Raw genomic sequence first — 72,089 nt, 5'->3', positions numbered from 1 at the left:
GGGAAAATATATATTGAGGATCCCTATGTAGTACATGCAACCAATCAATTAAAGGAATGGATTAAGTGGAAAAATGGATGAATCACACTCGTTGATTCATACCTAACCTTAAGTCACCTAGCTCTTCTTAAGGAAGACAAACCCTAAAAATTGTATGTGAGAAGAGAGAAGTTTGCATGCACAAATAGAGCATTCATGGTGGCTAAGGAGTTGTGAATCGAGTTATACATTGCAAATCAATTAGAGGAGAACAAAGGAAAGAAGTTAGAGGACATAAGTGTCACATCTAATCAAGAGGATCGAGGAAACATGCAAAGAGGTGATATGTTAGCTAGCAGCAGAGTGCTACTTGCAAGATCATTGTTGAGACATTTTAGTAGGTGAATCAATTAAATCTCTTAACATAGTAGTCCTAACAAGCTGTTGTAAATCCTTTAATAGGTTGCTTACCTCATTGTGAGTTTTAAGTCCTTTAATTAGGCACACTTCTTATAGGGTGTTGAAATCCTTTAACAAGGTAGACCTTTTATAGGGTAGATCATAGTTTATGATCAAACATTATAACCTTCATTGGATACACTTTAGAATTGTAGTAGTGAAGATTTGTGGGTGTTATCCCCACCCTAGTTTTACCTTCTCATTGGAGGGTTTCTAGGTAATCAAATATCTTGTTTCATATATGTGTTGAATATTATTTACTTTCATCCTATGGATGAATATGTTTAGCTAGCGATTTTAGTTTACATGAAAATTGTGAGATGGATGTGTGGTGAATGATTTTATAGTCAAAGATTTGAAGGGCTGATTCAAACTCCCTCCCCTCTCAAAGTTTACTTTTCCTATTTTATTTCCAACAATTGGTATTAGAGCACAATTCTTTGGAAAGGAAAGCTTTGTAGCTTTGAGGAAAGATCTTGAAAATGGAAGTCTACAAGTTGGGAAAGACTATTGAGAATCAAAAGATTGAAATCCATCTTTCCCTACATCACCTAAATGAAGTAAGAGATGATTTGAAGTTCTCATTGAAGAGAAGGAAAGAGATAGCCATTGAAGAGAATAACACAAATTTCCAAGAGGAAGACACTACTAAATTATTTGTAGATGGAAACACAAGTGAATTTGATGTAGTAGGTTTAAATCTAATGGAAAAGAATGGTTCCCTAATGGAAGAGGTTAGAAAACTTAAGATATAACAAGTAGTCCAGTCATTATTTCTATGCGAGGTGACTAGGCCAAAAAAGAAAGTCGAGGAAGAAAAAGTTATGTTTGAAGATGAAAAAAGGATACTAAACAATAGACTAGAAGAAAAGACATCATAGGTGAATAGGATTACTCAGATGCAACTGAAAACAATGAATCAAATGATGATTTCCAATTATATATTAAATGGAAAGGATATTGAGATCACAACCCTAAAGTTGTAGAATGAACAATTGAGAAATGATCTGAAAAGAGAAAAATAATTTGTTGAAATTTTTAATAGACCTAGGGAAGCCATTAAGTTTCAATACACTTACATGATTAAGTGAGATGCATTCATTTCAAATTTCAAATGTAGCATCACTAGCTATTCATACTAGAAAGATTGTATGATTTTTCTCTTCTTGTATGCATCAATTATGGGATGAATGTGAATCAAAAGAGTGGGTTCACCAATGGTCTTATAGACCTTTGCATCCAATTGATTTATATTAACTTCCTATAACACTCCAACTCAACTAGATTGAAGCATCAACATAGTTTGAGCATGCATGTGACCTAGTTGAACAATGTACTAATTTATCAATTTAATACTTGGTTAAAATAGATTACTTTCAATTTTGGCATTAACTTATCCTTCTATATAATGCAGGTCGTGTATATGCAGTTATTGCATATGAGAATAATGATGAAGAAACATATTACTTTCTATGTCGGTGTATTGGGCCCAAAAAGAAACTAATAGCTATAGTCGTTGATGGTGACAATATTGAGTACCCAATAGGATCCATCATTGTGATAGGCATATGGCTTAGAAGGTAGTATATGTTTGTCCCCTTCCATGAAGATATCCTTAAGTCAATTTTTCATGTATAATGTATCAATTTTGACTTTAAATTTTCTTTACAATTAAATGTAGGTACCCTATCAAGAATTCTACCACATGGTTATTTGAGGATTTTGAGACACAGACATATTCTTCATTACTCTAAACTTATTGTTGCAACAAATATTCAGTTGATAATGTATCATGGTAGGCCTCTTAACAAGAAGTTGTGGAAAGTATGTGAATCTAATCATGAGGAAATACTTGATACAATAAGGGTTAGAGTTGATCTAGAAGATTCCCTTGATTGATTATGTGCTATATATAGTTGAATCATTTTGCATATGGTAGAATAATTTTGAAAATTTTGTACATATGTTATGTGAAATGTTGCAACTTCGCGGTGATGGGCATATGTAGATGCCAAATTTTGTATATAAAAATAGAGAAGACATGTAACATGCACATATTTTATTGACATATTTTGTATAAAAATTAGATAAGAGATGCCACATGTGCATATTTAGATGCCAAATTTTGTATATAAAACCGATAAGAGATGTAAATATTGTAATTATTATTATAAATTTGTTATAAATTTGGTTCTTGATCTCTTTTTTGTGGGTTTGATGCTATCCTTTAAAAAAAATCAATTATCTTCAACTTATATGGATTTAGATGGTTTTCCTCTTGCATTTTTCTCCCAAATTTCCCAAAACATTCGAAAAATAAATTATAGATTTGGATATCGATATGGCTTCTCTACAACATATGGAAATATTGGATATGGTTGTTTGGGATGTGTCCTTTCTGGCACACTATGGCACCCTTTTTTAGGCTTAAAATAGGCCACTTTTACAAAGAAACTACTCTAGTGCAGGAGCACGTAAGGATTGCCTAGACAATCTAAGTTTTCATGTTTTTGTTGTGTAGGTGTGAGCCTTAGGGCATTTTGGATGTGTTGGATATGAGTTCATTTTGACCATAGTAGGAGTGCAATTGAGAATTTGTTCATAGGTTCTCAAGGCCTTTCACTAGGTACAATTAGGGGCTAGTAAGTTGTAAAGCCCTTTAATTGGCATAAGGCATGATGATGACATCATCATGAGGTTAATAGGGTCTAGGAAGAGTTAGGGTGAGGTTTTTACCATAGGTAAGGTTTGTGGTTAAGTTTGAGAAGTTAGGAAGGTCATGATAACCCATCTGCATAAAATGCATGACAACTATCCCTCCATGTACCCCATTTCATAACCTCCCTTGACACCTCATTTTCATGTTGGGCCATTTGTTCAAGTGTATTCACTAGGGTTGAATGGTGAGAAAGTGTAGATGACTACAACCTATTGACCATTTGGGTAATGTTAGCACTATTTTGTGTAAGGCAGTTTATGAGGTCCTCTTGTGTAGTAGTTAAATGATGTAATGTTATGCACAAAGGGTTTATAGGTGACAGTGGTTGTTGAATGTGAACATTGAGTGGAGAGTTTTGTGCTTGTATCACTATGGGTGGAGGATTTTGTGTTTTTGTCACAATGGGTGGAGTGTTTTGTGGTTGTGTCATGACACTATAGGGTTTGATTGTGTAGGAGGTGGCCTTTTGCCTCTCCCTCATTTTCTTGGATTCACTAATTCATCTATATTATAAATTATTATAAATTATAAAAAATTATGAAAACAAATTACAAAAGTTATAGATTACAAAACCACATTACAAAATATGATGGAAAAACACATAAATGTCAAAAAGAATGAAGACCTACCTCATTTGCTGGGCACCATGGATGAAAATATAAGAAAAAACCTCTTTTCATCACAAATATGATTAGGTTTTGTCTTTTTCCTTTGCACTCCATGCTACTACTATTGTTTGAGGGTATAAAAAGGCCTTCAAATGTGGGAAGTAGAAAAATATTTATGTTTCTTAAAACCCAATCGTATTTTAAGAAACATAATTTTAAATAATCTGATGGGCTTTTGTAAAACCCAATTAGGTTATAAAATAAGGTAGATTTTAAAACTCAACCAAGTTTTTCAAATTATAATGGCTAGGCTTGGATACCAAGCTTGGCCCACATTTCACTTTTAAATAACTCGATCGAGTTATTGAGACTTTTGGTTTTTGTTTGTTGGGTGTTTACATTTTTACACACCAACTTGGTGCACTCACCACTTCAGGCCTTAAGAAAAATGGTGCCTCATTCTTGTTTGGAAAACCTCTTTCATCAAATCAATTTTTGGGACTAACAAGTATAAAATTTCTCCCATAAGTGGACTCAACTTTTTGCACTTGTTTGGTGAACCTAACTTTTTTAAAGTAATATATAATAGTTTTTGTTACATGTGTGGCTTGTTGTGATTATTCTTTGTATTACATCATTTTCACTATAATTAGATATAACTTGGTGTGAGTTTTTATTTGTAAACATACTACATGTTTTGATCTATTTTCATGTTTAATATTTCTAATGTAGTGGGAGTTTCTAAAATGTACACATTTTTAATTGACATGTTTAATATAAGGGTCTTATGATTGTGGTTTATGGATTGGATTTGCTATTGTTATGCATTCTAATCATTATTGCAGATGACTTTGAGAATATGGATGATTTGAGATATTGAGATTTTCTATGATTTCCTTTTATAGTCATGTGTTTGTACTCCACTATCTCATGTTTCTATATATTTTCACTTCAATTTCCTTTTTGTAGAGTGGGATTTTAAAGAAAAATCATTTTCTTTTTTTCTTATTTCTTTGATTTATCATTAAATTTGAATTTTTGTGCAAATGTGGTAGAACTTATGGTTTTATACATTTCAACTATGATTTTGATTAAATCAGCTTTGATCTTAGGGTTGTTTGATTAGAGAAGGTTTAGTCAAAGCCCCTTTATAAAAAAGGATTTTATCAAACATAAGTATGTGATTCTTTTATGGTGATAATTTTATTCTTCCATATGAAGTACTGATGCAGGAGCATCCAATGGTGTAAGGGCAATCCTATATTACCCAAAAATATGGTTAGTGTTAGTTTTTGTTTAATGTATTTACATTTTTAGATACCCATTTGGGCCAAATAGAGATTCCAACTCTCATAGTTCCACTATTGGTTTTGTAGGTTAGTGTTATAAGCACCTCGAGATATGTGTTAGTGTAGAAAATGGGTTATTTTGTAATTGAGCCATAATTATAATGAGTAAGAGGGTTTAAATTGTAGGGATGATTGTAATTGTAATTTAAAGTATTTTTGAAAAAGAATCAGGTCAAAAAGCTTCACACTTTGAAAGTTATTGCAGTTTTGAGTTGCCTGGAGAACCCCTAAGAATGCTTCAAAGTCATATTTGAGGCACTAAACAACCTTGTACAGGTTCAAAAATGGGGGATAATCAAGAATAGTTTACATGGTTATAGAGCACTTGGAGAGATTTGTGGAAATATAAATGGTTTGTCAATCGGAGTCTTGAATCAAAAGTTATGCCTCCGGAAAGTTGGACTACCATTTCTAGATTCTTCTAATTTTGCACTAACTCTTGTCATGTCTTCTAAAACCTTCTTCTTTGGTGGTGGATTCCTCATGAAATATTCTAAAATGTATTCCTAACCTTAAACCTAATTCAAGTTACACTTATTTCTTGCATTGCAAAGGCATTTTATGTGGAGTTTGGGAGAAGGTACTATGAGAAGGGTTTTTCTCTACAATCTGATAACATTGTAAGCCCATAGGGCATGTAGTTGAGTTTATTTTCACTATACAAAATGTAATAGCATAGAATTTTTGGCTATTGTTTTCATTTTATCTTGGGTTGTATCATCACCAAATTAGAGAGTATTGACATGTTGCATTCATGAGTGTGTTTGTCATTGATGTCAACATAGCAGTAAGTTTGTGAAGACTAACATAGTAACAAATAGAGATTTAGTTGTATAGACAATGTTTTGATTGTCTAGTGACACATGTTCATGAACATGTTCTATACTGTGTCTTGATGTTAAGGTTCAATGTGCAACAATTAAGTAAAAGATGTATAGAAGATATTCCTGATTTACAGAAAGTAGTACATAGATATTCTTATGGTGACATCACTGAATAATGCAAGCCCTTGTGTCAGACATGTGAGAATTTGTATAGATTGTGAGTTGAAAGTGCTATTTTAATTACAAATTAATTAATTATCTTATTATAGATAATTTGGAAATCCTCAAGGCCAACTTGAGGAAATATTTTGAAGATATGGTATCAAAGCAAAGATGCTTTCCTTGTTTGTAATATGTATTGAATAAGTGTATTAAGTATATGTTCTATGCAAAGTGTGGAAAGAAGAAAAGTGTTTGGTGAATGTGAGTAAGCAATCCAAGGGATACATGAGATTTGTGATTTGGTTACAAGATTAGAAGGAGAAAAAGTCTAGTTGATAGGATAGAGAAAGAGGAAGCAGCAGTACTATTCATTTCTATTATTATGCAAGGAATAATACATAGATCATTTGGATAGTGGGTTCATTGGTCTTTCCCCTCAAGCTTTGGATAGTGGGTCCATATGTCTTTTACAACTCCTAAAATGGTTGGAATTTTCTAATAGGGATTCAAAGTCTCCTAATAGGCACTGATATGTATTGAATGTTGTTATAGACTCCTAATAAGGTCCATCCTCTAACAAGAAATATTTATATTTGTACATCATCTTGTGGGAACCATCCCTACTGAGGTTTTCCCTCTGATCAAGGTTCTCACTAGTTAACATATTTGGTGTTATTGTGCATAAGTATCTTGTTATGGTTTTTAATTATATTGATCATATGGTTAAAGTTTAATAAGGTTGATAATTGTGATATTAGTTGGATAACTAATTCATCCCCCCCACCCCCACCACGTGCCCCCCCATATTGGTGGACTATATATTCTAAGAATATATATAGCTCAAAATTATCTTTTCGAAAAGTATAATATGCATGTAGAAATATTTAGATAATTTCTAATGTACAAAGAGACTCAACAATATCTAAACATTTAAATACCATTTTTAAGTACATTAAGAATCATATTGTTAACATTAAAGTCAATTTGTCTATTAGTGACTCAACACTTAGTTAGTTGGTTACATTGCTATCGAGTTGTATAGTTGCTACCAAGCTTATCACTCATCCAATAGTACTAACCAAGTGTCTCAGTTGCTACTGAGCTAAACAAGCAATTTGCAGTTCATGTTGAGCTACATAGTATCTATTGAGCATTAGAGATAGATTTTAGTATAGCTCGAGCAAAGTAGTGTCTACCAAGCTATCTAGTAGAAGTGATGAATACTCCAGTATTAACCAAGTTCTATAGTGTTAACCAAGTTCTACAGTGTCTACTGAGTTCATAATGTTAACAAATTGAATCTACTATTGACTGAGTCATGCAATGTCAATTGAGTGATTCAATTTCTAGTGAGTTTCTTAGTGTTCATCGAGTCATACAGTGCTAACTGAGTTTGAGATACTCGAAAGTGATCTATATGGATTGAGCTTCAACTTTAATTGAGTGCCAAAGTTTGTCAAGCATTGTTAGTGTTTCTCAAGTATCAAAACATCACCGAGTTTGTCTTTAGAACTTGTGTTATAATAGTTAGGCCGACTTTGTGAATTATGATAAAATTGGTATTGTAGCCGACTCCAATAAGTAGTTATTTGGATTGATATATATGTAACTCATTGTATCATATCCAAGTGTGTCATTGAGATGGAATATGAAGTGTATGAGTGCGAATTAAAGAAGGCTACAAACAATATAAGGGACAACAAAGATTTATCTATCACAATGAGGTGATCATTGTAATACAAGGAATCTCATTCTAAAAATCAAAGTTGCAGATTAGAAATCAGCCATTGATTCATCCTAATAGGTGCATCAATTAAATCCTTTAACCGAGTAGACTTAACAGTCTTTTGCTAAATCTCTTAATTGAGTGCATACTTCATTGTATGTTTGTAAATCCTTTAACAAGGTGGACCTCATAGTCCTTATTGCTCCTAATAGGGAAGATCACCAAAAGTGGTCAATTGTAAGCCCTAACAAGTTAAATTTAACTATAACTTTAACTTTAACTTTAGCAAACTGAGTCTGCCAAGCTTAACAATCTGCATAGTAGGTTTTAAGAAAAGTTAGTGTAAGCCAAGCAAAAAATTAGTTAGAGCCAAGCGATGTCAAACTTTAGGGTATGTCAAGTGATATAGTGTAAGCCGAGTAAAGTTTAGTTGATATCGAGCACTAGTAAACCTTAGTTCATGCCGAGTGATTTGATAGTGGATGTCAAGCAATGCAGTATGTGTTGAGCATCAGAAGCAAGTTAATGCTAAGTGTCAGCATAATGAGAAAGATTGTGATATCAATGAATCTGAGTTGACAAGTTTGATTTCTTGGATTGTATAAACCATGTGGAAGATAAGCTTGATGAGTTGGTCGCACAAAATTCAAGATGAACCATTTTGAGGTGAATTCAAAGAGGATTGAAAGAAAATTTTCTAGAATAGAATAAAATGAAATATGGGTAGTTTCATTAATTCCCACCTAATCCTACCTAACCCTAAAATGGACAATAGAGGATGAACAAAAAAAGGTCTCATTTTTATATATATACATATGATTGGTCAGAAGCAAAGGTTGTCATGTGTGAGAACCTAAGGAAGACAAGGAGTCTAAGGTATTGCTTCAGTCAGTAACTAAAGAGAAGAGACTGCGATTGGCAAGCAAAGCAAGAAGGATTAAGGGTATGGATTCTTGAAGGGTTAACAAGCTATCAGAGTTGAAGTGTGTGAAAGCCAAGGATAATGGAGGATAGGAACAAAGATTTGTAATATGTAAAGTAAGTTGTAAATTATTATTAGATCAAGCCTTGCTGTTACTTTCTAATCATTTTATCAATCTAGGGTAAATCCTTTAGATTAAGGTTTGTAAGAGTTGATGAAATACAACTCTAGAGTCACTAGGATCACCTGCATGCAAATAACCTATCGAAGGGAAACCAAGGAAGGAAGAGCTTGGAGCTTGGAAAAACCCTAAACGGACATGAGAGAGAAAGATATTGAAAATAAGGAAAAAATTATTTACAATATGCATTATGTTGATTTACAATGAGAGAGAGAATGGATATAAAGGCCTCAAGGAATGTTCTAGAACAAGCTAGAAGATGCTAGGAGATAAGTGTGATGACTAAGTATATGCCCACATAAGGTGGAGAGTCCTTGAACAAGGTGAGAGGATAAGTATGACTTAAGTAGGAACAAACTCCCGTGTTGTCAACAACTCATCACAAACTCCTAGACTACAACTATTAAATAAATGCATTTACCTAAGTAAGCTTAAGTAAAATACAATCAATAATAAATAAATAATTATTTACTCTAACACCCTCCCTTAAGTGCAACTTAGGGAAATGCCTTAAGCTTAAAAAAACAAAGATGAAATGCAGAATGGGTCCTAACAACGAGGCCATGTTAGGTACCCATGAACAATGCAATCTCTGTAAACCAGAGAAAAGGAAAAAAACCTAGTGGGAAAAACCCCTCTCCAAAAAGAGATAACTAAAAAATTCAGTGAAGGATTGAAGATGCTGCAAATCTGTCATCAAAAAGAAACTACTGATCTAAAGAACCACCATGGAAGAAGAAGGCACAAATCAAGCATGTCTATATGGTAGATGATCCATCTTACTGAAATGAATAGGTAGCTAGCCACTGGAACTGCCTAGTATATAGGATCAAGTACTAAATACATAGCTCACACTAATGAACTATCAAACCAAAGAAGCATTAGAAAAATAGAATAACCCCCCCTTAATGTAGACGAGGTGAGATGAGAGGCAACTAAAAAGGTGGACCAAAGTCTCCTACAGACAGACCAAGAACGACGAGAAAGATGAAGAGGTACAAACACGCATAAAGACACGATCACAATGACTCTACATGGGGCTAATATCGTGGAAGAGACACACACTTAACAAAGGAAGAGAGTACAAAAATGACAACAACTATCCCCCCATGGTACTTTATGAAATAGTGTAAGTACAACTATCTCAAAACAACATTCTTGACCCCTAGAATGCAAGAGTGTCACTTAATCTTAGTGCGTATACATAGAAATGCTTACAAATGATAGCTACAATGATTAAAAAAGAAAAAAAGCTAATAAAAAAGATAGTATAGCTCGAAACAAAGGATCCCATACCAAGAAAATGATCCTTGAACCTATAACACCCAAGATATCCACCATAGAGAAAAAATGCCAAACACATGATAGAAAGAGCATGGGGTAGAATCCGAAGGAAATGATAGTGTTTTTGAAAAGTAGACAAAACTAGCTTTCCAGAAATATAATGTTTTCAAAAAATGAACATGGGACGTAAAAGAAAAGTTTGCCAGAGTAAAAAATAGAACTTTGGACTTTGACTACAAAAAATAGCAACAAAATTATATCAAAACCTGAAAATACCTACACCAATGTCTCCATCTTAGAACCACCTTTTTGATGCTTCTTTTGGATTGGAAAAATACCTCTGTATGCTCAAGTTATGGCCAAAAAATTGCAAGTAGGTCCAAAATGACCCTAGAGAGGTGCAAGAGGTATGCTAATGCAGTGCTGACATTAGCATTTCACACCAAAAAAATTAATGGCTTGGTAACCATCACAACAAAAAAAGGTTCCATGTGGCACATCACGTGGTGGGTCCACTTGGTAACCACGTGGCAAATAGATTGACGTGGTAGGGTCTATGTGGAAAAGTTCCATGTGGCACCCATGCCACGTATTAACACAAACACTGCCAATTTTTGTTCAAGTGTATTGCCACGTGGGTGAATAGGCTTGCCAACTGTACATTGGAGCCAGGGTGGAGATCTGCGATGGCAAAGCCACTGAGGTGGTAGAAACAGGTGTCGAAACTAGCAGAGGTGGTGCTGAGTAGGAAATGCCATCAGGAAGAGCGATGCGTGGGCCACAAAGGAGGCCAAGCTCTATGAGCATGATGTTGTCGGCATCAGTGGGGCATCGGTGGAGCGCAGGCAGCCTCGCGATGGGTGTTAACACAAACATTGCCAATTTTTGCTGAAGTGTATTGCCACATGGGTGAATAGGCTTGCCAACTGTACAGTGAAGCCAGGGTAGAGATCTGCGGTGGCAAAGCCACTGAGGTGGTAGAAACAGGTGCTGAAACCAGCGGAGGTGGTGTTGAGCAAGAAGTGCCATCAGGAGGAGCGACGCATGGGCCACAGAGGAGGCCAAGCTCTATGAGGGTGATGCTACTGGCATCAATGGGGCATCGATGGATTGCAGGTAGCCCCATGGTGGTTATTAGGTGAAGCCATGGTGGTGCAGCCCAAATGATTTTTAAATTTTTTTTTTGATAAATCGTCTGTACAGTCCATACGAAAAGCCCTCCAAATTTTTTTTGCCTCTTGGAGCCCTGTCTCCGAAATCAAATTATTTTATATGGATCCTAACTTTAAAGCGCCTTCTGGATCTAATGACAGCATCCATTTGGGCCCAAAGTGCTCTAAAAAAATGCTCTCCCCCTAATTTGAAAAAAAGCACAAATAAACTAGGGTTTGTGTCTTCAAATCACGACTTAAAAAATTCAATGAACAAGAAGCAGTAGGGAGGCTTTGATACCATGTAGGAGTTGATGAAATCCAACTCTAGAGTCACCAAGATCACCTGCATGCAAATAACTTATCGAAGGGAAACCAAGGAAGGAAGAGTTTGGAGCTTTGAAAAACCCTAAACGGACATGAGAGAGAAAGATATTGCAAATAAGGAAAAATGTATTTACAATATGTGCTATGTTGATTTACAATGAGAGAGAGAATGAATATAAAGGCCTCAAGGAATCTTCTAGAACAAGCTAGAAGATGCTAGGAGATAAGTGTGACAACTAAACATATGTCCACATAAGGTGGAGAGTCCTCAAACAAGGTGAGAGGATAAGTATGAATTAAGTAGGAACAAACTCCCGTGTTGTCAACAACTCATCACAAACTCCTAGACTACAACTGTTAAATAAATGCATTTACCTAAGCAAGCTTGAGTAAAATAGAATAATCAATTAATTATTAATTATTTACTCTAACAAGGTTGACCTAATAGTCATTTGTCAATCCTTTAACTAGGTGACATTCCAAGTGAATGATCTAAAGTCCTCTAACAAGGCTCACTCCTAACAAGGTGATTGAAATCCTCTAACCAAGCCACATTTAATAGTGTGAATTATAACCTTTAATAGGGTTGACCTTTCATAGGGCATCACCTCATAAGAGTGAGAATTAGTAGCATGTTATCGATGGGTTTTCCCAAATTGGGTTTCCACATAAAAACATTGTGTCCAATGTGTTATTGAATATGTTATGTATCATGCTTACATTTCTAAAATTTTGATTTGATAGTAATCTACAAGTTTAAGTGATTTAATGATCAAATGGATGCATGCATGATGAATATGTTTTTTGGATATGAATATGGGTTCACTAAGTTGTGAAAAGTTTTATTTTTACATCTAGACCTTGGATAACTGATTCACCCCACCCTCAATTATTCTAAAAAATTCAATAGTTGACACCCAAATCAGTGAGTTGGGTGGCCGAACCATTTCAACTTAGTTCCCTACAAAGGTCACTAGAACTCTAATATAGAAGAAGCCATCTAACACTAGTTCCAGCTAGCAAGTAGAAAGGCCCATATCAACATTCAAGATGCATGAGGATCACTAATTTATGATGGAAACTTAAGACTTTACCGAGCGAGGTCAGGTTGTATATTGTTTCAAGTTGCAGACATCAAGTTGATAACTCTTGAATACTAAGTTTAGATTGAATGGTGGTAATCTTACCAAGCTCAAATTTCTTTGAGTTGGTAGTTCATACTAAGTTAGGAGACCTTACTGAGTTGAAGTTGTCTTCCAAGAATTAAAGACCAAACCAACTAGAGGACTGTTTTTCATTGAGTGAGTATATGTACAAAGCATTAATAGAAATCTTAGATGAAAATTCATTAAAATGAGAAAGTTGATTGTATTGTTTCATCACGACATTGACAAAGCACAAAGTGAAGAGAGAATTTAGAGCCTCCAAGTGATCTAAGTAATTTTTGTTGAAGATTCTCCCATATTCAAAACCCTACAGAGTGATGGCATCTTCAAGCTGCAATGTCAAGAAAGGCTATAAAATGTAGTTCATGGAGTAGATTTCATGGCTCACACATTCAAGCTGAGTCCAGCAATTGCAGACATTAGACCCCATTGGAGTGCAATCACAAATTCTACCTAAGGTACTTGTCCATGATATTTGTTATTTCTACCACTATTCTATTCAAGATCTTGGAACCCTAAAAATGAATGAGGCATAAAATGAATTTTGTGTGGATGACATTCTCAAACCTAAGCACAAATATTTGGAGACAAAGGGTTTGAAGCATATATTACATGTGCCAAAGGATTTTCAAGTGAAACGGATCAGATTTATCCTGATCCATGTTCGTAATGGGCAGTTATGGCTAGATCATCCTATTCCAATAACCAAGAATATGATACATTAGATTACTAGATTTCCCATGTTGAATAAAGAAAAGATCATTAAAACCATAGGTTGGATAGAATAACAAAGAGAACTCTTTCCAAGTGGGACAAAAGAGGCATGAAGCTAAGTGGTGTGACAGGTCCATGGAATTGAAGTTTGGCATCCATGTAATTACTCATAAAATCTACAGCTCAAGCCGATTGAATGACATTTCATGTGAAGTGGTTGACTTGTCTTACAAGTTTGTGAAGAAAAATTTGTCTTTCGACCTTGTCGAGTTGTTGTTGATTCAATTCAACAAGAACATGGAAAGCATTTGAGTGTCAAAGAATAACCCATTTAAGTTTGGTTCTCTCTTGACATGTCTATTTTTCTACATTTATAAGTTTTTCCCTTCTAAAGGATCTGTAGTATAGAGGAAAGATATTTTATTACTATATCAAATAAATGAATTCATAGAAAAAAATGGGTGAGAATTTTAGTAGTATTATGTACAACTATTTTGAAACTTTCAAGGAGAAAATGTAGAGTAGATTTAGGATACCCAAAAAGCTTGTGGAAGATTATTATCAAGATATCTATTTTATGGTTGACTGTGACAAAGTTTACATTTAGGTAGTTAGACCTAGAGTGGCATGGGTTAAGCCTTTGTAATATTAGGTTAACATAGATGAAACTAAATATATTAGTGAGGCTCTACTAAATGAGGTTTTGGATCCTAAGGCAAGTTATTTTGGAACATATTATGAGGAAAGAAGCTAGAATCAAGGCCACACTTGCAAAAATTTAGGGCATGATTCTTCTAGACATGGACACACCGCAAAAGAACATTGAACATGTAAAATCTCTCATCCATGATAAAAATTTATCCATAGATGACCACATGATGGAACTATCAGTAGAAGTATAGATAGCCTTGCATGCAAGTAAGGTATTGCAAGAGAATTGGGACAAGACTATGGTACTAATTCTAAAGGTACATTTTGATTTCTTCTCACATTTTGGTATAAACTTGTAGATATTATACACATTTGGAATTTATGTCAAGAAGGGGGAGAATTAAATATGTTAGGAGAAGAAGATTATTTGTATAGAATGTTAGTGATAAAGGGGACGAAGATCACTGTACTTAAGATGTATGTATATAGGAGATATATATATATATATGGGGGAGTAGTATAGTAATATATAGATACACATGTACACATAAGAGAAAATATCTTTACAAAAGAAATTTTGGAAAATTAGAAAAACAAAGTATTTTACCAATCTATAGCAGCAAGAAGTCAAAACCAAGTTGAAGACACATAATGTTGACAAAGAAAATGTTTGACTTGTAATTTTGAATATTCAGATTTTTTGGTATGATAAGTGTTTGTGTCACTAATGCCAAAGGGGGAGATTGTTGACATTAAGGTCAATTTGTCTATTAGTAACTCAACACTTAGTCAGTTGGTTACATTGTTATCGAACTCTATAGTTTCTACCAAGATTATCATTCATCTAGTAGTGCCAACCAAGTGGCTTAGTTGCTACCAAGCCAAATAGATAGTTTGAAATTCATGCCAAGCTATGCAGTATCTACCAAGCATCAGACGTAGTTTACAATATAGCCTGAGCATAGCAATGTCTATTGAGATATCCAATAGAAGTGACAAAGACTCCAATATTAACCAAGCTTTGTATTGTTAATCAAGTTCTACAGTACCTACCTAGCTCACAATGTTAACTTACTAAATCTAATATTGACTGAGTCATGTAGTGTCAACCGACTAATTCAGTTGCTATCGAGTTTCTTAGTGTTCACTAAGCCATACAGTGTTGACTGAGTTTGAGCTAATTGAAAGTTATTATTATGGATTGAGCTTCAACCTCAACTGAGTGCCAGAGTCTACTGAGTGTTAACAGTGTTTATTGAGTATCAAAAAATCACCAAGTTTTTCTTTAGAACCTGAGTTACAACAATTGGCCAACTTCATGAATTATGATGAAATTGGTATTGTAACTGACTCTAGTAAATAGTTATTTGGATTGATATATATGTAACTCATTGTATCATATCTAAGTGTGTCATTGAGAAGGAATATGAAGTGTATGAAATGTGAATTAAAGAAGGCTATAAGTAGTATAAGGGACAACATATATTTATCTATCAAAACCAAGTGATTATTGCAATACAAGGAATCTCATTCAATAAATCAAAATTGCAGATTAGAGATCAACCACTAATTCATCCTAACTAGTGCATCAGTTAAATCCTTTAACTAGGTAGACTTAACATTCTTTTGCTAAATCTCTTAACCGAGTGCATACTTCATTGTATGTTTGTAAATCCTTTAACAAGGTGGGACTGATAGTCCTTATTTCTCCTAATAGGGTGGACCACCAAAAGTGGTCAATTATAAGCCTTAATAGGTTAACTTTATAGAGTAGTGCTAAAGCTTGTGGGTATCATCCCCACCCCAATTTGACTTTCTAACTGGAAGGTTTATGGGTCACCATATCTTCTATGAAAATGTTATGAATGTTTTATTGCTTTTATTCTTTCATGCATGCAATTAGATCAAAATAATATATGAAGGATTAATTGGTGAAGTGAGTTAAAGTTTTATTGGTTCCTGATTCACCCCTCCCCTCCTAGTAACCTAGCCTACCTTATATTTCCAAAAATTATAGCATACACATGTATATGCTTCTACAAGAATTATTAGAAACTTTTCAAATTATCTCCATCTCAATCTTTAGTATTTGTATATATGTATCAAGTATTATTATTAATCTAATAATATTAGTGACATGATTCATTTATGCCTTATTTTCTATAAAACTTAATATTTATATCTTATTTTCAACCATTATAACTAATTATAAAAAAATATATACTTTCTTCATCCTAAAATAAAAGTCAATAATCATAATTTTCTATTTCATCATTAATCTATATAAATGGTCAACAAATCTCAAAGCTCAACTAAATAGAAAATCTATATATCATTGCCACTGAACATGAATTGAGAATTTGTTTTTTTTCAATAACATGTCTTTCTTTTAACCTTGGTCTTCTATACTCTCTATGAAAGTGTTTTGTTCTTGAAGAATTGTGATTCCAGTATACCTATAAAATGTTTGGTTGTTGTTAATGACTAATTTACCATTTATAATTTAAGTCATATTAACTAGAAAATGGAAGATAATTCAATAGATGCATGATTTATACCTTCCAAGAATCATGTAAGTTGCTTGTGGATTAGTTCCAAGACTAGACTTGAATGTTGATCCATCAACAATTCTTAGACCATCAACACCTTTCACCAAGTACCTTTGGTCAACCACAAAATCAACTTGACAACCTCCATGAAAGTGCCATATTGTGGTTAGTGTATCTCTATAGAACTTGGCCAAGGCTTCATGGTCAAATATTTTGGTATCAAGAAGTGCTTCACCAATGAAATGAAGCATGTTGGTGCCATTAGAATGAAATGCAAAATGTTGAATAGAAGTTGTCTTGGTGAGCTTTGCTATTAAATGTACACCTTGTACACATGTATCTAGGTCAAGAGGGTGAGAATAATAGTTGTATTTAACTAAGGGGTCATCTCGAAGATCTATGTTATGTAGTTTGAGCTCTCCCCTTGATAAGGGATATGCTACTTTCTCAAAAATAGTCCCTGTATATTGGATAGATGTTTCATTTACAAAACTAATATTGCTAGTAGATTCAATGTAGATTTTGGATCCATTAAGTATAGTTGCTACTTTTATACTTGATATATTTATTGGTATAGGGGACTCCAAGGTTATGGTTGATCAAGGATTATCTTGTACCCCTTTACCTGCTGAGGGAAAATCTACCAATAAAGGAATATTAAGTTGTGCAAGATGTTGATAAGGACTGATTCAACTTAGGAGGAGGAGTTGAGTGCTACCTAGACTTCTTGCTGACAAGATTATCTCATTATAATAAGATGATTGATCAAGAAATACTTGATATGGTTGACCATCAATAGAATTCATAAATTCCACTCCAGAAGCCTTCAACTTCCCTGCACCCATATTTTCAATAATTTAATATATAAACTAAACCATATACATAGAAGAAATAAATGTATTAACTAAAGACAAGTCTAAAACAAATAAAATAAATTAAATAAATAAACCATTTTTCTTAAGATTCAAACTTCACAATTATTGTAAGACATTTAATACGAGAGTATATAAGTTTAATTCAAAAATATAAGCTATAAAGATTTTATATGTAACCAATACTCTAGTATACGTATGGGCTTCTCTTTAATATGATTAATAAATTGGCTGCAAAATTTAGATATATGCATGGATGGGCTACAGTTTGTAGGATAATGTGTATATATCTACTTGGGAGATCAATACAATGGTTGCAAGACACCCCATCAATTTGAACATTTCAATTGAAAATGTGTTCTTTTTACTTAATTGTGAAAATGGGTAATGACAAAACATTTCTACAAGAATCAATACATTATTAATCTATAACCTATACTTTGCATTACTAATCATATTTTGTTTTCTTTTTTTCATGGTAGTGATGGGTCACACTTGCAAGGCTCAAAAATAATCACAGAGTTAAAATATAAAATTTATAGAAATCTTTAGAATTTCTTTTGTTCTTCATATCTTCATCTCTAAAGAATTCTTTCTCCCAAAGTTATTATAATAAAGAAAACAAGAACAAAAGTTATTAATAATATAGAACAAGGAAAAACTATTAATGAAGATTTAAGAAAGAAGTTCTCATTGACTTGTATGATTACTAACCTGATACATAATGGAAGATGGTTCTACTAGCAATAGCATTAACAAGAACAACTATATTATTGGGATTTGCATGCTTGAAGAAATCAGCAGCAGTATGTCTCTTGCCATTGCTTTCTGAATATACCATATTGCTGCAAAAATTACACCTCTAAAGAAATACTAGAGATTTTTCATACTAACTTGTGTGGAACAATTGATGTGCAAAGATACAAAGGAGATAAGTACATTATGTTATTTGTTTATGATTATTCTAGAATGATGACTATTATGTTTCTGAAACATAAATCTGATGTTTTTTAAATGTTTAAATGGTACTTTGTAAGAGTTGAAAAGGAAATAGGTAAAAGTCTAAAGTTTTCAAAATATGACAGAGGAGGAGAATTCACATCAAATGAATTTGAAATGTTCTACAATGATAGAGAAATCAAAGGATAGACATTTTCACTTAGAACCCATCCACAAAATTAATTTTTTGAAACAAGAAATAGGTCTATAATGGGCTGCACTAGAACACTCATGATGGAAAATAATGTTGCTTTAAAATATTGGAGAGAAGTTGTAATTGTAGTTGTCTATACCTTGAACCATGTACAAGTCAAGAAAGGTACTCATTCAAAACCTGTTGAACTATCATATGAATATCCACCAAATTTGAAATATTTAAAGTATTTGGAAGCAAATGTTACATTATTAAAGATTTTGGGAATGAGAAACTATATGCAAAAAGTGAAGAAGGTATATTCCTAGGCTACTCTACAAGAAGTAAAGCTTAAAAGTGTTTGAATACTAATACTAACAAAATTGTGGAAAGAGAAAATGTAAAATTTGATGAATATAAAAAAGTACATGAGGTTGAACCTATGAAAGAACAAAAAGAATACAAATTATTTTTATACTTCTATGAAGGTATGCCTGTTGAATAAGATGATATCAATCAAGCTACAAACCAATAGCAAGTTTCAGTGACTGTCGAGTCACACCCCATGAATGCCAAGTTACATTCAGGAACTGAGCCACATTCAGATGTTGAGTTATAGAATAAAGTCAATGCACATTCTGATTCTAATATTAGTGTACATGAAAGAGATGTTGAACTACCTAATAGAGATGCACACAATTATCTTGATTATGAAAGACAAAATGAAGAAATAAGAGCTGAGCAAAGATTGTCTAAATATGTCAAAATACATCATCCTACAACACAAATCATTAGAGATAAAGATGCTAGACCAATGACAAGAAATAGATTGAGAAGTGAATCATGTTTGTTGAGCATGAAGGATCCCAAATTAGTAAAATATTCATTAGACAATATTGACTAGAGAAAATCCATGGAAGAAGAGATTGAACAAATAGAGAAAAAAAAACACGGAGTTTAATTCCTAGACTACAAGGCAAAAATGTCATTGGAACCAAGTGGATATTCAAAGATAAGCTAGATGAAAATGGTGAAGTCACAAGGAACAAAGAAAGACTAGTATACAAGGGATATGCACAAGAAGAAGGAATTTACTATGGAGAGACATTTGCCCCTGTTGCTAGATTAGAAGGAGTAAGAACTCTACTTGTTTATTCTGCATACAAAGGATTCAAAGTCTATCAAATGGATGTTAAATTTGCATTTCTAAATGGAATAATAGAGGAAGAAGTTTACATATAAAATCCAAAAGGATTTGTTGATATTAACAATAAGAACATGGTATGTAGACTTCATAAGGCTATATGGTTTAAAACAAGCACCAAGAGCATGGTATGAGAGACTTCATAAGTATCTTATGAAAATTGGATTTAAAAGGACTGATGATAATAGAAATCTATACATAAAGATAGAGAAAGGGAAAGGTACTTTGTTATCTAAATTTTTTGTTGATGATATCATATTTGGAGGTCAAGATGCTCTATATAAAGATTTTGCAAATCAGATGAAGCTAGAATTTAAAATGTCTATGTTTGGAGAGATCATGTTCTTTGTGGGTTTGAAAGTATATCAGTTGAAATATGGTATGTACATAACCTAGTCAAAGTATGTCAAGGAAATATTAAAAAAATTTGTATTAGAGGCTTCCAAACTAGTAAGTACACCTATGGTGATAGGACACAAATTGTCAAAGAATGATTATTTAGCTTAGGTGAATCAAACATTGTACAGGTCTATGATTAGCAAGTTGCAATATGTAGTACATAGCAGACCTAATATTGCATTATCTATAGGGATAGTTGCAAGATTCTTTGCAAATCCTAGGGAGAATATTTAATGTCTATAAAGAGAACAATGTGATATCTAAAAGGAATAGAAGAGCTTGGCTTATACTACAAGAAGAATGAGAAATTTGAACTAAGATACTACATAGATGTTGATTGGGCTAGAAACCTTGATGACAAAAAGAGCGCCAGTGGAGGAGCATTTTTCTTAGGCAAAAGACTAGTTACATAGACTAGCAAGAAATAAAACTGCACCTCACAATATACTGTTGAAGCTCAATATGTTGTTGTTGTTAATTGCACAAACATTGTATGGATCAAATAGCTACTCAAAGGAATGAAGGAAGAAATCACAAAACCAGTGATACTTTATTGTAACAATAAAAGTGCTATCAATATATCAAAGAATCCAATGATACACACAAAGACAAAGCACATTGCAATCAAGTATCATTACTTGAGAGAATTAGTTCAAGATAAAGAGGTGAAGATGGAATGTGTTAACACAAAAGAGAAAATTGCTGACATCTTCACAAAAACATTACCTAAGGATGCTCACGAATATCTAAGAGGTAAACTAGGGGTGATAGTCATACCAAAGGCTCACTAAGAAATTGAAGGATACCCCTACATCAAACAAGCTAATATTCATATGTTATACATTGATGCAAAGGATCTTACTTTAGGAACTGCCTAAAGTAATCAAAGAGATGAAATTTCAAAATAGTCACAAGCAAGGTGACAGAGGGAGAAATTGAAGAAATTGAAAAAGCCTATATCTACATGTTTGAGATGACAAGTTTTTGGCATATGTCTTTGGCATTGTTGTCAAAGAGGGAGAAAGATTGAAAACCAATCATCATCACATGGAAAAAGAGTAAATTTGATCATCATCAGAAAGAGCTATCAAGAGATTATTCTCAAAGAGATGGAGAGTGTTACTAATTAGAGAAGAACACAAGAGAAATGAAGGAGATAGAGAAATTCAAGAAAGAAGGAGAAATCCTAATATCTACCTAATCAGAGGGAGATACATCATAGTCAGAGGGAGTTATAAGAAATAATTTTTGTAACCTATTCAAAAGATGGAAGCTACTAATAGAGGGAGAGTTTTTCAATACAATGAATTATTTTCTTTTTGGTATTGATATTATCTTACTATTTTAACCTAGTCAGTTTGGTTGAACAAGGTGTTTTACCATTTAGGTGACTTGGTTGATCAGTTTGGTTTTCCATCAATGCCAAAGAGGGAGATTGTTGAAAAAATATTGAAGAAACCAATCAAAGAGGGAGATTGTAAAGAAATATTGTTGAGAACATACAAGTATGCATCAATCATTGCTTTGTCACTAATGTCAAACCTGCTACTTTCTGGTGAGACAACTACTTACAAGATTTAAGTACTATCATTCATTTGATTGATGAAGAGGATTTGATCAAAAAATATAATAATAGCACCTAGACGAAAGTTTGAGTTATGATTATGTAATGAAGTACAAGAATCATTTAAGATAGTGATGACGTGATGCATTGATAATCTACTTAAGGTTATAAAGGCTAGTTCCACTAAGAAAGTTTAGAAGAACAAGTTACACAAACTTTTTCTACCAAGCTTGACCAAGTGGATGGTAGATGTCAAGCAAATTCAATACAAGCCAAGCAAAAAATTATTTGGAGCTGAGTAACAGTTGATTCTATTGTATACCAAGTAGAACAGTTGATGTCGAGTAAATTCTAGTGGATGTCGAGCACTAGTAAACTTTAGTTGATGTTGAGTGATATTATAGTGGATGCCAAGTAATGCAACATGTCTCGAGCATTATAAGGTTGATAATGCCTAGTTGTTGCATTATTTGAAAGATTGAGGATTTGATAAAACCAAGCCAACAAGTTTTCTTTCTTGGAATTTTTGAACTAGGTGGAAAATAAGGATGATGAGCTAGGGTTACAAAATTCAAGGTAAACCATTTTTAGGTGAATTCAAAGAGGATTCTAGGAGAAGTTTCTAGAAGAAAGATGGAATATGGGGTAGATACGTTGTATCCTACCTAATCCATCTTAACCTTAAAATGGATGATGGAAAATGAGAGGCAAATTATCTTAATATCCTATTTATAGGAATGGTTGGTCATGAAGTAAGAGAGAGTTGGATGCAATAATCTAAGGAAGATAGGAAGTCAAGAACTCTGCTTCATCAAGTGACCTAAAAGCTTACTGCATTGGCATGATAAGCAAGAAGACTTAAGAAGATGAATGCTTGAAGGGTAAACAAGCTATCAGAACTATAATTTATGAAGGCCAAGTAGAATTGAGGACTAAATAGTGATCTATAATCCACAAATGAAGTTGTAAGTTATATCAAATCAAAGCCTTACTATTACTCTCTAACAATTGTATCAATCTAGGGTAAATCCTTTGGATTAAGGTTGATCTAAAAGACATTTGTAAATCCTTTAACCAGGTGACATTCCAAGTGAATGGTCTAAAGTCCTCTAACAACGCTCACTCCTAACAATGTTTATTATAACCTTTAATAGGATTGGCCTTTCATAGGGCATCACTTCAGAAGAGTGAAAAAGAGTAGCATGTTGTTGGTGGTATTTTCCAAATTGGGTTTCCACATAAATCATTGTGTCACGTATGTTGATGATTCTATTATGTTGATGAATCTATTATCTTGATGAATCTACACTTTGGATCCCCTAACTCTTGCAAGGTGTTTGACAAGTGGAAGAATGTTGAGAATTGTGTCTCAACCTTGAAAGCTTTTTCCAAAAAATTCTAGAATTTGTTTGTGATAGTTTTCCACATGTTTATGAGTTGGAAAAATGTGTATGAGTTGTTAAAAATGTGTCTTGTCTACAATATAGGAGGACTATTTTTAGAGTATAAATAACTCATTATATGACTCTTATGGGGTCTAAGCTAGAGGACAAAATTATGGACGAAAATGTTATTCTTGGAGTTACAAATGAAAAGTGGGTAACATGTTGCATGGTTGTTTTGCCCATGGTTTTGTAACACCACATATGATTTCCAGGTTGTAAATAAATATAAAATGAGGGCTTGGGGATTTTTTTGAATCATCAAGTTCTGTTTGCAAGACTGGGTGCCAGAAGGAGTTTCTCTGATTTCGAGTCCAAGTTTGAGTTGTGGTGATGTGCTTCTATAAGAACTTTCATTGTAAGTTTATTGTAATCTTCTTGATTTGAGAATACATTGTGTGGGTTTTGGAGGGTGGGGTTTTTCTCTTGAAATGGTTTCCCCATGGTAATCATTGTGTTATGCATTTGCTATTATTTTTATTATGTTATGATGCATTTCTTGAGATTTTTGCAATAGTTAGTTGAATTTGCATAATCGTCTCTCAAAGATTAGTGTAGGAAGCAATTATGTGCACCTTTGCTTCCTTACAACTTTCTCTCTCCTCACTCTATGTCCTCACATTCTCTCTCCTCTCACTCTCTCTCCTTACTTTCTCTCTCCTCACTTTCTCTCTCCTAACTCTCTCTCCTCACTTTCTTTGTCCTATCACTCTTTCTCTCCTTACTTTCTCTCTCCTAACTTTTTTCTCTCCTAACTCTCTCTCCTCTCTCCTCACTTTATCTCACTGGCCACTTTCTCTCTCTCTCTCTCTCTCTCTCTCTCTCTCTCTCTCTCTCTCTCTCTCTCTCTCTCTCTCTCCCTCCCTCCTATATAGGTCTTTCTCCATCCCACTCTCTCCATTAGAAATGTCATATGAGCCTCTCTCTTGCCACTTCCCTTCCCCTTCCTACTCTCTCTAGTTATGACCCATAACCAACCTTTCTCATTCTCTTCTCTCTTAATCCCCTTCTCTCTATTCCTCTATCTATCCCCCTACCTAGGTTTCCCCTTATAACCCCTCTCTCTATGAGAAAAATAAAACGAGTCTCTCTTTTCATCCCTCTATTCAGGTCTCCTTCTACCCCCCTCTCTTTATTAAAAACATAATATGGACCTCTCTCTCTAGATATGCCTTGTATCATCTCCGCCTCCCCCCATGTATGTGTGTGTGAGCATGCACACATGTGTTAAATCCAAATTTTTGGCTCAATTTCTAAATGTTCATATAGTCATTAAGGTTTCATGTGAAGTTACTTGACAAGTAAAATTAGTTATGATCATGTGAAATTGTAAGATGGTTAATCATTATAGTTTCATAGGAAGTTGGTATGAAAGTTAACCATTATGATGATATTTAAATGTTATCTTAAAAAGTTAGTTATTCATCATGAATTCATGGAAAGTGAAATGGTGGTTAACCATTATGATGGTTTATGATGGTTTATGAATAATGATTGTTATGGAAATTATGATTATATTGAGGAATATGATATTATCTACATGGAGAATGTTTTCTCTACAAGAGCACTTTGAAGGGCTAAGCATTTCCATAAAGGAGTTGGAAATAGGGGACACCACTTATCATTGAGAAATAGGTGGGATTCCTAAACCACCATGACCAAGGATGAAATGGATAGACAAGAAAGAAGAATAAAGGATGACCATGAGCTATCTAGTTATTCTCAAAATACTTTTAAAACTTAATAAGAAATATTACCTTCTTTATATAATGATCTTTGTGTACTGTGCAAGATATCATGTCTATACTCATAGTTGGATGGGGGTGAAATATGTATGTAGGTACACACACACACACACACACACACACACACACACACACACACACACACACACACACACACACACACACACACACACACACACGTATGTGAAACATATCATCAATGTGTTTGCGTGTGTGTGTGTGTGTACATACATACATATCACAATTACTCTAGAAAGATTGAATATAAATAGGAATGATATTATTAAACTAAGGCATGGGTTAAGTATTTATTTCTGTCTTTTTTTAAAATAGTCTCCTAACTTTGAACTTTGGTTATTTAATTATTTTTATAGGAGTGACCACCTGTTGTGTATTTTCCAACTTATGGCATCAAGCCATCATATTCTTTTTGATATTTTGAAGTTAGAATCCTTTCAATGTTCTTGCCACCTCAAATATTGGCATAACCGAGCCACTACTATTGGCCATTAATCATCCTGGATGATACTTTTTCTTTACTTATGTGATATGTTCTTTCTATAGGGGTACATATAGGCAATACTCATTGCTCTTAGCATTGCTCAATCTTTTAATCTATTGTTACACCTTTTGTGTTCTTAGTTCAAAATCCATTAGGAGTGATCAATAGTGAATATCATTTGCCAAGATAAAGTAGTGAGTCAAGTTTGTGACTCTCATTGAGCTCCATTGGCATTGTGGGTTGTTGGAAATGTAATTAGGAAAGTAAGTTCTGGGGGCCGGGCACTTAAAAAATTTACCACAAAAATAATTCACCACACATCCATCTCATAACTTAACATGTAAAGTGAAATAAGTAACTATGCATCACATCCAAAGCATAATGTAAATAAATGCACAACACATGATATTTTGGTTACCCAAAAACCCTCCAACAAGAAGGTAAAAATGTGGTGGGTATGACACCCACAAATATTCAATACTATAGTTGTAAACCATGGCCAATTATGGCTACAAAGTCTTGATCACAAAATATGATCTACCTTGTGAAAGGTCTTCCCTTTTAAAGGCTTACAAGACTATTAGGTCTCACCTTGACTAAAGAATTTCAAACTCACAATTAAGTAAGTGCTTTGGTAGGAGATTTACAAAAGTCTATTAGGACTACTTTGTTAAGAGATTTACTCTATATCACTTTTCAAATGATTCAACACCCGATCCTTTAGTTAGGACCTTTTTGCTTGATGTCAGATCTCCTCTTTATAGGCTATCTCTAGATCATCCTGATTAGATCTATCTTCTCTATCCTTTCACTACTTATCTTTGTTCTTCTCTAACTAATTTTGTATTATAGTTCCATAACTTAGCCATCATTTCCATCATGAAATGATCTCTATTCTCTTAACATTCCTTACCTTGTGCATCCATAATATTCTTTAGGGTTTACCTCTTTAAATAGAAATTTGTGGAGATGGGATAGGTTATAATCAATAGTTGTAGTTGATCCTTATTGCTACCTAACGCTTCCATTAATCTGATTGGCTATATCTATTGCATGGGGATGTGTAATATGACTGGATCCTTATCTCTTAATATCAAAAATTCATCTTCATGCAGGTCAAAAATGGTTTATATAGAATTTTGTGGCATAAAAAACATCTATGGAAAAGATTGGTAACTCAGAATCAATAGACTCTAATGATCGACATTCATTGTTCTCTTTATGCTGACACTTGATTTATGAATAGCTTGAAACTCACTCTTGTTCGAGACTTGAATCATGTGACATACACTAATTAATCAACACTGTATGTTTGCTTGGAACTAGAGTGACTTGGCACACACTAACTGCTCAATACGTACTAGTGCTCAACACTAATTGTCATATTACTCAACATGTATTATTTGGAGGCTTATGCTCAACATATACTATGCACTCAGCTTGCACTATTCTTTGCTGGATAATGACTAAGTATTTTGTCACTACCTTGTCAAAACAAAATTGAGATCAACAATCTCCCCCTTTGACACGTGTGGAAAAAACACTTTTTCATGGTATATACAACTTTACTTTATACATAAGTCAAACAATATATCATCTCTATTTGGCCACTATACAAAATTTCAAAATCTCAAAATTTTCAAAAATGATATCTCCCATGCCTTATTACTCCCCTTGAGTAAATACTTCATTTCATTTATGTTACTCCTTCTGAGTAGATATCTGCCTCGACAAAATTTCTCCAAAATTTACAAAATCCCCCTTTTTTGACACTTATGTCATTTGGGTGGTACACTTATAGTGTTTTTGTCAAAAATTGGCTTATGAAGTTCCATTATGATTCCCAATGCAGAATCCTTATTGTCACTGGCTATATCTAAAGATTGAATCTATATTTTAAGATTTGCTACCATACCTACAAGATCTTCTTGAGTAGAAAGATGAGAATCTTGCTTAATCGATGTATCTGCAAAGGCTATTTCCTTCTGCAAAACTTTCATGTGAGGGGTCAACATGGACTGTATACTAATAAGAGTTGATCGTATATTTTCATCCTTTTCTTTCAACTTGGAAAGCCTACTATGTGTATTCAATAACCTCTGAAAATGAGCTTGACTAGTGTAGGAGATTTCCTCAATGTAGTACCTATTAATTGTAAATCTCCTTATAGCTAGTCAATTGACTATTGAGTTTCGTTAGTAAAGATATCAACATCACATAATTTATTGTACAAAGAGAAAATGTCATCGAAAAAAATTCTTCACACTCTCCATTTTAGTTGATTAAATCAACTTTTCTTAGTGTAATGGCACTAGATATCTTTTCCATACCCTTGGTGTGAAATCTCTTCTTATCTACCATTCCAATAATATAACATTTGACTCTAATTCCTCATCCTTGATCTTATCAACTATATGTACAAGATTTTTTGTAATAGGTTTATTGGAAAATGAATTTGAAATATCAGACGCCTCTATAAAAATATTTCTAATGTTATGTAGAACCTATTTTTTCTTATTCTCCCTTCTCAAGATTTCTTGCCTTGATTTCCTCTTTAGAGCCTATTGAAGAACATTCATTTCTTCAAGTGTGATTGTTTTTGGATCATATTGGGATAGAACAATCACTTCATCCAAACTCACATCCTCAAATGATGTAGTCTCACCACTCTTAGGTGTACTTATACTTGGCCTTGATATTTGTAATGGTGTAGCATGAGTACTTGGCCTTTGAAGAGTCTAGTTACTAGGAGGTGGTGTAGAGATTGGTAAAGTGGCTAGTGTATGTATGGATGCCTATTCCTATGCCTCAATAGTCATCTTATCCTCTTCCTTTTGTTCAACCTCCTTTTGATCTCTAGTATGTTTCAGTGAGGTAGGTGTAGGATTCTCTTCCTTATCCTCTTTCTCTTTATTACCTTGTTTGTCAATTATGACAAGTGCTAGCAACTCGTAGCTTTTTAGACTCAAAAGTAATGTAGCTGATGTTCCTACCTCTTTTTCCTTCATCTCAATGAAAACATTGGGCATTGAAGATGGTGCTTGATTAAATCCACCTTTATGTTCTAGAAATACACTTTAATCTTTTGTATGTTTGGGTAATTCCTTCTCCTTCCCTTCTGCAACATGTGATGGTACTATAGATGTGTCTAGTTTTTGTTCCTCAGTGGATGCAATCTCAATCTTTTGAGATTCATCAATCCTCACCAATATGGGGTTTGAGCATGGAACAATAGTATTGGTGGATTCCTACTGTAGTTTCTTTATATCTTCCTCACTCAATGGATTTACATTCTATGTTGAGTTATCAAGAATTTTCTCAATGGTTAGTGTGTCTTGTTGACTCTCTTTCTCTCCATGTGGAGGACTGGTGCTTAGAACATTGACATCCTATGCACCTTGTTCATCTTCCTCAGTTGTGTCATCCTTTTCCTTCCAATGCATCCTCCTTAGGTGTTTCACCTTTATATTGTTCTTCTTTCTCTTCCACAACTATTTCCACTGTCTGAGTGGTCAACCCATAAATAGATTTCCAATTTATATTACTTTGGATTACTACCTCTTCTACTTTATTCCTCAAAATATTAAATTCTTGATATTTGGGAGAAAATCTCTCTTTGTATTTTTCTACTACCTTTTTTATCATTCAGTTGTCAAGTTTAGGAATAACTTGGGCTAGAGTAGCCTCTTTGATTTTCTTTTTAGTTGTCAAGCTGAACATCCACTTCTTAGAGAGTTAGCAATCTCCAATGGACTATTCTTAAATATGGCCATCATATCATAAATAGCCCCTTCAATGTTACTTTTATCTCCACTTCCTATTTTATCAAAATCAACATGTTGAAAACCTTAAAAAATTACATTATTCTTTATATTATCACACAGGTTTTCAATATCAAATGAGGGATTGTGACTTATCACTTTGAATTGATTGATGTCGTCACATTCAGTCCTCTCATCATCTAATTCCTCTTGGGGCTTGTACTTTCTCTCTAATTTCATAGTAGGCATTCTTGGCTCTATTGTGTTAGTCTTTTTCTTTTTCCTTTTTCTAATTGGGCTTCCTTGGCTTGTGCAGTGGAAGCCCTTTTGCTTGACCTTGTCAAAGATGCATCTATATTTTGTTGTTCTTTCTTTGCTAATTTCTTAGGTTTCTCTACTTTTTCCCCCAAGCATTCTTCTTCTTCTTCTTCTTCTTCTTCTTATGACTATTGCTATTTGTAAGTTTATGGTGATCCTTGATGTTTCTTCCTCATAATTCCCCAAGGATGTAGCATCCTTATCAATCTGTTCTACTAATAGTGTAGTAATAGCTGTTGAGGTTTCATCAACATTAATCTCATATGGTAAAGGTCTTAACCATCTTACCCTTGGAATTATTGCTTGTACATATGTGTAGTCAACATCAACTAGGAAAAATACATCATTATAATGTTGTTCCAATAGTGACATTGGGATTCTTTACCTTTGCTTCATAGACTTCTTAAAGTCTTCAAAATAACTAGTCATTACTAAATCAAAATTCTCACCTAATTTCTCAATGAATTCACTTATCTATTGGGTAACAAATTGATTAGTCTTCCACACAACTATGCCAAATGTAGGAAATGTAATTTTTACATAGAATAATATGAAAACAATAAGTGAACCAAAATTACATGACCAAATCTTTTCCTTTCTGATAGTTTTTGAAGTTGTAGCCTGGCTAGGTCATATGTATGATCTTTCTTAACAAGTTTTTAACCTAGGTCAATAAAAACACACAACACACTATTGAGTTGACTTAAATAGTAAAATATATGTGCAATCACTCTTACTACAAATGCAATAATATCGTATTTAATTGTATCAATTGACATTCCCCTCTTGTTCCATATGGCTCTAGCATTCTTCTCAATAACTTCTTTTGTATTGCTCCTTAATGTCTTTGGCTTGTCTAGGGTAGGATACCATGTCACTTTGTGAACAATCCTCTTAGATATTTTGATAGGTTCATTCTGTAACCATAGCTTATTATCATGTATTTGACTCAATACAATCTTTATCCATTTAGTTTTGAAAGCTTGTGGAAAATATAGGGCATGCATTAACCCTTTTCACTCTACAATATTTTTTTCTTCCTTCAATTTTCACACAATTTATGATAAATTTCCCTTATTTCCAAATCACCAACCTTGCCTACCTTGTAGGTATAAAAACATTTTACATCCTAGCTCATTAAAACCTTTGATGGTATCATTGATAGTGTACTAGATGGATCTCCTGTGTACACTATCTTAGGGGTGGCACATAATGGGAGTTGGCTGACATTGTTACTTATCAATTGAACATTTTTTTTTTCCTTCCTTCCTTCCTTCCTAGTGTGGAAGAAATTGCTAACATTTTAGTTCACTAAGTTTTGCAAAACATGAAATAGTGTAACTTGGCACAAAAATAAATACCTTTCAAATCCATTGAATATTGTCAAGTTGTATTAGAATCTTGCATGTAAATGCTAGAAGCATTTTCGCAAATCACCTTCATGCTCTTCAATCTTATGGTAAATGCAAGTGACTTGAAAAATCAAGTATATAACCTTCAAAAGCTTTTGTTTAATGCTTGGTTCATATACAACTATAAGCTCAATCATTATAGGACTTTCAATTCACTCATCTATCATAGCTAACTCAGCAGTCACTACAGTACCTCATTAATTGACACTTACTGCAATACTTCCAAATCCCAGAAACAACAAAGAAAGTAACAAAATGATAGATTTTCTCTTTGTCCTAATCACTTCATTGCATCTTACTATATGCTAATAGATCCTTTTCATTACTTAAATACTTGGAACTGATGCCAAATATATCATTTTAAATTTTAGTTACACACATACCTTTGATTGCCTAGTTGGGGGTTATGTGATCACCAAATCCATTGGATAAAGTAAACTAATATGGACTTGATGTGCTACAATCTTCTTTCTCTCTCTAGGTTCTATTTGTTTGGTTCCTTATCTTCTTAGCATCTACCTTTTCTTTGCCTTTGATGAATTCATTGCTCAATGTAAGTGATCAAGTTGGGTAGTTTCTACTTATATGAATGATCTTAAGACTACTAAAGCATACAATCTCATTCAACCATTTTTTGTAATTACCTCTAAAGTGTTCCCTAATATATTTCTCAAGGATATGACAATATTGTTTTCAATACTGATAACTATAACTTATATTGTAATCCCAATCATAAGAGTTTCCATGATGATGTACCTTTGTCTACTTGCTTGATATCCACTTGGGTTTGGATTTCCATTCACTTCTAATAGTTGTAACAATAATCTTCAAATCTCTGATTATTGATGGTCTTGGTCATGCACTCATGTGCCTAATGTCCTTGCTTCTTGTAGTTATGACAATGTCTCTTGAATATTTGCCTACATTTTTGATTTCCAATGTTGCTCCTACAAAAAAAAATTGTATGACCCAATTTATCACAATGATGACAAGTATACTTGATATTTCTTTGTACACAATTCCTAGATTATTCTCCTCTCTCAATAGTAGAATATCTCAAACTAGTAGTGTCATTATTTGATCTTGGTGCTTTCATTAGTTTTTCAAAATACTTTATGGCCTCATTAGGGTTGTTGAGATTTTTATTTTTTGTCTCCAATTCATTTTGTAGTAGCTTATTCTATGTTTTAAAAGTTGTAATCTCAATGTCTTTCCTATTCAGTTCTTGATTTGCAATCATCATTTGATTCATCAGTCCTAATTGAATGTTTGATAATCTCTGCACATTTAATGACTTCTCCTCAAGTCTATTAGCTAGTAATATTTTATCTTCTTCACTCATGATTCTATCTTCTTTATCTTTCTTTTTTAGTTTAGTTGTCTCACACAACAATATTGAATGAGTTTCTTGTTCTATCTTTAGATTCTTGACTTCTTCATTTAGGGATCCATTCTTTTCCATCGAATATGCAATTGCTACATCAAACTCTTCTAAGTTCCTATCCTCAAATAATCTAGTAGTATCTTCTTCTTGATTTTGAGTGTCATTTTGTTGAATGGCCAATTCCTTTCTCCTTTTTAATAAATGATGTAGTTCATCTCTTGCCTCCTTGAGTTGATGTAGGGAAAGTCATATTTCAATATTTTGGTTCTCAATAGTTTTTCACAATTTTTAGACTTCCATCTCCAAGATCTTACCTCCAAATTCGTCAAAGATTCCTTTCTAGAGAAAAAAACTCTCATATGTAAATGGGAAATTAAGTTCTCAAAGGTGGGGGGAGGGGGGTGAATCAACACTTCAAATTTTTACCATAAAAATAATTCACCATACATTTGTCTCATAACTTAACAAGTAAAATGAAATAAGTAACCATGCATCACATCCAAAGCATAATGTAAATCAATGCATAACACATGACATTTTTGGTTATCTAGAAACCCTCAAATGAGAAGGTAAAACTGGGGTAGGGATGACACCCACAAATATTCACTACTACAATTGTAAGGTATGGAAAATTATGGCTACAAATTTTTCATCACAAACTATGATCTACCCTATGAAAGGTCTACCATGTTAAATGATTAAAAGATTGTTAGATCTCACCTTGACCAAAGGATTTCAAACTTGCAACTAAGCAAGCACCATGCTAGGAGATTTACTAAAGTCTATTGGGAATACTCATTTAAGAGATTTACTCTGTATCACCTATCAAAATGATTCAACACCTAATCCTTTGGTTAGCACCTTGCTGCTTGATTTTAGATCTCCTCTTTACTAGTTATCTCTTGATGTTCTTGATCATATTTATCTTCTCTATCCTTTCAATGCTTATGTCAATTCTTCTCAAACTAATTTTTGCATTGTATTAACATAACTTAGCCATCATTTCTATCATGAAATTCTCTCTATGCTCTTATCACTCATTTCCTTTTGCATCCATAATACTCTTTAGGGTTTACCTTTTTAAATAAGAATTTGTGGAGATGGGCTAGGTTATAATCAACAGTTGTAGTTGATCCTTATTACCACCTAATGTGTCCCTTAATATGATTGGTTGCATGCATTGCATAGGGATGCATAATATGACTAGATCCTTATCTCTTAATATCAAAAATTCATGTTCATGTTGGCCAAAAATGGTTTAGATAGAATTTTGTGCCATAACAAACATCTATGTCAAAGACTGGTAACTTAGCATCAATAGACTCTGATGCTTGGCCTTCACTGTGCTCTTTATGTTGTTACTTGACTTCTGAATAGCTTGGCACTCACTCTTATTTGGCACCTAAATCACTTGGCATACACTGATTACTTGACACCTTTATTTTATTGGCACTGGAGTGACTCAACACATACTGACTACTTGACATATACTAGTGCTTAGCACTAACTATCATATTACTTTGCATGTATTGTCTAGAGGCTTATGCTCAACATAATATATGCACTTGATTTGCACTGTTCTTTGCTAGATAATGACTAAGTGTTTTCTCACTACCTCATCAAAACCAAAATGAGATCAACATGAGTGTTTTCTTCTAAAGATTGTTATACTATGTTTTTCACTAAATTTGTTAGGTCATTCCTTGTTTACCACCACAATTTCTATATTGTTTTTTTCATTTTTCTTAGCAACATCTACCATTTCTAAATTAGAATTTCATAATTGAATGTGATAAATATTTTTTATCATGATCCTTTTGTTACATCGATATACTCTATTTGAAATGATTGTTAAGTGCACTTACATATGTTCTGATTGAGAAAATACCATATAGAGATATAATCAACATATTTTTTGAGATGGAATATTTCTCTTATAAATGAAATCAAAGACATAATAGCATGAAAAATCAATATTCCATAGACTGTGTATTGACATAAAATACAGAAAAGAATTAAGTGCTCATGAAACCAACAACTTTATTATACATCTTTCGATTAAAAAGGACCTTCAAGGTTGATCGAAGGGGAGAGAATAGTGGGGAGAATATGATCAGTAATAATATACAAATAAAATAAAGAGATAGATGATGGAAATCCATTTAAGGATCCTTGATGTCTAGTCAAGCGATGGTTTTTTACTCTAGTAGCAGGTTTCTTGGTGACCGATCAGTGGTGTCACGGGCCTAATTCTAGGGTAGGGAGGGACTTTCTTTATTGAGATTGTGTGGGGATATTCAAGGGTCCATGGTGAGGAGGATAAGACCTTGACAATGCTTCTCATCTCCACCAGATGCCAAGACATGCACAAGACTAGGATAAGATATGCATTCAAAGATCTACTAGTAACATATATTTTGTTTTCTTGAATTGAAATTACAAGTTGAGGATATTTTAAATTGATTTGTATCATTTAATTAGTTATTCCCTTCAATGCTTATAAAATTAGTTCCTCTTTAACGTATTCATAACATAGTTAAATTAGTTGATTTTCCAATTGAACATGAAATGTATATGTAGGCAAGAGATAGGCTTACTTGAGCCTAGTTATTATAACTATCCTTCATTTATGTGAATCATGAATATGAATGTATCATTTAACTATATTTTATTGCCATAGTTAGAAATAGGAAAGAAAAGGGATGATATAGTGGTATCTGACTCCCTAAATGGTATTGGTCATTATGATATAGTGGTATAACTATTTGTGTCCTAAGTGGTATACATAGACTAACTTGTGTATGTAGATGTTTCCCTAGATAGATTCCAGTTTTTGAATTTAGGGTATGAAAAACTTAAGTATTCTATTTAGATTTGTTGATTATGGCTTCAATTGTTAGTTATGATATTTTAGTTGAACTGATTGCAACTACTAATCCCTTTCTCATGAACATAAGTGTTATAACTACCTTTTCATGAATGTAAAGTAGTATATGTATTTCTGTGTTATTCTAGTTGTTAACTAAGGCCTGAGAAAGTGGGTTATTACATATGGTATCATAGCTTTAGGTTTGACACTAAACCTTGGGTCTAACATTGTTATAGGGAAGATGGAAATATTATGTTGAATGGACCCGGGGATGAATGCTTATTTTCTATAACTAAATATTTTAAAATGTAAGAAGAAAAATCACACCAGATATCATCCCAAATAGCTAGGAAGGGATGATATGATGATATGGTCTATATGAATTGGACAAATGGATAAATTTACAAATCATAAAGATGAATCACAACTATGAAGTTATCATAATTGGCAAGTCAAGTGATGGGTGATCAAGCATACATTGTACATTGGAAATCCCTAGTCTAGGTAAGATTAGTGGCAAGATTGTTTTTGTGATCACTAGAGGTCAGAGTACAACAGTTGTAAGATAGGTTTATTGGAAAGTGTCCACAACCTCAAAAATTAACTTGTCAACACTCTAATACTAGGATTCTCAAATGGTAGGATGAAAATAGTGTACAATCCAAGGTACAGAGGGTAGTGAGACTCACATTAGGTCAAGATTCCTAGACTTGCACACTCATACTAATTTCCACTTATCTTGATGCAATGTAATCTAAAACTTGAGTTTAATTAGTTATTTATTTTTGTTGCATGTTTTCAGCATTATACTTTATGCAATTACATTTTCTATTCATATGAAATGGTAGTTAATTTTTTTAATCCATTTTCAAACTTGAGTTGGAAAAAAATGTGAACCATGATTTTGAGAATTATTCTATCTTGAAATTAAAGATATTTTCTAATGATTAAATTAAATGACAAGAAGACCATACATCATATTTTGTGCTCTACTATGGAGTAATTACACTTGCATAACTCAAACTATGAATTCTTACTTATAGATGCAACTTTTTTTTGACTTGAGATTTTCTTTAAAACATTATGGTGACAAAATAGACATGAAGGCTAGGTCACATGAATGAGAAAAGTGAATTTCCAAATATTTATAGCTGATTGGAAAGCACACCAAGATGATCTACCTTGGTGAAAAAGAACCCTATGTAAATTCGTTTCTTATGATCAAATTAGGACCAAAGGAAGGGTTGAGATAAGAAATTTTAGCATAAAAGGTAATTATTTTTAACATGGAATTTGATTGAATATGTTATGAAGAATTTACAATATTTTACTTGAATCTAAATATTTGAACTATGTCTCAATCAAAATTGGTGTACACATAGATGAAAATATTTGAAATATCCCATACATAACAAATAATATTGAACAAGATTTATGATATGAGTTGATGCTATGAGAAGCATATTATATGAACTTGATTATGGATAACTTAGGGGATATCTATTGGTAGAGTCCCATGGAAATGTAAAAGTTTATGTATAGATCATGCTCAGGATCTGGGCCACAATTGGAATGACGTCAATAGAACATAAAAGCATCTAGGCTACACCCTTTCTCAGGAATTGCATGTGGGTATATTGTCCAAGTGCTTAGGAGATTGAGATTTAGATAGTGTGGTATTATGTTAACCTCTATTATCTTATTTGGATGTAAGTTTATCTCTCATTTTACCTTGGACATATTTTTATATACATGTATAACTCAAATGCAAAATTGATTTTATATGATAATAAAATATCAAGATCTAGTGACCTATTTAAATCACTTATAAGGCTTATATTGTATTGGTAATTAAATATCAAATCTTACTAAACTATTTTATATTGTATTAGAGATGAAATATATTTCTCTCATGAAATGATTGTTCTAAATACAAAATTATTGTGATAAGATGGGTATGAAGTCCTAGGTTACATACATGGAAACATCAATACAATAAGTATTTTAGGTGACATGTGAGCCTATATAGATGATCTACTCATTTAATAGGTACCATATACTAGACGACATGTAAGAGTGATTTAATTTCTGTGATAGTCAAGGAATTGTACAATATTTTGAATGATTAACTTATTCTTCAATGTTGAACATTGGAAATTTCTCTTACAGAAGCTATTGGTATGAGAAAATACTAAAAGCCATAGTAAGTGTCTACATGAGTATGATAGGAATATGGAATAGAACATCCTAACAACATAAGCAATTCAATGTGATGCTACAGTGGGCACAGGTACAATAAAATAAACATAGGTGAGTGTGTGTTTCACCTTCAATTTTGTGATTTTATGTTTTTTTTTTCTTTCCTAAAAGCATGGAGATATGAGAATGATAGACCTTGATTTTGATCAAGTCTTAGAGTTTGATTCAAAATTCAAAAGAGATGATTTCATGATGTTATATATGTATATCTTATATTTGGGCATTCTTTTAGTGATTAGAAATTGTAGAGTTCATCGAGGATGATGAAACACGAGGGGGGGTGTATATTACATCCCAATATTTGGATCAATTTAAAAATATTCATATTTTTATTGAGGTTTCATGTGAAGTGAGTTGACAGGTAAAATCAATTGCGATCATGTGAAATGGGAAGATGGTTAATCATTATAATTTCATATAAAGTTGGCATGCTAGTAAACTATTATGATGACATTTTAATGTTATCTTAAAAATTCAGTTATTCATCATGAATTCATGGAAAGTGAAATGGTGGTTAGCCATTATGATGGTTTATGAATAATAAAGGTTATGGTAATTATAGTTATATTGAGGGATTAATTATATTATCAGTGATAATTTTTTTTCTACTAGAGCACATCGAAGGGGGGAAAATTTTCCAAAAAGGAGTTGCGCACAGGGGTGTCACTTATTATTGAGAAAATAGGTGGGAGTCCTAAACCACCATGACCAAGGATGAAATGGCTAGACAAGAAAGAAGAAAAAAGGAAAACCATGAGCTATCTAGTTAATCTAAAAAAATTAAAAACTTATTAAGAAATATTACCTTCTTTGTATAATGATCTCTATGTACTATGCAAGCTATCATGTCTTAGTATAGCAATATCACATCTATACTCATACTTGACTAGGGGTGAAATATGTATACACACACATGTGCGCATGTGCATGTGGGCGTGCGCGTGCACAAACACACACGCACACATGTATGCACGCTTGCGCGCGTGTCCACACACACACACACACACACACACACACTCACACTCACACGTATGTGTGCACGTTTGTGCACACACACACACACACACACAACAAACATGCATCTATATATGTATGTATACAAAATTTATCATCAATGTATGTACATATTATATATATATATATGCATGTATATACATACATATCATAATTACTCAAGAAAGAATGAATATATATAGGAATGATATTATTATACCAAGGCATGGGTTAAGAACATTTTTGCACCATTATTTTAAATATTCTATTGACTTTGAACTTTGGTTATTTAATTATTTTGATTGGAGTGACCACCTATTGTGTATTCGCCACCTTATGGCATCAAGAAATCATATTCTTTTTTATATTTTTATATTTAAATTCTTTCAATGTCCTTGCCACCTCAAATCTTGGCATAGCTGAGCCATCGCAGATGGCCATCAAATATCTTGGTCAATACTTGTTATTTACTTATGTGGTCTATTCTTTCTAGCAAACACATACATACAATACTCATCAATCTTAGCATTTCTCAACCTTTCAATTTGTTGTTACACCTTTTGTGTTCTTAGTTTGAACTCTATTAGGAGTGATTAGCATTGAATATCATTTGCTGAGATAAAGCCATGAGTGAATTATATGACTCTCATTAGGATCCATTAGTTGCATAGGTGTTGGCTATCTAAGATTGTTGTACTATGGTCTACACTAAATTTGTTAGGTCATGCCTTGTTTACCACAACATTTTATGTACTTCATTTTCTATTTTTCTTAACAACATCTTCCATTTCTAAATTACAAGATCAAAATCAAATGTGATAAATATTTTCCATCAGGATATTTCTGTTACGTCGATATACTCTATCCAAAATTATTCTTGTATGCATTTTCATATGTCCTAATTGAGAAAATACCATACAAAGATATAATCAATATATTTCTGCTTGATCAAATATTTCTCTTATGAATGAAATCAAAGACATAAAAGAATAACAACTTAAGATGTCATAGGTAGTGAATTGGCATAAATCATGGTAAAGGATTAACTGCACATGAAACCAATAACTATATTATACATCTTCCCAATAAAAGGGATCTTCAAGGTTGATCCAAGGGGAGATAATAGTGGGAACAATCCTTGCAATGAAATAAAGAATATGATAAGTAATTATATCCACAAAAAATAAAGAGATATCTCATGGAAATCATTTGAAGGATCCTTGATGTGTAGTCAAGAGATGGTTTGTTAATTTGGCACCAGGTTGCTCAGCGACTAGTTAGTGGTGTCATATACCTAATTCCTAGTTAGGAAGGGTCATTCTTGATTGATATTGTGTAGAGATATTCAAGGGTTCAAATTTGGGAGGTTAAGCCATTGACAATCTCCACCAGATGCCAAACATGCACAAGACCGGGATAAGATATGCATTCAAAAATCTTGTAGTAATAGGTATTTTACTTTCTTGAATTGAAATTACAAGTTGAGGATATTTTAAATTGATTAGTGTCATTTAATTAGTTAGTCCATTCAATTCTTAGAACATCAGTTCACCTTTAATGTATTCAAAAAATAGTTAAAATAGTTGATTTTACAATTGAATATGAAATGTATCTGTGTGAAAGAAATAGGCTTACTTGATGATTTTTTAATTGTCCTTCATTTATGTGAATAATAAATATGAACATATCTTTAAATTATATGATGTTTCCATAGTTAGCAATAGGAAAGAAAAGGGATGATACAATGTTATTTGATGGGCCTTAAATGGTATTGTTCATTATGATACATAGGTATTTAACAACCTTAATGGTATTGGTCATTATGATATAGTAGGATAAGTATGTTTTACCTAAGAGGTATATCTGAACTAGAACTTGAGTTTTGCAGATGCTTCCCTAGGTGGATTCTGGTTTTAGAATTTAGGGTGGATTTCGATTTTAGAATTTAGGGTATGAAAAACTTAAACCTTGTATTTAGATTTATTTATGTTGTCTTCAATTGTTAGTTATGATATTTTAGTTAAACTAATTGTGACCATTAATCCCTTTTGTGTGAGAATAACTATTGTAACTACCTTTTCATGAATGTGAAGTAGTATATGTATTTTGATGTTATGCTATTTGTTAACTAAGGTCTGAGAAAGGGGTCGTTATTTTCTCTCTCTCATATGTGGACCTATGCAAACTCCATCTTTAGGAGGAAATATATATTTCTTAACATTTATTGATGATTTTAGTAGGAAAACTTGGATATACATTCTCAAACAAATGAGTGAATCTTTTGAAAAAATCAAGGAGTTCAAAACTTTGGTTGAAAAATAATGTGGTCTCTACATCAAGGTATTACAATATGATAGAGGTGGTGAATTCAGTTCTAGTGAGTTTCTAGACTTTTGTAAATGTCATAGAATTAAGAAGAAGTTTACCACAAGGTACACACCACAAAAAAATGGCATAGAAGAGAGGAAGAATAGAACCATAATGGAAATGGAAAGGAGTATGTTGAAGGCCAAAAATCTATCCAATGAGTTTTCGGGCAAAAGCAGTAGCATGTTATGTATACATATCGAACAGGAGTCCTACAAAGAGTGTTAAGAACAAAATTTCGTAGGAGTCATGGAATGGTAAGAAACACAATGTATCCCATTTTAGAGTGTTTGGATGTGTTTCTTATTCATCAGTGCCAACTAAATTGAGAAGGAAATTGGATTGTAAAAGTGAAAAATATATCTTCATTGGTTATAGTGAAGAATCAAAATCTTATATATTCTATAACCATGTTTCAAAGAAATTGATCATTACCAGGGATATTCAATTTGAAGAAGAAGATTCATGGGATGGAGATGATAAAAAAAGAGTCACATGAGGAGCACCACTATTTCAAAGCGATGATGAATTAAAGGAACAAGGAACTGAAACACCACCCAGTACTCCACCAAGGAATGTTGTGCAAGGAGCATCGCCTCAAGATTCAAATATAATGTTGAAGAAGGAGGTTGTTGAGAATAGATTGATAAAAGTATAATAAGTATGTTTCAATCATTGTTTTGCCACTAATGTCAAACCTAATTTTTTCTCATAAGACAACTGCTTATATGATTTAAGTACCATCACTTGTTTGATTGATGAAGAGGATTTGACCAAAAATATGTAAGAAAAGAACCTAGAGGAAAGGTTTAGTTATGGGTATGTGCAGAATCATGGTGTGCCAAAAAGTGGTGATGTGAAAAATGTGTATTTTTGAAATGCCTAAAAGTGTTTCAAAATGTGTTTTGACTTTTTTCCCACCCATCTTGGTACCAAACCAAAAATGTAATACCTTGCTTGATTGAGTATCTAATTTGAGAATAGGTATCTAATTTGGAAATGGGTATTCGATTTAAGAACAGGTACCCGATCTATGTTCCCAAATCATGGTGCCAAATTCAAATGTAAAGGAAGTGGGAACCAATTTTTAAGTTATATCAAGTCCTAGTATAATATATTTATAGCATGAATCAGAGGGGGGCAATTATAATATATAGTTACTAAAATTTATTAAATAGTATTAAATAATTTATTTTTATTATATAATTATTTTATATATATTTATTACTTATTATATATAAAAATATTGTTTACTATATAATTATTCATATATAGTTATTACTTATTATAAATTATTATATAATTATATATCATATATATTATTATTATATATTATAAATATTACTAACCTAAGTTAATAAACTATATGATGATGTATGTTCCTAGGGGTCCCCCTAGGAACATACATCTATTCCAATGGTCCAAATGGGTCATGGGATACCCTAATTATATATCATATATATTATTATTATATATTATATATATTATTATAATATATTATATATATTAATAACATAATTTAATAAACTATATGCTGATGTATGTTCCTACGGGTCTCACTACGGACATATATGTGCTCCAATGAGTCCAAATGGGTCATGGGATACCCTATGACCCATTTTGACCCATTATATGGCAACATATCTTCCTAAGAGTCAAAGGATGCTTAAGGACATATATCTTGTGTTTTAAAGGGTAGAAATGGGTTACAGAGTATCCTATGACCCCTTTCAACCTAATACATGATAACATACGTTCCTAGGGGTCCTAGGACCCTTATAGACATATGTGTTGTGTTCCAATGAGTTGAAAGGGTTCATAGAGTATCCTATGACCCTTTCAACCCATTATATGACAACATGTGTTCTGAGGGGTCCTATGACCCCTAGGAACACATGTTGTCATGTAATGGATTGAAAGGATTCATAAGATATTTTATGACCCCTTTTGACCCATTGGAACACAACATGTATGGCCCTAGGGTATTAGGACCCCTAAGAACATATGTTATCATGTAATAGGTCAAAAATTGATCAATTAGAGTGCAAGACACATGATCATAAGGTCTTAGGACCCCTAGCAACACATGTTCTCATGTAATGTGTCAAAACGTGTCATAGAATACCCTATGACCCTTTTCTACCCATTAAAATATAAGAGGTATGTCCCTACGGGTCATCAGATACCCTGTGACCCCTTTCTATCCATTAGAACACAACATATATATCCCTATGGGCCCTAGGATTGCTAGGAACATAAGTTTTCATGTATTTGATTGAAATGAGTTATAGGTTATCCAATGACCTCTTTCAACCCATTTCAACACAACATGCTTGTCCCTAGAGGTCTTAAGACCCACAAGAACATATTTTGCCATGTAAAGAGTCAAAAGGGGTCATAGGATATCATTTAACCCAATTCAACCCATTAGAACACAATATGTATTTCCCTAGAGGTCCTACAAACCCTATGAAAGTATTTTGTCATGCAATTGGTCAAAATGTGTCACGACATGCCCTATGACCCCTTTCTACCCATTACAACACATCATGTATGTCCCTAGGGGTCCTAGGTCCCCTAGGAACATACATCATGTGTTTAAATGGGCCGAAAGGGGTCATAGAGTTCCCTATGACCCCTTTTGACTCATTAAATAATAGCATATGTTGATAGGGGTCCTAGAAACCCCTACGAAGATATATCATGTGTTCAAATGAGTTGAAAGGGGTCATAGAGTACCCCATGACCCCTTTCAATACATTGTATGACAATATATGTTCTTAGGTGTCCTAGGACCCCTAGGGACAAAAATAATGTATTTAAATGGGTTGAAAGAGGTCATAGGATAACATGTGACTTATTTTGATGCATTAAATGATAACATACATTCCTAAGGGTCTTAGGACCACTAAAAAAATATATCATATATTCGAATGAGTCAAAAAGGATCACAGAGTACCCTATCACCCCTTTCAAAATATTTCATGACAACATGTGTCTTTCAGGGTCCTAGGACCCCTCGGGACATATTATAATCATTTATATGAGTCGAAAGGGGTCATACTATAACCTATAACCACTCTTGATACATTTCATTACAACATATGTCTCTAGGGTCCTAGGACACTTGGGGACATATTTTAATTGTTTATATTGGTCAAAAGGGGTAACGGGATAACCTATGACACCTTTCAACACATTTCATTACAACATATGTCTCTAGGGGTCCCAAGACCCCTAGGGACATATTATAATCACTTATATAACTTTTGACACATTTCATTACAACATATGTATTTAGGGTTTCTAGGACCCCTAGGGACATGTTATAATAATTTATATGAGTTGAAAGGGGTTATAGGATAACTTATGACCCCTTTCAACATATTTCATGATAACATATGTCTCTAGAAGTCCTAGGACCCCTAGGGACATAATATAATCATTTATATGGGTCAAAAAATGTCATAGCATAACCTTAAGACCCATTTCGACATGTTTTCATGAAAGAATATGTCCCTAGGGGTCCTTAGACTCCTAGGGACATATCATAATCATTTACATGAGCTGAAACGGGTCATAGGATAACCTATGACTCCTTTCAATGGATTTCATGGAAATCATTTATATGGGTCAAAAAGGGTCATAGGATAACCCATGACCCCTTTTAACATATTTCATTACAACATATGTCTCTAGGGGTTCTAGGACCCCAAGGGACATATTATAATCATTTATATGGGTCGAAAGGGATCACAGGATAACTTATGACTCCTTTTGACACATTTCATTACAACATATGTATGTAGGGGTCCTAAGACCCCTGGGCACATATTATATTAGTTTATATGGGTCGAAAGGAGTTATAGAATAACCATATGACCCCTTTCAACATGTTTCATGATAGCATATGTCCATAGGGGTCTTAGGACTCCTAGATCAAATAATTTATGTAGCTAGGGTTCCTAGGAACCATAAGCACACACATTGAGATTAAATGGGTTAAAGAGTGTCAAAGGGTACCTTATGACCCCTATTGATCCTTTGGAACCATTATATGTATGATAAAGGGTCCTAAAGCTTTTAACAGACAAATTAAGTATCATAGAAAAGGGTAATTAAAAAATGGTATTTGATTTGAGAATGGGTATTCGATTCAGGAATGGGTACCCGATTTGGGAACAAGTATCTAATAGTACCGAGTACCTAATTAGGCTTGGCTTTTCTCTGGATGCTAATTCCCCATGGTCAACATGAAAATTTTCTCAAAAACATGTTTTTGGCATATTGTTGTGTGTTTTTGACTTCGACGATGTAGCTGATGACTTTTTTCATTTAAATTTGATTAAACGAAAAGGGTTTCTTGAGAATGTTCTCAAATTTCCATCGATATAATGTCTATAAAATTATTAGTTAAGTAAGTAATTATTACTTATTTTCTAATGGAGTTAGATACAAAGTGCTTATTGACATACTAATTGAAAAATAGCTATAACTTTCAAACCGTATAATATTTTTGAAATCCAAAAGATGCATCACATTCTATGCTTTGGCTAGTAATAAGAAAAATAATAATTTTATTTTGAATTTTTCTGAACTAGTTAAGGTGTTCAGATATGAGAGTTTTTAATTCTGAAAATAGTATAGTAGAAAATTCATAATTAATTAATTATTTGAATTAAAAATTCTCAAAAATATGTGTCACATCCAAGCATGAGTCTACATGTTATATCTGTAATTATATCAAAAAATATTATCAATTGATTTTGATTAAGGTAGTCAAACATACACCTACTTTTTGTTTTCGCCCTAAAATTTTTGTAGTACTACATTAAAATCCAAAATTTTGACCAATCTTTCTCCAAATAAGGATAAGTAGTTTTGAAACTACATTCAATTTTCTACAAATTATTTTCTTACAACTTTTTGATATAAAGTCTAGAACCACTTGAAAATTATGTAACAAGTTGACATAACCCTAATTTTCTAGTTTTTCACTACCACTTAAGGCCATAGTTTGGTTGACCATGATCTTACACATACCCTTATGATATACAAAGGAGTACAAGAATTAGTTAAGATAGTGATATCATAGTGCATTGATAATCTAATTAAGGTTGCAAAAGTTAGTTACACTAAGAAAGTTCAGAAGAACAAGTTAGATAAAGTTTGTCTGCAAAGCTTGATTGAATGGATAGTAGGTGTCAAGAAAAATTAGCACAAGCCAAGAAAGAAATCAGTTGGAGTTAAATAAAAGTCTATTCTAGTGTATACTAAGAAAAATAGTGGATGCTAAGCATCGATAAACTTTATTTTGTGGCGAGTGGTTTTTTAGTGGATGTCAAGCAACAAAGTATGTGCCGGCCATCAGAAGCAAGTTAATGCCAAGTGCCAACATTATTAGAAATATCGTGAGTTTGATAGATCTGAGTTGATAAGTTTATTTTCTTAGATTATGTAAACTAGGTGGAAGATAAGATTGATGAGCTAGTGGCATAGAATTCATGGTAAACTATTTTGAGAAAAATTCAAAGAGGATTGAAGGAGAAGTTTCTAGAAGTGATATAGAATTAGGGGTAGATTCATTTTATCCTACCTAATCTATCCTAACCCTAAATTGGATGACGGAGAATGAACGATAAAAGATCTTAATTTCCTATTTATAGGGATGGCTGGTTAGAAGCAAGGGTTGTCATGTCCAAGAACCTAAGGAAGACAAGGAGTCAAGGGTATTGCTTCATCAAGTGACCTAAGTAAAGAGTTTGCATTGGCATGTTAAGAAAGAAGGCTCAAGGGTATGAATGCTTGAAGGGTGAACAAGATTTTAGAGCTAAAATGTGTGAATGCCAAGTAGAATGGAGGATTGAAACAAAGATCTATAATCTGCAAAAGGAGTTGTAAGTTATTATCAAATCAAGTCTTACTATTACTCTCTAATAATTGTATCAGTCTAGGGTAAATCCTTTGGATTAAGTTTTACCTAATAGTCATTTTTAAATCCTTTAACTAGGTGGCATTCCAAGTGAATGGTCTAAAGTCCTCTAAAAAGGCTCACTCCTAAAAGGGTGATTGAAATTCTTTAACAAGGTCACATATAATAGTCTGTATTCTAACCTTTTTAACAGGGTTGACATTTTACAAGGCATCATTTTAGAAGAGTGAAAAAGAGTAGCATGTTACTAGTGGTTTTTCCCAATTTGAGTTTTCACATTAATCATTGTGTCAAATGTGTTGCTAAATCTATTATTTTTTATGCTTACATTTCTACAAATTGATTTGATAGTAACCTACAAGTTTTAAGTGATTACATAATCTTATAGATGCATGCATGATGATAAATGTTTAATGGGTTTACTAAGCTGTGAAAAGTTTTATTTATACATCTAGACCTTGGATAACTGATGTAGAAGCATCCAGAGGTATAAGGGAAATCCTATGTCACCCAAAAAAAATGTACTTAGACTTAGTTTCTATTTCATGTGTTTTCATTTTTGGACACCCATTTGGGTCAAATAAAGGTTCCAACTCTCACAGTTCAACTATCAATGTGCTAAAAAATCTTAAAAAAATAGGAGCATGCAATTTGGCCATCATTTTGGTGACCTAGAAGGTGTGAATTGGCCAGATGAATGTAATTGTTATTTAGAGCATTCCAGAAAAAGAATCAGGTCAAAAGGCCCCACGGTTTGAAAGTTATTGCAGTTTTTCGAGTTTTGGAGACCTCCTAAGAATGCTTCAAAGTCAGGTTAGGGGCATTAAATGACCTTGAAAATGGACAAAAAAATGGAGGACGAGTGAAGCTTGTCCATAAGGCTATAGATTGCTTCGAGAGCTTTCCAAAAATGTAAACGGTTCGTCAATCAAAGCTACAGTTCAAAAGTTATGCCTCCCGAAAGTTCGATTACTGTTTTTGGATTCTTCTAGATTTGCACCGACTTCTAACGTAGCTTCTAGAACCTTTTATTTGGTCGGTGGATGCCTACTAACACTTTATAGAATGTACTCCTAGTCCTTAACCCTTCAGGGTCTATTTAAGGAGATTTCTGGCATTGTAAAAGGTAGTTCGGAGTGGAGTTTGAGAGGAGGTACTAAAAGGAGAAATTATATCCAGATTTATGCTATTGTAAGCCCTTAGGGCATGTTTTGAAATTTATTTTCTCTATACTATTTGTACTAGCTTATTTTCTTAGTTAATATAATTTCCCTTTTCTGTTGTGTCCATTCTGTTCTTGGGTTGTGTCCCCATCAATAACTAAATCACCCTTCCTCTCAGTTATTCTAAAGAATTCAAACAATTGGTATCAGATCCATTTGCTTAAGAGGACTAGTTTGAAGGTACTAGAAGCACAAAGATAAAAATGTCAAAAATAGATGTACCCAAGCTTAATAGAGATAACTTTCCTGCATGAAAAATTTTGATGAAGCTACACCTTGGAGGACTTGGAGATCATGCACAATTTACCATCACAACTAAGCATGTTGATCCTGTTGGAGCCCTAACTACTGAGGATATGAAAAAGAAGAAAGAACACAATGAGACAATGGAAGAGATTGCCTCTGTCCTAAGCTACGTTAAATTTGATTATATCAAAAAATATTGATAGTGCAAAGAAAATGTGGGATGCTTTAACCACTATCTATGGAGGAGACACTAACATTCTAAGAGCCAAAGCTAAGAGTCTCAAAGGTAAGTTTGATGATATGAAAATGCAAGAAGGTGAAAATATTGCACAATATTGCTTAAGGATAAAAGATGTTGTTAATGCAATAAGAGGAGCTACTAGCACAATAGATGATGACACTATACTAAGAAATTTTTTTAAGAGACCACTATGTTTATATGCTATTAGAGTTTCTGCAATACAAGAATTGAGATTTATACTAGGAAATAATCTATGTGTTGAAGGTCTGGTAGGTTGGCTCACTACTAAATTGAGCTATCTAACTTTGATAGTTAAAATCCTAAAAATAGTGAATCTACTTTCAAAGTTAAGCTACCATTGAAGGAAACTGATGAGAAGAAGAAGTTGAAGAAAAAGATAAAGTATGTGCCTAGTGATAGTGATGCAAATGAGGAGGATGTAGATCAACTTGAAGCACTACTAGAAATAAGATTCCATAGAGATAAAGGCAATTTCAAAGGTAAATTACCTATCATTTGTTTCAATTGCAATGAGGTTAGTCATATTGCTAATAGATGTGCAGAGAAGAATAATTACAGAGGTGGTGAGAAGTAAAAAAGTAGAAGAGATGAAAAAAAAGATTACAAAGACAAAGGCAGGAAGTCTTGCTACATTACTGAAGAAGAAACAAAAGATGAATCTGATGAACTTGATGATGAAGTGGTGTATGTTGCAATGAATGATGAATCTAATGAAGATGAAGCAACTGCAGATGTGTCTTGTGTAAACAAGAATGATAGAGGGATCATTGACAATGGGTGTTTACATCACACGACTATAGATAAATGTAAGTTCATTACCTTGAATTGTTATGATAGAAATAGTGTAAGATTTGGTAATGATGCACCATGCTTGATAAAAAGAAAAGGTTCTATCAAAACTGATAGATAAGATTTTATGTGATAATGCATACTATGTTGAAGGACTTGACTATAATTTGTTGAGTGTGTCACAACTAAATAATTCAGGATATAAGGTTGAGTTAAAAAATAACATTGCTAAGATATATGATACTGATGGAAACTAATTGGAAAGGGTGATCAAACTAGGAGTAATATATTATATCTTGATATAGAGGATGCTACATGTATAACTGTAAATTTTGATGATGTGTGGCTATAGCACAAAAGGTTATATCATGTTAATTTTGATAAATTGGTTAGTATCAGTAACATGAGAAAAGTTAGAGGTTTTTCTAAGTTGAATAAGCCTAATAATATAATGTGCAAACAATGTCAATTAGGAAAAGTGACAAAATCAAGTTTCAAGAGTAAAACTCATACTTCTAAAGGAATACTAGAGATTGTTCATACTAACTTGTGTGGACCAATTGAAGTTCAAACCTATAAAGGAGATAAGTACATTATGTTATTTTTTGATGATTATTCTAGAATGATGATAGTTATGTTCCCAAAATAGAAATTTGATGCTTTCCAAATGTTTAAGTGGTACTTTAAAAAATTTGAGAAGGAAACAAGTAAAAGTATGAAATGTTTGAGATCTGACAGAGGAGGATAATTTACATCAAATGAATTTGAGATGTTCTATAATGACAGAGGTATCAAAAGAGAAACATCTGCATCTAGAACCCCTCCACAAAATAGAATTGTTGAAAGGAGGAACATGTCTATAATGGACTATGCTAGGACACTCATGATGGAGAATAGTAGGGTTGGTGGAACAACTTGATCTGCATCTGTCTCTGCTTCTATGCATAGGGTCTGTTGATGGTGGTTCTGAGTGAGGTAAACTTAATCAAATGCATATCCCTACCCCCCTATGGGGGAAAAGTGCTAAAAAAAAAATTCTTTAAAATACTAGAGAGAAGCTATAAGTACATATGTATATACCTTGAACTGTGTACAAGTCAAGAAAGGTACTCATTCAACACCTTTTGAACTATGGTATGGATACTCATCCAATGTAAAATATTTTAAGGTATTTGGAAGCAAATGCTATATTCTCAAAGACTTCAAGAATGGTAAACTAAATGAAAAAAAGTGAAGAAGGTATATTCCTAAGATATTCCACAAGAAGTAAAGCTTATAAGTGTTTAAATACTAAGACTAAAAAAGTTGTGGAAAGTGCAAATGTGAAATTTGATGAATGTACAGAAATATATGAGATTGAACCTATGATAGAACTAGAAGAATACAAATAATTTGTATTTTTTTATGAAGGTATTCCTACTAAAGAAGATGATGCAAATCAAGCTATGAACTAATAACAAGTTTTAGTGACTGCCAAGTCACATACTATGAATGCCAATTTGCATTCAGGAACCAAGCCACATTTTGATTATGAGATCAGTGAACATGTCAGAGATGCTAAGCTACATGACAAAAAAGTACATAGTGACTCTGAAGTTGAAAGACCAAATGAAGAAACTAGAGCTAAATGAAGATTGCCCAAATATGTCAAGAGACATCATCCTACTACACAAATTATTGGAGATAAAGATGCTAGACCAATAAAAAGGAACAATTTGAGAAATAATACATGTTTTTTGAGCATGAATGAACCTAAAATAGTAAAATATGCCTTAGAAGATGTGGGCTGGAGTAAAGCCAAGGAAGAAGAGATTGAACAAATCAAGAAAAATAAGACATAGACTCTAATTCCTAGACCAAAAGACAAAAATGTCATTGGTATCAAGTGGGTATTTAGAAATAAGCTAGATGAAAATGGTGAAGTCACAAGGAACAAGGAAATATTAGTCTACAAAGGATATGTACAAGAAGAAGGAATTGAATATGGAGAAAATTTTGTTCTTGTTGCTAGATTGGAAGGAGTAAGAACTTTGCTTTATTATTTTGCATACAAAGGTTTCAAATTTTATCAAATGGATGTTAAATTTACATTTCTAAATGGAATATTAGAGGAAGAAGTTTACATAGAATAGCCAGAAGGATTTCTCAATGTTAAAAATAAGAATATTGTATGTAGATTACACAAAGCTCTATATGGTTTGAAACAAACACCAAGAGCATGGTATGAGAGACTTCATAAATATCTTGTGAAGATTGGATTTGAAAGGACTAATGATAACAACAATCTGTACATAAAGAAAGAGAAAGGAAAAGGTATTTTGTTATCTAAAATTTTTGTTGATGATATCATATTTGAAGGTCAAGATGCTTTATGTAAGGCTTTTGCATATAAAATGAAGCAATAATTTGAATTTTTTATGTTTGGGGAGATCAAATTCTTTGTGGGTTTGCAATTATATCAGATGAAATATAGTATATAAATCACTTAGTCAAAGTATGGCAAGGAGATATTGAAAACTTTTGGATTGGAAGATTCCAAACTAGTAAGTACACCTATGATGATAGGATTTAAATTGTCAAAGAATAATGATTCAGCTAAGGTGAATCAAACATTTTACAGGTCTGTGATTAGTAAATTACAATATGTAGTACATAGCTAACCTAATATTGCATTATCTATAGGGATAGTTTCAATATTATCTACTAATCCCATGGAGAATCATTTGATGGTTTAAAAGAGAATAATGAGATCGCTTAAAGGAACATAGGAATATGGTCTATACTATAAGAAAAATGAGAAATTTGAATTAAGAGCCTATACTGATACTAACTAGGCTAGAAATATTAGTGATAGAAAGAGCACCAATGGAGGAACATTTTTCTTAGGCAAGAGGCTGGTTACATGGACCAGTAAGAAATAAAATTGTACTTCACAATATACTATTGAAGCTGAATATGTTGTTGCTACTATAAATTGTACAAACATCAATTGTATGGATCAAATAGCTACTCAAAGGCATGAAGGAAGAGATCACAAAATCAATGACACTTTATTGTGATAATACAAGTGCTATAATTATATCAAAGAATCATGTGATGCACACAAAGACTAAGCACATTGAAGTCAAGTATCATTACTTGAGAGAATTAGTTCAAGATAAAAAGGTAAAGATGGAATATGTTAACACAAAAGAGCAAATTTTTGATATCTTCACAAAAGCATTACCTAAGGATGCTCATGAGTATCTAAGAGGTAAAATAGGGGTGATACCCCTATCAAAAGCTATCTAAGTAACAAAAGTAGTGCCTTGCATCAAACTAGTTGATTGTCATATGTTACAAATTGATGTAGTGGATCTTACTTTAGGAGCTACCTAAAGTAATCAAAGAGTTGAAACTACAAATCAGTCACAAGCAAGGTGACACAAAAGAAACTAAAGAAGTTCATATCAAGATATTAAGATCACAAGTGTTTAGCATTTTTGTCAAAGAGGGAGATAGTTACTGATCAAGAGATAATACAAGAAAGAGGGAGATAATTATTGATCAGGAGAAATACAAGAGATTCGAGATTGAACAAAGAGGAAGAAATCCTAACATACAGTATGAGGGAGAAATGTTGTTAGAAAGAAAAATGTATTTTTTGATTACATCTATCTAGCAAGAGGAAGCTAATGTAGAGGGAGATATAAGAAGTAATTCAGAGGGAGTCATAAAGATGAATTGATTATCTGATTGTTTGTTGATTATAATATAACAGAATTTTTGTAACCTATTCAGAAGATGAAAGTCATTGATAGAGGGAGATATTTTAATACAAGGAATTATTTTATTTTTGGTATTTTGTTGGTCTTACTATTTTAACCTAGTCAGTTTGGTTAATTAGTTTGGTTTTCCATCAATGCCAAAGAGGGATATTGTTGAAGAAGGAGATTGTTGAGAATAGATTGATACAAGTATGATAAATATGTTTCAATCATTATTTTATCATTGATGTCAAACCTGCTTTTTACTGGTAAGAAAACTACTTATATGATTTAAGTACCATAATTTTTTTAATTCATGAAGAGGATTTGATCAAAAACATGTAACAAAAACACCTTAAGGAAAGGTTGAGTTATGATATACAAAGAAGTACAAGAATCAGCTAAGATAATGATATCATAATGCATTGATAATCTACTTAAGGATTCATAGGTTGGTTATACTAAGCAAGTTCAGAAGAATAAGTTAAATAAAGTTTGTCTGCAAAGCTTGACCTAATGGATAGTAGGTGCCAAGAAAAGTTAGTGCAAGCTGACCATAAAATTAGTTAAAGCTAAGTAAAAGTCTATTCTAGTGTATGTCCAGCAAAATCATAGATGTTGAGTAAATTTTGGTTGATGTCGAGCACAGTAAAATTTAGTTCATGTTGAGTGATTTTTTAGTGGATGCTGAGCAACACAGTATGTACTAGGCATTAGAAGCATATTAATGCTAAGTGCCAGCATTATTAAAAAGATCACGAATTTGATGGATCTAAGATGACAAGTTTGTTTTCTTGGATTATGTGAACCAGGTGGAAGATAAGATTGATGAGTTGGTGGCACAGAATTCATGGTAAACCATTTTGAGGAAAATTCAAAGAGGATTAAAGGAGAATTTTCTAGAAGTGATATGGAATTAGGGGTAGATTCATTGTATCCTACATAATCTATCCTAGCCCTAAATTGGATGATGGAGAATGAATGATAAAATATCTTAATTTCCTATTTATAGGGATGGCTGGTTAGAAGTAAGGTTTGCCATGTGTGAGAACCTAAGGAAGACAAGGAGTCAAGGGTATTACTTCATCAAGTGACCTAAGTGAAGAGTCTACATTAACATGTTAAGAAAGAAGGCTTAAGGGTATAAATGCTTGAAGGGTGAACTAGTTATCAGAGATGAAATGTGTGAAGGCTAAGCAGAATGGAGGAATGAAATAGAGATCTGTAATCTACAAATGGAGTTGTAAGTTATTATCAGATCAAGCCTAAGACTGTTACTCTCTAATAATTGTATCAGTCTAGGGTAAATCCTTTGGATTAAGGCTGACCTAATAGTCATTTGTAAATCCTTTAACTGGGTGACATTCTGAGTGAATGGTCTAAAGTCCTCTAACAAGGCTCACTCCTAATAGGGTGATTGAAATATTTTAATATGGTTACATTTAACAGTATGTATTGGAACCTTTAATAGGGTTGGCCTTTCATAGGGCATCACTTCAAAAGAGTGAAAAAGAGTAGCTTGTTACTGTTGGTTTTTCTCAATTTGGGTTTCCACATAAATCATTGTATCAAATGTGTTGTTGAATCTGTTATGTTTCATGTTTTCATTTATACAAATTGATTTGGCAGTAACCAACAAGTTTTAATTGATTTCATAATCATATGGATGCATGCATGATGGTAAATGTTTTATGGGCTCACTAAGATGTGAAAAATTTTATTTATACATCTGGACCTTGGATAACTAATTCACCCCCCCTAGTTATTCTAAATAATTCCAACATATAAGTGATGAATTGGATTCTACATTCTCAAAACCAAGGTACAAAGGTAAGGAAACAAGAAGCTTAAAAGAGGTATATATCATCAAGAAGAAGAGAATGTTGGCATATGCTCAAATTTTGCTTCATTTTCTTGCGATCCATTATATTTTGAAGAGGAAATTAAAGAAGATAAATAGATCAAGGCAATGAATGAAGAAATTCACTCTTTTGAAAGAAATAATTTACATGGGAACTAATGGATTTACCTAAAGGAAAAGAATGTATAGGAGTCAAATGGGTCTATAAAACTAAATTTGATGCAAAAGATGAAATTGTCAAGCATGAGGAAAGGATTTTTGCTAAAGTATTTTCACAACAATATGGAGTTGATTATAATGAAACATTTTCTCTTATTGCTAGACTTCACATAGTTTGAGAACCATTTTAGCAATAGTTGCACAAAATAATTGGAAAGTGTACCAAATGGATGTAAAATCAACATTTTTTAATGGTTTTCTTGATGAATAAGTTTATGTTAAACAACCACATGGCTATGAGGTTTGTGGGCATGAAAACAAAGTATATAAATTAAACAAGAAACTTTATGGTTTGAAGCTGGCACCTAGGGATTAGTATAGAGGATCGATTCATACATGATAAGTAATCAATTCAATAGAAGTAACAATAAGCCCACATTGTATGTAAAAAGGAAGGTCAAATTTTGATTGTATATTTATATGTTGATGACTTGATATTTACTATAAATCTATCAATAAACATGTTCAAGTCATAAATGATGAAAGAATTTGAAATGACATATTTGAGATTGATGAGATATTTCTTAGCTATTGAAGTTATTCAATGTGATAAAGGTATCTTCATTTGTCAAACATAGTATATAAATGATGTTTTGAAGAGATTTTAAAATGATAAATTGTAATCCAATATCAACTCTAGTTACAACATGAATAAAACTTAGCAAGGAGGAGAAGGGCTCAAATGTTGATCCAACCATGTTTAAAAGACTTGTTGAAAGTTTAATGTATATGACAGCTACAAGGAGAGATATCATGTATGGTGTAAGTTTTATCTCAAGGTTCATGGAATCACCACAAAATTCTCACTAGCAAGTCGGGAAAAGGATAAATTGAGATATGTTGCATGAACAATAGGACATGGAATCCTATATTTCAAAGATAACATTGTTGGTTTGATTGGTTACACTAACAATGATTTTGTAGGTAGCATTCATGACAGGAAGAGCACTTCTAGGTATATTTTTCCCTTTGGACCAGGAGTTGTAGATCATGGGCATCAAAGAGCTTACCTATAGTGGCAATCTCATCAACTAAAGTTGAATATGTAGCTACCACTTTCACAATGTGTCAAATGTGTCGAGTTCTCTTAGATTAGCAATATAATCAAGAAGATTCAAGACCATTCCTTTGTGATAACAAATTAGCAACTACATTATCCAAGAATTGTGTATTTTATAAAAGAAGAAAACACATTGATACAAGGTACCACTTCCTTAGGGAATTGGTTAATAATGGAGAAGTGTTCCTTAAATATGCAAATATGAAGATCAATTGGTGGATATTTTCACTAAGGCATTATCAAGAAGTAGCCTTGAACGTCTATGAGAAAAATTGGGTATTAATGATGCAAAACATGTTAATAGTAGAAATTAGGGGGGGTGTTGGCTGAATTGATTTCCACCAACACCATGGTTAACAACATACAACATGCCACACTCAGCCACCCCGTTTTGTAGTCACCCATATTAAATGCAATATATTAATTTTTTTATATGATGTAATAATTCTATTTGGTATTCTAGAGAGTTCTCAGATGTCTATAAATATCTAAGCTTTATGTAATGTATTCAGCAAGGCACTAAGGCAATAAAATTAGTTTTATTTTCTTGTGTATTTGTCTCTCTTTACCTTCAACCACTATGTTCTAGCACCAACAACATATTATTAGAAATCTTGTGATGAAATTGACCCTTATATCAAACCAAATAACATGAATCCATGTTCTTATTAAGATAATAACAAGTTCTGTATAATATAGTATGGTTGGAAGGAAAATAATCAATATTCACAAAGAAGTATTTTACAAGCATGTTGGTTCAAAATATATTTCAAAATAAAATATGAAACAAAGAAAGAAAATAAATGAATAAACCAGATTTTTATTTTAAGGAATCATACAAATAATTAGAAAAAAAAAAGATAAGACACTAAATTATTTTAATTAATTGGAAAATAAAAACATGATATGTAATTCTTATTAATCAAAAAAGAAAATGTTTAGTGAACATAAACATTTATTTAATATTAGAAAATGTTGAAACAATTTTGATGACAATTTTGTAATTTTATTTTATTTTACAACATTAATAAATCGACAATCTATCAATTCAAATAATTTTATTACTATTCTTTGATGACAATTCTGTAATTAGACATCTTCAAGTTGCATCCTAATTATAGGTGTAGTCATCTAGCTATCATCTAAGTTAAATCATTTGGAATGATAGATCAACATTATTTGCAAAAATAATACAACCATTTAAGCGCTAAAGCAAACCTATGGTTATAACTAGTATTTATGAAGAAAGCATGAATATTCTATTGTGAAGTGTGGCAATGTTAGAGGTCTTGTTTAAAAAGCGAGAACATTTTGAAACCCTAGAAACAATGGTGGTTTGAAATAAAAACATGTTTTCTCTTATAGATATTTACAATGACAAAACTTCACCCAATGTGAACAATTTGTCAAACACTTCATCTTATTAAGTCGAGAGGCTTTCTACAGTGGCAGCAATCTTCAATGTAAACTTTTTCTATTTTGAAAAAAGCTTTCTACAGTGGCAGCAATCTTCAATGTAAACTTTTTCTATTTTGAAAAAAACTTGACATTCTTTTACATGTCAGGAAAACAAAGCATATTTTTATTACTATGATTTTTCAAAAATTTGCACATGGTGAATTTTCTAGTCTGATAGCAATGAGCATTATGAGAATGTGGAGAAGCGTTGGCTACCGGCTGGGCTAGGGTTTTTCCCCTTGCCTGTTCTTGGTGTTTGATCTTTACTATTTTTCTGTTCTATTTGGATTGCTAGCTATTGGATATAATTTGCGTCGGTGTTTTTGGAAATCTTCTATTGGGGTTTTATTGTTTGCATGGCAGGGCCTGAGATTTCTTCTCCATTGGTGAGAACAGATGGTTCTTCTCCAACTATGCATGCAATGCGATCTGAATCATTTTATTCAGGGGAGAGCTCCAAGCTGAAAAACGTTAATGGTTGTTTTCCGCGTAGCCATGATCGCCCTGTTCTGGTTATTCCTCCAATGGTTGTAATGGAGGACATTGATTATTGGACCAAGCATGCTTTGATATGCAAATTTCTTGGAATCCGAGTTTCCCTATCTGCTCTTGAGGCATGGATCCGCCACTCATGGCAGGTGGAAGGCGATATGGAGATTATGTTGGCAGGAAATAGTTTTTTTTTGTTGTATTCTCTTGCATGTCCGATTGGGATCGTGTTTTTGAAGGAGGCCCTTATTTCTACAACCATGTGGGGTTATTTGTCAAACCTTGGCATTCAGGTTTTAATTCTGCTGAGGATCTCCCTTCAACAGTGCCAGTTTGGGTTTGCTTGCCTCATCTTCCCTTGGAATTTTGGCGTGAAGACATCCTTCGACAAATTGCTGCTTTGTTGGGGAAGTCGGCTGTGATCGCACATCAATCCCTCGATAAAAAGGTTATTTCTTATGCTAGAATTTGTGTTGAAATTAATTTGAATAACCCATTACCAGATTCTTTGGAAATTTGTATGGGGGATTCTTCTTCGGTGTAGCAGTTAGATTATGAATCCCTCCCTTTCCGTTGCCAGATTTGTCATGAGTATGGTCATTTACAGCGTCAGTGCCCTCGTAACTCGAGTTTCAAAGGAGTGGATGGTTCTACAGCTAGCAATCCTGGTGGTTTGGCAAATACTACAGGGAAAGGACAATCTCAAATGGCTAATACTACCAAGGGGATGAATCCACAAGATGCTACAGGTAAGGGTAAGGCTCAAATGTAGGATAAGGATGGATTTACCCCTGTTTGCCCTCGAGCTAAGGGACGTGGTCAAAAGAGGCCTTTGAAAGAAAGATTATCTGATTCAGGTTTTAACTGCTTTGAGGTGCTGGATAGTATGGTTCTAGAGGAGGGTATTCCTCCTCCTATCTCTTCTGATCCAGTTTGCCCAGATGAGAGATCTGTTCCTAATGATGCTTGTGGGGCATCCCAAGTTGTAGTATATCAGAACTGTGAGGTCCCTATAGCTCCTGTAATAGAGGCTCTGGTGACTCCTGCAGTGTTGGAGGATAATGATGCTATTTTAGCTAACTTGGTTAAGGATGTGCTACCATCAGGTAAGGGCAAGGGTTCTCCTCTCCCCTTGGGGTTGCTGCCTCGACCCTTTAAGTGGGCTTCTTCTACTCCCCCTCTAAGCAGTGGGCGCAAAACAGACCAAGAGAAGATTAAACTCACAGGAGATATATTGATTGAGTCTGGTTCAGTGAAACCTTTGGATTCTCATTTTCCCAATTCTACCCAATGATGATTATTCTATCATGGAATGTAAGGGGGTTGAATATCATCCCTAGACAAAAGGCTATTCATAACTTGGTGGTTGATCATAGTCCTGATGTTTTTTGTATCCAAGAGACTAAGCTCTTTGTGGAGTCTATGGTCCAACATGCCTCTAGTATTTAGTCTCGTGGTCAATGCCAGTGTGTTGGGGCAACAGGCAGTGCAGGTGGTTTAGCTATATTTTGGGATCCTCAAAAAATTTCTCCTCTTGGCTGGATGTCTTCTCGCTTAGCTCTCTCTATGGTAGCTTATGCTCTAGACTCAGGAGAGGTAATCATGGTTACTAATGTGTATGCACCTGTTGATCTTGCGGGAAAGGGGGAACTTTGGGAACATATTCAATATGTTAGAAATTGTCATCCTTATCATCCTTGGGTGTTAGCAGGGGACTTCAATTCAGTTTTAAGTCTGGAGGAGAAGCATGGTGGTTTGGTTAGATTGGGGCCTTCTTCTGTTCTTCTTCGGCAACACATATCTCTTTTGCATCTCTCTGATGTTAAGCCTTCTAATGGTCTCTATACTTGGAATAATTGCAGGACTGGTGTTGCTGCTATCTCAGAACATCTGGATAGATTTCTTGTTTCATGCTTCTGGGTTAGTGGCACCCTTACTATCTCTTCAGAAATCCTTGATTGGAGGGGTTCAGATCATTGGCCAATCAAATTTTCTGCTATAGGGGCTTATGTTCCGAAGCATCCTCCTTTTAAGTTCCAGTTGATGTGGCTTCGTGACTCCTCTCTTCATGATTTTGTTTTTTGTTGGTGGAAAGATGGTGCTCCTGCATATGGTACTGCAATGTTCTCATTTTCTAAAAGGCTTGAATATGTTAAAAGGCAGCTCAAGATATGGAATAGGGAATGCTTTGGGAACCTTCACTTTATGAAGAGGCTTGCTCAAGAAGATCTTGATGTCATCACAAGGGAGATTAGAGATCGAGGTTTCTTAGAGGATCTTGGCAAGGTTGAATCCCTTGCTTCTAGAGCTCTAGAAGAATGGGAACTTCAAGAGGAAATTTTTTGGAAGCAAAAGGCTAGAGTTGATTGGCTCCAGGAAGGTGATCGAAACACTGCCTTTTTCCATAAAACAGTACAATCTCGTCGGAATCAAAGCACTATCTCTTCTTTGGTTAATTCTCAAGGTATCCAACTGAATTCCTTGCCAGCTTTGTTCCAGGAGGCTATTTGGTACTTCTCTACCCTCTTCTCTGAGGACTCTCCTCCTGCTGATAATGAAGAAAATCTTATTTTGTCCTGTATTCCTTCCCTTATCACTCAGGAAATGAATGATTATCTCATGCATCCTATCTCTTTGGAAGAGCTGGAGGAGGTGGTCTTTGGCATGCCTAAGGGGAAAGCTCCTGGTCCTGATGACTTTCCAGTTGAATTCTTTCAGGAATTTTGGGACATCATTAATCATGATTTGTTGGAGGTGGTTGAAAAATCCTATGCTAGCAAGCAAATGCTTCGAGCTTTGAACTCTACATTCTTGACTCTTATTCCTAAGAGAGAGGGTGCTAATCAATTGGATTTTTTTAGACCAATTGCCTTATGTAATGTGGTTTACAAAGTTATTACTAAGTTGATTGCTGAGAGACTGAAAAGGTGGCTTCCCATTATTATCTCAGAAGAACAAGGTGGTTTTGTTGCTGGTAGACAAATTTTGGATGGGGTGGTTATTGCTACTGAGGCTATTCACTCTATGACTACTTCAAGGGAGAGAGCCATGTTTGCTAAGATGGATATGGCTAAGGCCTACGATAGAGTTCAATGGAGCTTCCTAAGGAGTATTCTTCTTTCTTTTGGATTTAGCTCTGACTGGGTGAGTTGGATTATGAGTTGTGTTACTTCTGCCTCTTTTTCTATTCTTATTAATGGTCAACCTTCTCAACTATTTGGTGCTTCTAGAAGCCTCCACTAGGGTGACCCTCTCTCCCCATATCTATTCATCATCATGGTTGAAGGCTTGGGCAGATTCATTAAGCATCAGGTGTCCCAGAATTCTATTCAAGGCTGGCGGTGGGGTAATGGCTTACCTTCTCTTTCCCATCTTAATTTGTTGATGATTTTGCTCTTGCTGGTCTTGCTAGGATCAATGAAGCTGAAGCCTTTCAACATGCTTTGGACGTTTATTTGGCAGCTTCAGCCCAGAAAGTTAATGAGCACAAATCTTCCATTTACTTTTTTAACACTCCTGATTCTATTCAGCACAGGATTGTTGGTATCCTACGGTTTCAGATAGGATCACTTCCTTTGACTTATCTTGGCATTCCTGTTGTTGTTTCTAGGCAGCCACGTCTCTTCTGGCAAAATTTGATTACCAAGTTTCAGGATAAGGTAAATCATTGGACTCATAGATGGCTTTTTACTATTTCCCGGGTTACTCTTCTTCAAGCTATTATCCAAGCTCTTCCTACTTATCGAAGCATGGTTCTCGCTACACCTATTTACTTTCTCAAAGAGTTTGATGCTCTTTCTTGACAATTCCTTTGGAGTGGTAACTTGCATAATACTAAATGGAGCTTGGTTAATTGGGCAACTGTTCGTAGGCCTAAAAAGGAGGGTGGTCTTGGTCTTCGATCTACTCTATTGAGTAGTCAAGCTTTGGCTGCTAAACTTTATTGGCGATGGTGCTCTGAACAACATCAACTTTGGGCTCGTATTATCACTCATAAATATTTTCATGGTGCTGATCCTTGCTTTGTTTGGCATACTTTGAAGACAGGTGCGATGTTGGTGAAGAGGGGTCTGTTCTGGATATGTAAAGGAGGTTCTCAAGCTTTGTTTTTGTCTGATGCATGGGATGGATTCCCTTCCATTTTATCCATATACCCTCATCTTCAGCCTCTTTGTGACTCTTTTCTTGCCATTGGATGGGATAAAGTGGCTCATTACAAGACTCCTTATCAATTGGGACCTGTTGTTGGTTATAGATGGAAGCATTCTTTTGATTGGCCTCCTGGAGGTACAGACATGGATCGCTAGGAGCTTTCTCAAATTTTGGCCTTTAGAGAGTGTTCTTCTTTGCTTGGTCTAGATGTTTTGGCTTGGGGCGGTACCTTGTCTGGTAAATATCATGTCTCTGTTGGGTATCAGGAGATAACTAGACAATTATTTGGGGATGTTGAGGTCCCTTGGTAGAACCAAGTTTGGAATAAAGTTTCTTGGTCCAAGTGCAATTTTTTCATGTGGCTAGTGGCTCACAACCGTTGTCTTACCTGAGATAATCTTTGTAAACGTGGATTTTAGGGCCCCTCTTATTGTGTTTTGTGTGGTAATGGAGAGGAGTCTATCTCCCATCTATTCTTCCATTGCTCCTATTCTACTCAGATATGGCACCTTTGGTGGAGCACTTGGGGTTGCTCTTGTCGGCATGCTTCCTCTTTGCCTGAGTTCTGGGCCCGCTTGGGTGCTGCTCCCTCCAAGTCTTCTTCTCTCCATGTTGCTTGGATTGCTGGCCCATCTTTCATGCTTTGGCATATCTAGTTGGAGAGGAATTGTCGCATATTCCAAGATGTTCGGCTTGGTGTTTTGCATCTTTGGTGGAAAATATCATATTCTCTTCAGGAAACTATTTTTGTGAAGTGTGAGCTTGATGGGGGTATGGATCCGATTGATCTTGCTATCTGTAATCGCCTCAATTTTTATCTGTGGGATGGGGCTGCAGCTCATAGGTTTCCTTCTATGTCTAGGCAGCTTCACCATCAGAGGAAGGGTCGGGTTAACCAGGATGGGCACTGGACTCCTCCTCCCTGTGGAGTTCTGAAAATTAACACTGATGGTTCTTCCCGTGGGAATCCTGGTCCGGCTGGTATTGGCAGAGTGGCTCGTTGTAGTTCTGGGGAAGTTAAATTTTTCTTCTCATTTCATAAGGGCGATTATACTAACAATCTCATGGAAGCTCAGGCTATTTTATATGCTTTGGAACATTGTTGCTTGCGGGGATGGAGTAAGATTATCTGTGAGTCTGATTCCCAGGTGGTAGTGAACATGCTTTCTTTGCAAGAGCTTGAGGATGTTAGTTGGCAGCTGGCCATTGTTGTTAAGCAGATTCTTTTCTTCTCTTCCTTTTTTTAGTTCATTAGGTTCATGTATATTCTTCGTGAATTGAATAGAACTGCTGATTGTTTAGCCAAATGGGCTTCTAGTCATGATCCGAGTTGAAATATTAGGGATAGGAGGCAACTGTCATTTGAGATGGTGCATGAATTTGATGATCTTGTTGCTCAGGATCGAGCTCCTTGTTGAGCTCTCCTTGTTGTATTCCTTTCTGTCTTAATAAATTTTTACCCCTCTTTTTGCCAAAATTTTCTAGTCTCATAAAACTTCTATGTATTAATATCAAGGCATATTATATATGAAGGAATTTTTGTGTTCATTTGAATACAATATTTACTAAATTTATATTAATTTTTTTAAATTAGATCCTCTCCACTTATTTTACAAAAAAAAATTGAATTAAATTTTTAAGTATGCTAGTTTATACACATCTATCTAACTCTTAACACAATATATTTTAAGTAATCACACTATTATAGACACATAATAGAGTGCGTAACATTTTTTGCCTGGTCTATAATTAATTATCCAGCTGGTAAGATTAATTATCCAGCTGGTAAGATTAATTCCCCAAATGAGACAACAGATGATAACCAATTCACAGATGTAAATAAATTTAATGAATTCTTAGCGTTTGTGAACGTTGGGGAGCCCGTAGAGGATTCCCTTGTTTTATTCCCAATCTATCTTTTAATTGAGACAGGTAAAAGATAATGTATTGAAATGAAATAACTTAATAAAAAATGGTGGACGCCATCGTAAATGACGTAGACATAGAATGCAATATTCCCTCGTTACTCTTTCACCTAGAACAATGGCGGAGAAAACTAGAAAAAATTCTTGATTAAAACTCTGAGGAACAATGTTAGTAACGATGTTGTTAGAAACTCCGCAGATTCCATTCTATAAATTGGATGGGATTAGAATTGCTTCACACAAATAGCTGAGGCAAAGAGCATAATATAGATAAGATAGTATTAGAAGATGGGAAAGCCATTGAAGAAATTGCTTTTCGCTGCGCTGATGATGACAATAACAATGGCATTGTTAGTGATCATGACAGGTAACTAATATGAATAACAATATATTTCTCATGACTAGGTAGATATGATGATACGAATAAGAATAATAACTAGTTCTAATGAGAATGATAATGATGATGATGATGATGATAATGGGCGCAGGTGTGGCAGTAGCTCAAGGTGGGGATGAGGCCTGTGATTATCCCTGCTTCATTGCAACTGATTGTATTAGTGAAGGTGATATTGGGATATGAAGTCTGACAGTCACATGACCTTTAATTTCCTTTCGTCTTTTTTGTATCTAAAGAGCGAGTTGTATAAATATTAACTGAGAGCAGTCATGTAATATATGAGTTATTCATTAATATATTGATTCCCTACTAGAATGTGGACGTAATCACAATTATTGTGAACCACAATAAGTATCTGTATTTTGTGTTCATGTTCTTGTTTATCTACTATTTTGTTTCATTTCTCTGCTTGTTTAATATTTACAGGTGAGGTTACAGGTGAGGCATGCTGCCACGTTGGAATCTGCCCTCATGGAGAGGGATATTGCTGGGATTTTTATTGCCGGAGCGATGGTGATTGTGGCGATGAAGGTCTTCGCTGCTGCGAGCGCGAGGAAGGAGCCTGTGGTCCGGGGCAGGGATATTGCTGCTAATCTCTCCCCTGCCACTTTGCTCTTAACAAAACACTATCCAACTTCTCAAAATAAATAACCTATTATGCTTTGGACAATATATGGGAACATTATCATTATATTTTGCTTATGTTTTCTTGTACTAGATTTTGAAAACTATGTCTCCTTCATGCTGCACAACTGGTAGAATGCAATAAAGATGTGTTTTGTTGAACTGTAGAATTTGGAAGTTGTTTATTGCAGGTTTGATAGTTATAAATGTATAGTGTTTTTATTGAGATGATCATTTATGATTGTGTAGGTATACTTTATTGAGATGATCATTTATGATTGTGCAGGTATACTTTATTGAGATGATCATTTATGAATGGGTAGTGTATTTTATGCTCTATTCAATTATAATATTTAGAAGATATTGTTATTTTATTAGATATAGTATATTATTTTCTTAGAATGACAATAGATAAAAGAAAGATGATTATATTTAATGTGTGCTATATCTTTGTCTTATATTGATTATATCTAACACAAAAATAGACTTATTCTATGTTATATATTATTTTATCAAAGAGAGGTGAATAACTTTTACTATACAGTATGTAATTTTCTTAGAATATTTGAAAATGTAAAATGGTGATAGTTATCTTTTATTTGTAATCTTATATTTTCTTACTAAAGGAATTGAAGATGAGAAAACACCACTCAAATTGACTCAACAATCAAACAACCCAAAATGAAAGAGATTCTTAAGGTTAAATCCCTTAATGAATGTGAAACATAAAAATAGCTAACAAAATAGAGGATACCTTTATCCAAGTAAACATTGAACTTTAGATTCTGATCAAATTGGAGAATCAATCAGAAGACCTGAATTAGAGAGATTATTTAGCAATGAATAAATTAATAGTTGTTCTTAGGGTTATATTCTTGTCCTATTTTGGTTTCTTTGGCAATCTTGAAATAATGTATGTCATATGAACCTTATTTAAAGTATTAATTAACATGTGTGCAATAACTCTATCTATGATCTTTACAAGCATATTAATGTCCCTCTTTGAAGATTATTCTCATCCAAACTCCCACAAATTATATATGTGAAGATTCATTTGTAATTATTCTTATGTTGATGGATGGAATTGGAATTTTATCACTTATGAATGATAAAAATATTGAGAGTTTATATGTGCTAACCTCCTTTTGTGAAGCTTGATCTAGTAGAATAATCACTCACTCCTAGCTTAGAAATTGTCATAATCACTTAGAAATATTAATAATATAACAATTTATATTTGATTATTATTTGGTATGTGAAATATTTTATATATTCCACGTTGAAAAGTATATTATTCCTTGGAAAATTTAATAAATAGATTGCATACATGATATGCTTCAATATGAAAAACTTATATCTCATGTGGTATCTAGAAATTGATTAAAATAGGTATTTATACATGTGTACTGGGTTTTCAACATCTACATCTAGTGTAACCTCAAAAGTTTTTGATATAGATTTAGGATGAAAGTGCCCCTAGTTGTTTTTTTTTTTTTTTCTTTTTCCATTTACCGAGCACCAAAACAAACATGTATGAGAGAGAAAGAGAGTAATGATTTACAATTGTGATTAATTTAAAAATTTATAATTGGTTATTATCTGGGATTTAAAAAATCCATTTTTTTGTAACACTATCAAATATAGTGCATACTATTTGCATAGAAGTACCATAAATATGCAAAAGACATCCATTCTCTTTCCAATGATTGTGACCATTAGTTAACATTGATTAAAAGTGATATATATATAATCAATTCACGCACTTTATATAGTGGACAAATTTATGTATAATTACTTCTAAAAATTTCCTTTAGTTTAACTTCAATATTATTTTATATATATTTATATAAAAAGTTGTTTCTAAGTCTAACAATGTATTGATGATATATATATATATCTGTGTGTGTACATATATATGTGTGTATAAATGTATATATGTGTATATATATACACACATACATACATATATATACATAGATGTGTGTGTGTATATGTGTGTTTGTATATATGTGTATATATGTGTGTGTATATGTATATATGTGTGTATATACATGTGTATATACGTGTGTATATACATGTGTATATACATGTGTGTGTGTGTGTGTGTGTGTGTGTGTTTTATTTTAAAATTGATTCAATGTTCAATATTTTTTGAATTTTAATTCTTGTTACCTTAAAAAAAATTAAATTATGAATTAGATCTTCTAAATGATCCTTGAAAATGTTATATCTTGTAGTGCAAAATTATCTTCCAATAACCACAAGAACTTTTATTGTAATTTGTTTTAATAAATTATAAATACTCTATTGTAAATTTTTTGTATTAGTTTTAATAGAAATTTCTATTACAAGTTTTTTTAAAAGAAATTCTAAATAATCTCTTTAAATAGAAATTTCTCCTTTAGTCTTTTTATTAAAAAAATATGTTGAACATTTAAACTTTCTCTTTTATTTTGTGTATCATTTTTATTAAATTATAAATATTTTGATCTTCTTTTTTTGCAAAAAGAGTTGTAAAAATTTATTAAGACAGAAAGGAATACAACAAGGAGAGCTCAAGGAGCTCGATCCTGAGCAACAAGATCATCAAATTCTTGCACCATCTCAAAGGACAGTTGCCCCCTATCCCTAATATTCCAACCCGGATCATGACTAGAAGCCCATTTGGCTAAACAATCAGCAGTTCTATTCCATTCACGAGGAATATACATGAACCTAATGAACTGAAAAGAGGAAGAGAAAAAAAGAATCTGCTTAACAACAGTGGCCAGCTACCAACTAACATCCTCTTAACAATAATGTTTAAATAAATTATACTAGTGATTTATTATTATTCATTTTATCATCTTTATTAATTTTTCTTTCATTTACTTATTATTATCGTATGATTTGTATTAATATTACCCAATATTGATAAATTTCCTTCTATATTAATTAGCACCATATTGTTATAATTTTCAATGAGGAGAGAAATTGTGAAATTTAGATTTTGTTTGACAAAATTACTTACTACAACATATTATATGTTATGTTGATTGTAAGAGATATAACTATCATTTAAACAAGAAATAAATATTCATATTTAATATTGACTATTCAACTAGCATATTGTAGACTCTTGTCTAAAAGAATACTATAGTTTATTAATTTCATGTTCAAAAGATAAAATTTCAATTTCTCGCTAATTAACTTCCAACAAATTATATTTAACTTGTGCACCAACTTTGATACTTTGTGCCCTTGTTGAACTCTAGATTTCTAGATTAGGAGATGACCATAATGTATTTATGGATTGTCTTTAAATACAAAAATTGTATCATTGACCTGTACTAAGGTCTTTTTTCCAACTTAAGATACAAGGCTAAAGGGGGCAACTAACAAATTTTGAATATGAATTGGAATAGTACAAGTTCACAAATTTGTCTTGGGATAGGATAATAGGATAACCAGATAAGTTAAGATAAGTGTATAGATACTTGTGATAATAAGATACAACAGAAACATAAATAATATTAATAAATTAATATGAATAAGTCAAAAGTTACAATATTTATAATTATATATTTATAGCACCAAAAAAACAAAGTTTAGAGAATCTACATCTAAACATTTCAAAATAAAAATTAAAAATTCTGTAGTTTGTTTCTACCACTCATTTGATTGCATCCAATTTCATATCTATGAAATTGCACTCACCTAACAAACCTCATTTGAAAATTAATGTTTTAACAAGGTCACAAACGAGTCCAATCCAAACATGCTATCCAGATGTATTCAGGAACAACGTGGCTAAACCAAGATCAGAATCTTGTTCTTGGTTTTTTTCCTCCACTCTTAATATTTAGAGGAATCTAGAGAGGGAAGCGAAAGAAGCAATGGAGAAAATGGTGATAAACAGAGAAGTGGCACTTGTTTCTTACTCCAAAGATGGGCCTGTCACAGATGATCATCTCAAAATCAGAGAAATCCAATTTATCTTGAATGTATGTAAGGAAGGAGAAGTTATTGTTAATAATATGTGGGCCTCAGCGGATCCTTATCTTAGATGGCTTATGAAGGAAGAAACAAACAGGGGACTCTATATGGACAACTTTAAATTAAATCAGGTTTCCTGCCTCGTTTTCTTCTTCTCTGATTGATATTTCAATGTTTTATGCATTTCTTTTTATGTTTTAAATATCAATGTTGTGGAACTTGCTCTGTATTTTAGAGACCATCATTGCACTTATGGTTGGAAAAGTAGTTGTTTCTGCCAATTCTGCATTTGAAGTGGGTAATGTGGTCACTGGATTGTATCAAAGTGTCCGACTACAGTATTGTGGAAGGATCGAAATTGAGAAAAATTGATACAAATCTGGTTAAACCTTCTGATTATTTAGGACCTCTGGGTATTCATCTATAGTATTATTGGAGTAATTTCTTTTATTTTATTTTTAAGGTTTAAAGATACTTAGGAAGGATAGGCAAGAGTCTATAATGATGAGTGTATATGTGAAGTCTAACAGTCTTTCATTTATTATGCACAATTTATTATTGTTTCTCTTCAATTGTTTGTCTTTTCATTTCCTTTGAGACTCTATAAATATGTATTGGAGATTCATTATTTGATCATTGTATTCAGAGCTGAAGCTACAGCTGTGATGTAAATAAAGTTCAGACATTTACATTAATAGAGATCCTCTCTGCAGTGTGGACGAAGCCACAATTTGTGGTAAACCACTACAAAATTGTGTGTTAGCATTTTTTTTATCTTATTGCTGTTCCGTTCTTTTCAATTTGCACTTTCAACAAACTTCACAATTGGTATCAGAGCTTGGAGTAGATGCTGGAATTGATTCCGGTGATTGAAAATCCAGAATCACGGAAGATTTATGAGTGCAAAAGTTCTTGAACAAAATTTCAGTTTATGAAAAGTTCACATGTGTTCGTTGCTAGTCAAGTAAGACTTGGCAATAGCAATTGATGGAAAAACAAAGAAACCGGCTCCAATGAAGACTAGATTAAAACTGATGATAAAGCAAAGACAACAATATTAATAGAGATCTTTTATTATTGTTTGTCTTTCATTTCCTTTGAGACTATAAATATGTATTGGAGGTTCATTATTTGATCATTGTATTCGAAGAACTGAAGCTACAGTTGTGATGTAAAGTTCAGATATTTATATTAATAGACATAGCCACAATTTGTGGTGAACCACGATAAAATCGTGTTTGTGTCTTTTATCTTTATTGTTGTTCTGTTCTTTCCAGATTGCACTTTCAGCCAACTTCACATATAATAGGAAAGGTAATTTGTGAGTCTTTTATATGAGAGGTTTTAGTTAAAGTTTATGCATAATAATAATTAACCTCAACAAATAATAACAATTGCAAGCAAGAGGAAGAGCATCATAGCTAAGGACCTTGATTAAGATTTCTGATTTTTTTTTCAATTTTTTGTTTTGTATCAACATTAATTCAATACCTGAAACTTTGATACAATATAGATTAACAATAAATTTTATCGCTGTTCAAGTCAAAAGTTTATCATTTAATGTATATCATTATTACAAACACATAGCAAATCTGAAACTGAAAACAATGCATTACATTTGCAAACTTTATTACTGTTCATGTTTTAAAAGATCATTGTCGTAACCATAATCTCAGATTTTTTGTAACTATAAAAATATTAAAATAAATAAAATTTGACATACCCAAGTAACCCCATTTCTTATTTTGAAACATAGCCATACCCGGTACCCCAAGTAAGAAAAATATGCGTTTAGACGATTTTACAATTTGTATGAATGGATAAAATGTTTTAAAAAACCATATATGTGCTTAGAAATATGGTATATCTACAATCTGTATCTGTAAAGATGCTTTAAAGTGAGGGGCCGGACGAATCATATATACTTACAATCTGTATGAATGCTTGAAAAGAAGGGGCAAATTTTGAAAGAAATAAAAGCATAAATACAATGAGGAAAACAGTAAACAACCCTAGTCTTTATGCACAATAGTTTTGACTCAACAATATACAACATATTTCCAACTATCAAATAAAGATTTTTTTTAATTTTTTATTTTTAACTGAAAGGGTTTTGTGTGGATTTGAGCATGATATGACTGTTCGGCGGAGTTCCTGTTAATTGCAGAGTCCAAAACTTGTGTCCAAATCTGAAGGTTTTCCAATATGTATCTTTAAAACTAGGAATACATATAAATGTTTATAAATATAGACAGAGGGGGAGAAAAGAGCTTAAATAGCGTCTGTCTTTATGAACAATAGCATTTTCAACATAGAAAGTATAAAATAGAATTTTTTTTATGTTGGTTTTGGGGCAAAGAGTTGAAGGCTTTTTCTTGGTGGGCGTGTGGAATTGAGCAGGCATTATAGGGTTGACTGCTCAGGCGGGTATACTGTTAATTGGAGAGCCTAAACGTGGAGAAGAGGTGTTGGTTTCTGCTACAGCAGGGGCAACTGGACTTATTGTTGGTCAGTTGGCTAAAATCAAAGGCTGGCGTGTTGTTGGCAGTGCTGGTACTGATCAAAAGGCTATTTCTACTTTCTACTCATCTTTCACGATTCTTTCTTTTATACTTCCCCTGTTTGAGATAATACAATTTTAAGCTTTGATGGTTCCAGAATCATTTTTCTTGTATAAATTAGACATATGGTTCTAAAGAGATGGAATGTAAAAAAGAACTCGTTTGATTTATCACTT

Source organism: Cupressus sempervirens, chromosome 4, assembly GCF_028749045.1.
Source record: "Cupressus sempervirens isolate cs-2001-9-10 chromosome 4, ASM2874904v1, whole genome shotgun sequence".
Taxonomy (NCBI): domain Eukaryota; kingdom Viridiplantae; phylum Streptophyta; class Pinopsida; order Cupressales; family Cupressaceae; genus Cupressus; species Cupressus sempervirens.
The sequence above is the reverse complement of the archived record's forward strand: the minus strand, read 5'-3'. Positions refer to the sequence as shown.